Below are 72089 nucleotides of genomic sequence, written 5' to 3' on the forward strand. Positions count from 1 at the left end.
TATAGTGAAATTTTATTATATCAATTGCTAAGATTACAAACACCAATTTAAAGATAAAGGTAAAAACAAACGAACCAAACCTATTTTATTTTAAGAAAAAAACGAAGCCACAATTCTGAATTTCAAAACAAAAATAAAATAAAATATCAAGACCAAACAAAACCAATGAGAGACTAAAAGCTTAAGTTGAAACCGTAAAATTTAGATAAACGGTATATGATAAATTGCGGAAATATGTATAATGACATTAAAATTAGGTGTACCAACTTAAGTTTGTCCTGTAACATTCTACTATACAAAATTTTACACTAATATCATAAATTAGAAATGGTAAAATATTACGAACTCTAAAAAAACATATATATATATATATATATATATATAATTTAACTAGGAGCTTTGAATAAAGGATAAATAAAACAAAACAGAAATTGTGTCACACTCGAAATGTTGAAAATAGAAAGCATGATATAGAAAAACAAGTATATATATATATATATATATATATATATATATATATATATATATATATATTATTTTTAGACATCGTAATATCTCACAACCTCAGTTTTATAACTATAGCATAAGACTCTGCGTAGTAAAATATTACAAGGGAAGGAAAAAGTGGCTAAAAGAGACTTATATAGATTGGGCATTGGGCCTAATATGAGTTTGATTTAACCGATTTAATCTGTCGACCCAATTTTGAGCCAAAATATTTAAAATTAATATTTTTATTCGTATTTTAAATATTTTTACTTTTTTAAATTATAAAATTTAATTTCTTAATTTTTTTTGTTTTATAATTAATTTATTAGTTAATTATTTATTAAGTTACAGGATTTTACAATAACAATTCATGAATTTACGAATTGATTTTTTTTTCGATAAATGACAAAATAATTCAAATAGAAAGTATTTGATATCTGTAAATATAATATAATGGTAACATGATATGTAAAATTAATATTTTAATACTAAATAAATTAGTTGCAATATACACATTTATATAATTTATATGCACATGTATAGGATTACGTTCATGTAAATATATACTTTTTTTGGAAAGCCAATTATATTAGTCTTTTATGATTCTTTTGCTTTATTTACTAATTTTTATCAGAATTATTTATCATTTACTTTACCAATTACATATTAGCACCATTTAAATTAAATGAAAAAGTGTAAGACTTTGACTAATCAAATTAAATAGTCGATACAATGAATTAATTATAATTGGTAAAAAAAACTATTAAACACCAATATAATATAGTGAATGATCTATAACTTGCAAAATAAAAATATTAAATATAGTTTAGTGAAATGAACAAATTGAAATTAGTATAGAAAATTGAATAAAACACTTCAAATAACTTTTATATAGATGGAATTTAATTTCTTCTTTTTAAATAGGACAAAATATCAAAACTACTTGATTAAAAAAATATAAAGCCTAAAATATAACAGATAATAAAGATATTATAAAATATAAAGAAGAAGCTAAAAGAAAATAGAATATAAAATATTATTTATATATTCTAAAAGAGTAAAAGAAAAACTAAAGAATTATTTAAAAAAATAAAAAATATAAAGACTATTAAATAGTAATAGAAACGCAATGTTATATAGAAACATAAATCACGTATTTAATGTGATTAATTTCACCTCAAATCATATACTTGGTTTTTGTGTTTTATATAGTTAGAAGGGTTCTCATTTTTAATAAATATGGTTAATACTTGGTTTGATTAGTAGGGGGGTGCATAATAATTTAAAAAAAAACTTGGTCTTAGCATATTCACTACCTTTTTTCTGTATGGATAATTGTAAAAATGGATAAGTAAATGTTATTAAAGTCAATATGCAATATTTATAAAAATAGAAACGTGAACAACATAATTTTTATATAGTAAAGAGTTAAACACCAAAGTGATCCCTAAGATTCACAAAATGCACCGATTTAGTCCCTGACTTCCCAATTGCACTAATTAAGTCCTCCAGATTGAAAAAAATGCATCATCGTGGTCCCCCTAAAATTTTCCGTTCAAATTCCTTGCCGGCGGGAGTGACGTGGCTAAAGAGTGCCACGCTGGAGTGTGTAAAACGATGTCGTATTGGGTTTTGGCGCTAAATCCATTAATATACGACATCGTTTCAAGTAAGCATCTACAAAACTTTCAAACCCCCCTCTCGCACTATTCAAAGATCACTTCGTCTTCTTCACCTTCTGCGAACTGAAATCACCAAACCCTGGCATTCTAGAGTCCTAGCGTGGCTTTTCAGAGTGAAACAATCTGGAGTTCAGAGGAACCTGGTCATCGTTGGCTGAAGATCGGTGAAGGAAGGAGCAAAGATTCTGCGTGGAATCCCCTGTGACAGAGGTAAGGCATGCAGAATAGTAGATAGTTTTGTTCTGTTCTAGGTGGTAGTAACGTATCCATCATTATGGATTTTACTTGGAAAATTGGTGTAAATTGATGGGAAACCATGGATGCTATGTTAGTAGCTAGGGTTTTTTGCATTGGGTGGTGCGGGTAGGGGTTATCGGAATGCTCTATTTTCAAACCGAAATTATGGGCATTTATATAATGGCATAGTGACTGCAGTAGTTGTTAGTTAGAAAATTTGGAATATGATCTGTTGGTATTTGCTGATTCTATATTTTAGTAAAAATATTGTATATATATTTTTTTCGATACAGATGGAGAGGTTGCTGGATATAATGTTCCATCATGGGGGAACGTTTAAGAAGAATGTTGATGGAAAGTTATTTTACTCACCTGACAATAGAGCTTGCTTAGGTGATTTAAATGAGGATACACTTGATGTCTTCTTCGTCAGGAACTATTTCAAGGAGTTGGGTTATGACAAGGTAGTTGAGTGTTGGTGGCTGGTTCCGGAGAGGAGTTTGGAGGTTGGATTGAGAGCTCTGACTACTGATGATGAATTAAGGGAGATGTGCTTCCATGCACAGAGGAATGATGGTGTAGTGGATGTTTATTTCGAACATGGAGTTTCGACACCAGAACTGATGGAGGGGAAAGAAGCTGTTCTGTGTCTAGATTATATTCAAGAAGAGGAGCCTGGTGGTGACTTAAACAAGAAGAACACCCCTGAGGAGACCTTAAATGAGATACCACAAGACAAATCTGATACTGATCCAGTTCCTCCTACTCCAATCTCCACTCCAAACAGTCCAACTGCAATCCCAGTTCCTGCTAACACCCCCACCACAAGACCTATCCAAGATGACACCAAGTCCATGGCTGATCATCAGAAACCTATACTCCATCATATACCCAACCCAAAATTCACTACAAAGTCCAATACAACCCCAACTGTCAAGCAAAATCCAAAACCCAAGAAGAATCAGAAGCCCATGAAAACCCAACCAAAATCCAAGCCCAAGTTTACTTTAAAACCCAAGACAAAATTTAACCCACCTAAAAGACTAACAAGATCTCAAGGAAGGGGATTAAAGAGTGCTAACAAAGGGAAGCAAACTTCTTATGTGGATTTAACTGCAACCAGATCAAGCAGTGATGAAGGGAGTTCAAAGGATGACTCTTATGTCCCTGTGCAGGAGGCCACCTCTAGTAGTGATGATGAGTTGGTTACACAACCAATTAGGAAAGAGGTCAAGAAGGTTCAGAAGGCCTCAGCCATGGCCAAAGGAAAGGAAAAGATGTATAAAGACACTATTATGCAAGATGATGATGCAATTGTGGCAGAGTTATCTGATGTAGAGGTGGACCTTAGTTTTTTAGGAAGTCCAGGAGACAGATTAATGTATGATGCTCTTGACCCAGGTGCAGAATCTGATGGTGCTAACTCTTGGCACTCGGAGGAGATGAAGACTCCTCCTAATTTTGAAGATGAATTGGAATCTGATGGAGAATCGGATGAATTTCCAATCTTCCAGGAGGGCCAGAGATTTGGTGAGTTGCAAATGCAAGTGGGAATGAAGTTTAATACTAAGCAAGACTTCAGGGATGCTGTGCGAGAGTTTACCATTCAAGAGGGTAGGAGGATTAAGTTTGTGAAGAATGACAATGTGAGGTGTAGGGCAGTGTGCCAGGTAGAAGAGTGCAAATGGGTTGTTTACGCCTCAAGGAATCATGAGGACTCTTGCTGGCAAATCAAGACTTTTTATGATGATCATACATGTCCGAGAGAGAATTCTAATAGGGCTGCAAACAGAGCTTGGCTGGCAAGTAAGTTGGTCAAAAAGGTTAGAAAGTATCCCAACTTCAAGCAATGTCAGGCTGCAACCTACTTTAGGTCAAAGTGTGATCTCATTTTGCATAGGAATTCATTAGCACGAGTGGTGCGCGAAATTGTGAACAATACTTTTTCACAACTCTCATAATCCCCGGTCATGAACCCCAAAAACTTGGTAGCTCAATACCATGGCATTACACAACTTCGCACAACTAACCAGCAAGTGCACTGGGTCGTCCAAGTAATAAACCTTACGCGAGTAAGGGTCGATCCCACGGAGATTGTTAGTATTGAAGCAAGCTATGGTCATCTTGTAAATCCTAGTCAGGCAAACTCAAATAGTAATGGTGATGAACGAAAATAACACAAAAGTAAAGATAGAGATACTTATGTAATTCATTGGTAGGAACTTCAGATAAGCGCATGAAGATCCCTTCCCTTCCGTCTCTCTGCTTTCCTACTGTCTTCATCCAATCCTTCTTACTCCTTTCCATGGCAAGCTTAAGCAAGGGTTTCACCGTTGTCAGTGGCTACCTCCCATCCTCTCAGTGAAAGCGATTGCATATGCTTTGTCACAGCATAGCGGAATTCATCTGTCGGTTCTCAATCAGGCCGGAATAGAATCCAGTGATTCTTTTGTGTCTGTCACTAACGCCCCGCCCTCAGGAGTTTGAAGCATGTCACAGTCATTCAGTCATTGAATCCTACTCAGAACACCACAGACAAGGTTAGACCTTCCGGATTCTCTTGAATGCCGCCATCAGTTCTCGCCTATACCACGAAGACTCTGATCTCACGGAATGGTTGGCTCGTTTGTCAGACGAGCACTCGGTTGTCAGGCGATCAACCATGCATCGTGCAATCAGGAATCCAAGAGATATTCACTAGAGCCTTGATCGCTTGTAGAACAAGAGTGGTTGTCAGTCACCTTGTTCTTGGGTGAGAATGATGATGAGTGTCACGGATCATCACATTCATCAAGTTGAAGAACAAGTGATATCTTAGAACAAGAACAAGCGGAATTGAATGGAAGAACAATAGTAATTGCATTAATACTCGAGGTACAGCAGAGCTCCACACCTTAATCTATGGTGTGTAGAAACTCCACCGTTGAAAATACATAAGCATAAGGTCTAGGCATGGCCGAATGGCCAGCCTCCCAATAATCTAAGAACTAGATGTCCAAAGATGATCAAAGGATCTAAAACAATCCAAAGATCTAAAGATCGAAAGATTTTAAAATACAATAGTAAAAAGTCCTACTTATAGAAAACTAGTAGCCTAGGGTGTACAGAAATGAGTAAATGACATAAAAATCCACTTCCGGGCCCACTTGGTGTGTGCTTGGGCTGAGCAATGAAGCATTTTCGTGTAGAGACTCTTCTTGGAGTTAAACGCTAGCTTTTATGCCAGTTTGGGCGTTTAACTCCCATTTGGGTGCCAGTTCCGGCGTTTAACGCTGGAATTTCTGAGGCTGATTTGCCACGCCGGTTTGGGCCATCAAATCTTGAGCAAAGTATGGACTATCATATATTGCTGGAAAGCCCAGGATGTCTACTTTCCAACGCCGTTGAGAGCGCGCCAATTGGGCTTCTGTAGCTCCAGAAAATCCACTTTGAGTGCAGGGAGGTCAGAATCCAACAGCATCTGCAGTCCTTTTTAGTCTCTGAATCAGATTTTTGCTCAGGTCCCTCAATTTCAGCCAGAAAATACCTGAAATCACAGAAAAACACACAAACTCCTAGTAAAGTCCAGAAAAGTGAATTTTAACTAAAAACTAATAAAAATATACTAAAAACTAACTAGATCATACTAAAAACATACTAAAAACAATGCCAAAAAGCATACAAATTATCCGCTCATCACAACACCAAACTTAAATTGTTGCTTGTCCTCAAGCAACTAAAAATCAAATAAGATAAAAAGAAGAGAATATGCAATGAATCTCAAAAACATCTGTGAAGATCAGTATTAATTAGATGAGCGGGGCTTTTAGCTTTTTGCCTCTGAATAGTTTTGGCATCTCACTCTATCCTTTGTAATTCAGAATGGTTGGCTTCTTTAGGAACTTAGAATCCAGATAGTGTTAATGATTCTCCTAGTAAAGTATGATGATTCTTGAACATAGCTACTTATTGAGTCTTGGCTGTGGCCCAAAGCACTCTGTCTTCCAGTATTACCACCGGATACATACATGCCACAGACACATAATTGGGTGAACCTTTTCAGATTGTGACTCAGCTTTGCTAAAGTCTCCAATTAGAGGTGTCCAGGGTTCTTAAGCACACTCTTATTGCCTTGGATCACAACTTTATTTTTCTTTCTTCTCTTTTTTTTTTCGTTTTCTTTTCTTTTTCTCTTTTTTTTTCGATTTTTTTTTCATAGCTTTTTCTTGCTTCAAGAATCATTTTTATGATTTTTCAGATCCTCAGTAACATGTCTCCTTTTTCATCATTCTTTCAAGAGCCAACATTCATGAACCACAAATTCAAGAAACATATGCACTGTTTAAGCATACATTCAGAAAACAAAAATATTGCCACCACATCAAGATAATTAAACTGTTATAAAATTCAAAATTCATGCAATTCTTTCTTTTATCAATTAAGCACATTTTTATTTAAGAAAGGTGATGGATTCATAGGACATTCATAACTTTAAGGCATAGACACTAAGACACTAATGATCACAAGACACATACATGGATAAACATAAGCATAAAATTCGAAAAACAGAAGAATAAAGAACAAGGAAATCAAGGAACGGGTCCACCTTAGTGATGGTGGCTCTTCCTTGCTCTTGAAGATCCTATGGAGTGCTTGAGCTCCTCAATGTCTCTTCCTTGTCTTTGTTGCTCCTCCCTCATGATTCTTTGATCTTCTCTAATTTCATGAAGGATAATGGAGTGTTCTTGATGCTCCACCCTTAGTTGTCCCATATTGGAACTCAATTCTCCTAGGGAGGTGTTTAATTGCTCCCAATAGTCTTGTGGAGGAAAGTGCATCCCTTGAGGAATCTCAGGGATCTCATGATGAGTGGGATCTCTTGTGTGCTCCATCCTCTTCTTAGTGATGGGCTTGTCCTCATCAATGGGGGTGTCTCCCTCTATGTCAACTCCCACTGAATAACAGAGGTGACAAATGAGATGAGGAAAGGCTAACCTTGCCAAGGTAGAGGACTTGTCCGCCACCTTATAGAGTTCTTGGGCTATAACCTCATGAACCTCTATTTCTTCTCCAATCATGATGCTATGGATCATGATAGCCCGGTCTATGGTAACTTCGGACCGGTTGCTAGTGGGAATGATTGAGCGTTGTATGAACTCTAACCATCCTCTAGCCACGGGCTTGAGGTCATGCCTTCTTAATTGAACCGGCTTTCCTCTTGAATCTCTCTTCCATTGGGCGCCCTCTTCACATATGACTGTGAGGACTTGGTCCAACCTTTGATCAAAGTTGACCCTTCTAGTGTAAGGATGTTCATCTCCTTGCATCATAGGCAAGTTGAACGCCACCCTCACACTTTCCGGACTAAAATCCAAGTATTTTCCCCAAACCATAGTGTTCCGAGGGTTACCTGAAACTGTAGGTCGATCTCGGATGAGATCTTCTGTGTTGGTCGGAGCCGACGTGTCCGGCATGTGTACGGCGGCCGGAGCTGGTGTGTCCGACTTGTTGGACTTGGTGGTGGTGCTGATCCTTCGTCGCCGGAGGGTGGGGGGTACCTGCAAGGGACTCCGATGCTTAAGTTAGCAAGGGTATTGAGCAGGTATTGAGTAGAATCAGAGTATGAGTTATACCTGGGTGCTCCAGTGTATTTATAGTAGTTGGCCGTGATCTTCCCTGGATAAGATATTCTTATCTTATCTTATCTTTTGGGAGTTTTATCTCTATCTTTGTGGAACCGCCTTTCCTAGGCCTTTTCGGCCTTTAGGTTTTGGGCCGCGTTTCCTTTTGATGGGCCTTTTTAGCTTTATAGTCCGAGGTCCGACCTCAGGCGTGGGCCTTGGGACGAGGTCGGACCTTTCATGGATTTTGCCGAGTTTGGAGGAGCCCGGTCAGGGTATGAACAGTGCCCCTGCCCGAGTTCGTTCTTTTTGGGAGGTCGAGCTCGGGCATAGTAGTTTTTCAAAATTCGAAAATGGCCGTTCCTGCATTTATTGCATTTTACCGTTTCTCCTCGATTTCCGTTCGGGCTTTTGTGAAGGCATTATTTATTTGCCCCTTTCTTCCTTTTCTTCGTTTATTCTGTTCCCTTCCAGTTTTCTGAGTTTTCGCCATCTCTTTTTCGAGCACTGCTTTTTCTTTTCTCTTTGTTCTTCTTCCCCGAATCTTTCCGTGCGTTTTTCCGGGGTTTCCTCTGCGCCGCCGTTCCGTTCTCCTTGTTTCGGAGCTTGTCGTCCTCGTTTCTTTCTTCCAGGTTTGTTCCCCTCTTTTTTTCTTGTGCACATATGCTTCTGTTTCCTTTGTGTGGCTCTTTGTTTGTTTCTTTTTCTCTATGCTTGGGTTGCCCCGAAAAGAGGCGCCGCCAGTTGTTTGTACATGGGGGGGACTCTTTTTTGTTCTCTGGTATTTTGCTCCGGGTTGCTGTATTTTCTTCTAAGAGATCTTTGTTTTTTGCTTTGCTGAATGGGTTTTTGCTGTCTGCTTTTATGTGATTTTGCTTGCTGTTGTATCCTTCTTTGTAGGCAAGAATTTTATGTCTCGAAAGGTTCTTCAAGCGATGTCGACCAAGATTCCAAGTGGTCTTGGTTGGGTAGATCCTGTTCCTCTAAGAGTCCCTTCTGTGGTAGATTCTGAGTATTTAGCTAGGTTTCGTAGGCAATGTAGCATATGTGAAGATAGAGAGTCTGAGAGGGATTATGAACTAGTAGCCCCGGACTCCGAGGAGAGAGTGTGCTTCCCGCCCTTAGATAGTTCCGAGAAGCTCTTCTTTTATGCTTATGATTGCTTTTTCTCTAAGCTGAGTGTCCGACTTCCTTTTACCGACCTGGAGTCCGAGGTGTTATGGTCTTGTAACCTTGCCCCTACGCAGCTCCATCCAAATTCTTGGGCATTTTTAAAGCTGTTCCAACTTTTGTGTCAGTTTTTGGGTGTCTCTCCCTCTATTTCTCTTTTTTCCTATTTGTTTGTGTTGACGAAGCCGGGGTCGGGTGGAGGGAAGGTATCCTGGGTCTCTTTTAGGGCTAACCAGGGAAGAAAGTTTTGTACCCTGTATGATGAGTCCTTTCATGATTTTAAGAACTTTTATTTCAAGGTCCGGGCTACTGGAGACGTCCGACCTTTCTTTCTAGATGAGAATGGGGAGCCTTCTTTTCCTCTTTGTTGGCAGGAGAATGTAGTGTCTGTTAAGTATACCTTTGAGAGTCTAGATGAGGTGGAGCAGGCTTTTGTGGGTGTGGTGAGCAGTTTATGGGGTCGGGCACCTCACTTGGACACGAAGAAAATGTTGGGAGATCCAAGCCTTCTCCGTTCCGAGTTAGGTAGTTCCCGACCTCTTCCGAAATTCATCTTTTTAGTATTTTGGTTTTGCTTGTTTTTGGTAGAATTTCTGTTGTGGTAATCCTTTTTTTTATTTCTTGCAGAGATGTCTTCTCAGGCGGATTCCATGAAATTCCTTCGTCGGACGAAGAAGTCTGTGGCTGCTCGGAATATTGAGGCCGGGGAGGCTTCTGCCCGATCTTCTCCGCAGAAGACTACTGTGGGTGTTCAGACTCGGTCGAAGACTATTCCGACTCCCCAGTTCCGAGCTATAAGTCAGGATCCTCCGACCTCTGGGCCTGCTACTTCTTCTCCTCCTCCGTTCTCGGGTCCTCCTCCCAAGAAGCAGAAGACCTCTCAAGAGCTTGCCGGTTTCAATGATAAGGACTTTGATGCTCTTGGTTGGATTGAGCAGCATATTCTCCCCCAGGCCTTTATTTCTACTGATGATGTGTCTATGGAGCATCATTTTCAGTATATGGCGCGGAGCTGTGTCCGGATGGCTAGTCTTCATGCCGCTATTGCCCGGGAGTTCAAGAAATCCCCCATTGGTGCGACCAGCTCCCGACTTGAGAAGGCTCAGTCTGAGCTTGATAAGATTAGTCAACTGAAGGCTGCCAGGATTACTGAGCTGGAGGCCTCCTTGGAGAAAGAGAAAACTAAAGCTACCGCGGCTGTGGCGGCAGCGAAGACATCTGAGGAGATGGCGAAGGTGGCGGCGGAGAATTATACTCGGTTATATGCCGAGCTTGTGGAGACAAAGGAGTAGTTGCAATCTGCTCGGGATGATTTTTACGAGCTAGAAGGTCATGTGGCCAAGGGTATGGATGCTATGTTTGAGAATTTGAAGGCTCAGGTCCGAGTTCTTGCTCCCGACCTAGATCTGAGCTTATTCAGTACGGATAACGTCGTTGTGGAGGGAAAGATTGTTCCTGCTCCTACCGAGGATGAGGTTCCGATGTCCGACCCCAAAGTTCCGGTTGAGAACCCGACTTCACCTTTGGTCGGGGATGGATCTGGTGTGGAGGTTTCAAACCGGGATGACGTTGCTGTCGATGCAGTCCCGATATCTATGTTTCCTCCGCAGCCTGCTGTTGATGTGGAGTCCGGAAAGGACCTTGATCCTCTGTAATCTTTTTGGTGTTTTGCCCGGCCTGTGGGCTTTTTTGTTTTTGGATGCTTTGGACACCTTTTGCTTTATTTAGCTACTTGTAGTAACTTTATTATGCGGTGTTTTTGTTCGCGTTTTGACTTTTTGTTTCCGCTTTTGTGCTTTTTAGTTGTTTTCGGATAACAACTTTTTAGCTAGCGTTTTGAAACTTCCTTTGTTTTCGTTCTTTCGCTTGTACTTTTTAGTTGTTTTTTGTAAAGCAACTTTTTAGTAAGCGTTTTCTGGACTTCCTTTGATTTCGTTCTTTCGCTTTGTACTTTTTAGTTGTTTTTTGCAAAGCAACTTTTTAGTAAGCGTTTTCTGGACTTCCTTTGATTTCGTTCTTTCGCTTTGTACTTTTTAGTTGTTTTTAGCAAAGCAACTTTTTAGTAAGCGTTTTTCGAAATCTTGGTTCTTGCCGTTTTAAGGCTTCTTTCTTGGGTCCGAGCTTTTTCTCGAACCTCGGGTGCTCGAGTACCTCCTTTTTGTTGGGTCCGACTTTGTCGTTGGTCGGCTTTTTTAAGTTATTTCTGTAATCTCTTTTTATTTGGCTTTTCGAGCCATTTCAGAGTTACTTTATAACTTTCCCTTTGTTGGGTCCGACCTTGTCGTTTGTCGGCCTTCTAAGTTATTTTTGTAATCTCTTTTTATTTGGCCTTTTGAGCCTTTTCAGAGTTACTTTATAACTTCTCACATTAATTTGAACCTCGTCGCTTTATCTTTGCCGACCTCGTATGGTCTTTTGGCAAATGATTTTTTGCGTTTTGCCGAGCATAAATTAATGCGCCTTGGTGGGGTACTTTCTAGGATTTGTTTTATCATGAGGAAGAAGAAAAGAAAATAGAGAAATTTGATTAGTATTTAAAAAAGAAAGAATATTTACAGAGTGTTTACCCTTTGACTAGGTTGGGTGTCTTACTTAACCGGGTGTCTCATTAAAAAACCCTTGTAGGGAAAAAGAGTACACCTCGGGTTAAGTTTTTCTAGCTGTAGTACCGCCTTAGATTACAGGCGTGCCAGGCCCTGGGCAGCTCATTGCCTTCTAGGTCGGATACTTTGTAGTAGCCTGTCCCTAAGACTTCTGTTACCTTGTAGGGTCCTTTCCAATTTGCAGCTAGCTTTCCTTCTCCCGACTTTTGTGTTCCGATGTCATTTCGGATTAGAATCAGGTCGTGAATGGAGAAGCTTCGCTTTATTACTTTCTGATTGTATCTGAGGGCCGTTCGCCGTTTTAAGGCTTCTTCTCGGATTCGGGCTCTTTCTCGGACCTCGGGGAGGAGGTCGAGTTCTTCCCTTTGTGCCTGTGGGTTGCCTCCTTCGTTGTAGAAGATGACTCTGGGCGACCCTTCATCTATTTCGATAGGAATCATTGCCTCCATCCCGTAAGCTAGTCGGAATGGGGATTCTCCCGTTGTAGAGTGTGGGGTTGTCCGATATGCCCATAGTACCTGGGGGAGTTCCTCGGCCCATGCCCCTTTGGCCTCTTGGAGTCTTCGTTTTAGCCCGGCCAAGATGACTTTATTTGCAGCCTCTGCTTGTCCATTGGCTTGTGGGTGCTCGACTGATGTGAATTGCTGTTTGATTTTTAGTTCGGCCACCAAGTTCTGGAAACTTGTGTCCGTGAACTGTGTTCCATTGTCTGTTGTGATGGAGTAGGGGACTCCGAACCTTATGACAATGTTTTTGTATAGGAACTTGCGGCTTTTCTGAGCCGTAATGGTGGCTAAGGGTTCAGCTTCGATCCACTTTGTGAAGTAGTCGACCCCTACTATGAGGTATTTGACTTGCCCTGGTCCTTGTGGGAACGGGCCGAGTAGGTCGAGTCCCCATTTTGCGAAGGGCCATGGTGCGGTGATGCTGATAAGGTCTTCGGGTGGTGCCTTGTGAAAATTGGCGTGTTTTTGGCAGGGGGGCAAATTTTCACAAACTCCGTTGCGTCTCTTTGCAAGGTCGGCCAGTAGAACCCGGCTCTGACTACTTTCTTGGATAGTGCCCGAGCTCCGAGATGGTTCCCACACATGCCTCCGTGGACTTCTTCGAGGACGCTTTTTGTTTCTGAGGTTGGGACGCACCTAAGGAGGGGGTTTGAGAATCCTCTTCTGTATAATACGCCGTGAATTAGTGTATAATTCTGGGCGTCTTTCGTGAGTCTTTTAGCTTCCTTTCTTTCGGCGGGGAGAGTTCCCGACTTCAGGTAGTTGAGTATGGGGGTCATCCACCCTTGCTGTTGGTTGGATATATTTAGCGTTTCTTCCTCTCTTAGCACGGAGGGAGATTGTAAGGTTTCTTGGAGGAGACTTCTGTTGTTGCCTCCGGGCTTGGTGCTGGCGAGCTTTGAGAGGGCGTCTGCCCGGGCGTTTTGTCCCCGAGGTATGTGCTGGATTTGTATTTCTGAAAAGTGGCGCAATTGTGCCTGTGTTTGGTCCAGGTATTTTTTCATAGTTGGGTCTTTGGCCTGGTAGCTTCCATTTACTTGTGACGTGACGACCTGGGAGTCACTGAAGATTGTGATTTTCTGGGCTCCGACTTCTTCGGCTAGCTTTAGACCTGCTAGTAGGGCCTCGTATTCGGCTTGGTTGTTCGAAGCCCTGAACTCGAATTTTAGGGATAGTTCTATCCGCGTTCCTTGGTCGCTTTCGAGTATAACACCGGCTCCGCTTCCTGTTTTGTTTGAGGACCCGTCGACATACAGGTTCCATGAGAGTGGGGTTCCAGGGGTCTCAGTGTATTCTGCGATGAAGTCGGCTAGATACTGAGATTTTATGGCAGTCCGGGCTTCATAGTGGAGGTCGAACTCGGATAGTTCCACCGCCCATTGTAGGATCCGTCCTGCCAGGTCTGTTTTTTGTAGGATGTGTCTCATGGGTTGGTTTGTCCGGACTTTGATGGTGTGGGCTTGAAAGTAGGGACGGAGCCTCCGAGCTGTGAACACTAGGGCGTAGGCGAATTTTTCTATTTTCTGATAGTTTAATTCGGCCCCTTGTAGTGCCTTGCTTACAAAGTATATGGGGTGTTGTCCTTGGTCATTTTCTCGTATTAATGCTGAAGCGACTGCTCGATGTCCGACCGAGAGGTATAGTACGAGCTCTTCCCCTTTTAAAGGTCGGGTTAGGATTGGTGGCTGCCCGAGGAATTCCTTGAACTCTTGAAAGGCTTTTTCGCACTCCGGGGTCCTCGAGAAGGGTTTCCCTTTCTTTAGGAGTGAGTAGAGAGGTAGTGATTTTATCGCTGATCCTGCCAAGAATCTTGATAGGGCGGCCAGCCTTCCATTCAGTTGTTGTACTTCTTTGACACACGTTGGGCTCTTCATATTGAGTATCGCTTGGCATTTGTCTGGATTCGCTTCGATGCCCCTTTGAGTCAGCATGAAGCCTAGGAACTTTCCGGCTTCTGCGGCGAAGGTGCACTTCGTCGGGTTAAGTCTCATGTTGTGTTTTCTGAGGGTGCTGAAGACACTGGCGAGGTCAGTCAGCAAGTTTCTGTCTTCTTGTGTCTTTACCAGCATGTCGTCGACGTACACCTCCAGTTGTAGTTCGATGTGCTCTGAGAACACTTTGTTCATTAGCCTCTGGTAGGTTGCCCCTGCGTTCTTCAGCCCGAAGGGCATTACTACGTAGCAGCAGTTTGCCCTTGGGGTTATGAACGAGGTCTTTTCTTGGTCGGGTCCGTACATCGGGATTTGATTGTATCCCGAGTATGCGTCCATGAAGGAGAGATATCTATAGCCTGAGGCTGCGTCTACTAGGGCGTCGATGTTTGGTAGTGGATATGGGTCTTTGGGGCAGGCTTTGTTGAGATCCGTGTAGTCGACGCACATCCTCCATTTTCCGTTGGGCTTTTTTACCAGGACCACGTTTGCGAGCCATAGGGGGTATTTTACTTCCCGAATGAACCCTGCATCTAGTAGTGCTTGTACCTGTTCTTCTATTGCTTGCATGCGTTCGGGTCCGAGCTTCCTGCGTCTTTGTTGGACAGGTCGGGATCCCGGGTACACTGATAGCTTATGGCACATCAGGTCGGGGCTTATGCCTGGCATGTCGGAGGCTTTCCAGGCGAAGAGGTCGGAGTTTTCTTTTAGGAGGGTTATGAGTTCCTCTTTTAGGCTTGCTTCGAGGTTTGCTCCTATGTTTGTTACTTTTTCAGATGTGTTCCCGATCTGGACTCTCTCGGTTTCTCCCTCTGGTTGTGGCCGAAGATCTTCTCGGGCTTGAACTCGTCCGAGTTCTATTGTGTTGATCTCTTTTCCTTTTAGGCTCAGGCTTTCGTTGTAACATCGCCGTGCTAGTTTTTGGTCGCCTTTTAGGGTGGCGATTCCTTTTGCGGTAGGGAACTTCATACAGAGGTGTGGGGTCGAGACTATAGCTGCCAGTATATTTAGGGTTGGTCGCCCGATGAGGGCGTTGTATGCTGAAGTGACGTCGACTATAATGTAGTCGATGCTTAACGTTTTAGATTGCTCGCCTCTTCCAAAGGTAGTGTGTAGCGAGACGTATCCTAAGGGATGGATTGGGGTATCCCCTAGCCCAAATAGGTCGGTGGGATAGGCCTTTAGTTCTTTTTCTTCGAGTCTGAGCTTGTCGAAGGCTGTTTTGAACAGGATATCTGCTGAGCTTCCCTGGTCGATCAGGGTTCGATGTAAGTTGGCGTTTGCTAGGATAATGGTGATTACCATTGGATCGTCGTGCCCGGGTATTATCCCTTGAGCGTCTTCTCGGGTAAATGAGATAGGAGGTAACTCGGGTAGGGGACTGTCTTCTCAGACATGATAGACTTCTTTGAGGTGTCTTTTTCGCGAGGATCTGGATGTTCCTCCGCCTGCAAAACCTCCATTTATCATGTGAACGTGCCTCTCAGGGGTTCGCGGGATTTGTTCGGCCCGATCTTCGTTATCTCCCCGCCTTCTCTTCTTGGTCTCTTCTCCTTTCTCTGCTATGTATCTGTCGAGTTTTCCTTCTCTGGCTAGCTTTTCTATAACATTTTTTAGGTCAAAGCAGTCGTTAGTAGAATGACCGTAGAGCTTGTGGTATTCACAGTATTCGGACCGATCTCTCCCCGCTCTCTTGTGTTTTAGAGGTCGGGGCGGTGGGATTTTTTCGGTGTGGCATACTTCTCTGTAGACGTCTACTAGGGAAATTCGGAGGGGAGTGTAGCTATGGTACTTCCGTGGCTTGTCCGAGTTGGATTCTTCTTTCTTTTTCTGTTCCCGATCTCGATCTCGGAGCGGGTAGGTTGATTCCTTCCTAGAAGAGTCTCTTAGCTGGGAGGTTTCCTCCATGTTGATATATTTTTCTGCCCGTTCCTGCACCTCGTATAGGGAGGTCGGGTATCGTTTGGATAGGGATTGGCTAAACGGTCCCTCCTTTAGGCCGTTTGCTAGTCCCATGATGGCTGCTTCAGTGGGCAAGTGTTGTATGTCCAGGCAGGCTTTGTTGAATCGCTCCATGTATTCTCGGAGAGTTTCTTGGTTGCTTTGTTTGATCCCGAGTAGACTAGGGGCATGTTTTGCCTTGTCCTTTTGAATGGAGAACCTTGTTAGGAATTTTTTGGTTAGGTCTTCGAAGCTGGTGATTGATCTTGGTGGCAGGTTGTCGAACCACTTCATGGCTGACTTGGTGAGAGTGGTGGGGAAGGCTTTGCACCGAATCGCGTCGGAGGCGTCGACTAGGTACATTCTGCTTCTGAAGTTGCTGAGGTGGTGACTTGGATCGGTGGTGCCGTCGTAGAGATCCATATCGGGTGGTTTAAAGTTTCGCGGTACCTTCTCCTTCATGATCTCTTGCGTGAAGGGATCATGGTTGCCTTCGGGGGTGGGGCCGCGATCTGTCCGATCTTTCAGGTTGGCCTCTATTTTCCGCAGTTTTTCTTCTAATTCTCTGCGCTTGCGAGCCTCCCTTCTTAGATCTTGTTCAGTTTCTTTTTGCTTCTTTATGTCCTCTTCGAGTTGTTTCAGTCGGTTTTGTTGTGCCCGGACTGCTTCTAGAATTTCCGAGCTCTTTTCTTTTTCGGGATTTTGTGGGTCTTTGTTTGGGAGTGATGTCTTTGGGCGATTCTGTTTGTTTCCTCCTGGAGTGCGTGGTGATAGAGGGCTGTCCGGTCGTTCTCCGGTGTCAACTTCCTCCTCTTGTTTTGATGCAGCGTGGTCATTGTTGAGAGGGTCGTCTGCCATGGTAGAGGGATGACTTCCAGGTCCCCGGCAACGGCGCCAATGTTCCGAGGGTTACCTGAAACTGTAGGTCGATCTCGGATGAGATCTTCTGTGTTGGTCGGAGCCGACGTGTCTGGCATGTGTACGGCGGCCGGAGCTGGTGTGTCCGACTTGTTGGACTTGGTGGTGGTGCTGATCCTTCGTCGCCGGAGGGTGGGGGGTACCTGCAAGGGACTCCGATGCTTAAGTTAGCAAGGGTATTGAGCAGGTATTGAGTAGAATCAGAGTATGAGTTATACCTGGGTGCTCCAGTGTATTTATAGTAGTTGGCCGTGATCTTCCCTGGATAAGATATTCTTATCTTATCTTATCTTTTGGGAGTTTTATCTCTATCTTTGTGGAACCGCCTTTCCTAGGCCTTTTCGGCCTTTAGGTTTTGGGCCGCGTTTCCTTTTGATGGGCCTTTTTAGCTTTATAGTCCGAGGTCCGACCTCAGGCGTGGGCCTTGGGACGAGGTCGGACCTTTCATGGATTTCGCCGAGTTTGGAGGAGCCCGGTCAGGGTATGAACACATAGTAAGATAATTCTTTGGATTCGGGTTCACACTTTGGTCATGGTTCTTGGTGATCCATGCATTGGCATAGAACTCTTGAACCATCAAGATTCCGACTTGTTGAATGGGGTTGGTAAGAACTTCCCAACCTCTTCTTCGGATCTCATGTCGGATCTCCGGATATTCACCCTTTTTGAGTGAAAAAGGGACCTCGGGGATCACCTTCTTCAAGGCCACAACTTCATAGAAATGGTCTTGATGCACCCTTGAGATGAATCTCTCCATCTCCCATGACTCGGAGGTGGAAGCCTTTGCCTTCCCTTTCCTCTTTCTAGAGGTTTCTCCGGCCTTGGATGCCATAAATGGTTATGGAAAAACAAAAAGCAATGCTTTTGCCACACCAAACTTAAAATGTTTGCTCGTCCTCGAGCAAAAGAAGAAAGAATAGAGTAGAAGAAGAAGAAAAGAGGGGAAAGGGAATGGCTTAATTTTCGGCCAAGAAGGGGAGAAGTGGTGTTTAAGGTGTGTGAAAATGAAGGAGTGAAGGAGGGTTTATATAGGAGAGGGGGAAGGGTAGGGTTCGGCCATTTGAGGGTGGGTTTGGGTGGGAAAGTGGTTTGAATTTGAATGGTGAGGTAGGTGGGGTTTTATGAAGGATGAAGGTGAGTGGTGAAGAAGAGAGAGAGTGGTAGGGTAGGTGGGGATCCTGTGGGGTCCACAGATCCTGAGGTGTCAAGGAAAAGTCATCCCTGCACCAAATGGCATTCAAAATCACGTTTTGTGCCATTTCTGGCGTTAAACGCCGGGCTGGTGCCCATTTCTGGCGTTTAACGCCAGCATCTTGCCATTTTCTGGCGTTTAACGCCAGTCTGGTGCCCCTTTCTGGCGTTAAACGCCCAGAATGGTGCCAGACTGGGCGTTAAACGCCCACCAGCTAACCTCACTGGCGTTTAAACGCCAGTGGGTGCATCCTCCAGGGTGTGCTGTTTTTCTTCCTGTTTTTCATTCTGTTTTTGCTTTTTTCATGGATTTTGTGACTTCTTATGATCATCAACCTACAAAAGACATAAAATAACAAAAGAAAATAGTTAATTATAAAACATTGGGTTGCCTCCCAACAAGTGCTTCTTTAATGTCATTAGCTTGACAGAGGACTCTCATGGAGCCTCAGAAATGCTCAGAACCGTGTTGGAACCTCCCAACACCAAACTTAGAGTTTGAATGTGGGGGTTCAACACCAAACTTAGAGTTTGGTTGTGGCCTCCCAACACCAAACTTAGAGTTTGACTGTGGGGGCTCTGTTTGGCTCTGTTTTGAGAGAAGCTCTTCATGCTTCCTCTCCATGATGACAGAGGGATACCCTTGGGCCTTAAACACCAAGGATTCTTCATTCACTTGAATGATCAACTCTCCTCTATCAACATCAATCACAGCCTTTGCTGTGGCTAGGAAGGGTCTGCCAAGGATGATGGATTCAACCATGCACTTCCCAGTCTCTAGGACTATGAAATCAGTAGGGATGTAATGGTCTTCAACCTTTACCAGAACATCCTCTACAAGTCCATAGGCTTGTTTTCTTGAGTTGTCTGCCATCTCTAGTGAGATTTTTGCAGCTTGCACCTCAAAGATCCCTAATTTCTCCATTACAGAGAGGGGCATGAGGTTTACACTTGATCCTAAGTCACACAAGGCCTTCTTGAAGGTCATGGTGCCTATGGTACAAGGTATAGAAAACTTCCCAGGATCCTGCCTTTTTTGAGGCAGTTTCTGCCTAGACAAGTCATTCAATTCCTTGGTGAGCAAAGGGGATTCATCCTCCCAAGTCTCATTTCCAAATAACTTGTCATTCAGCTTCATGATTGCTCCAAGGCATTTGGCATCTTGCTCTTCAGTGACATACTCATCCTCTTCAGAGGAAGAATACTCATCAGAGCTCATGAATGGCAGAAGTAAGTCCAATGGAATCTCTATGGTCTCAGTTTGAGCCTCAGATTCCCATGGTTCCTTATTGGAGGCCAGTGGACGTCTAGTGAGGTCTTCCTCAGTGGCGTTCACTGCCTCTTCTTCCTCCCAGAATTCGGCCATGGTGATGGCCTTGCACTCTCCTTTTGGATTTTCTTCAGTATTGCTTGGGAGATTACTAGGAGGGAGTTCAGTAATTTTCTTGCTCAGCTGACCCACTTGTCCTTCCAAATTTCTGATGGAGGACCTTGTTTCAGTCATGAAACTTTGAGTGATTTTGATTAGATCAGAGACCATGGTAGCTAAGTCAGAGGTATTCTGCTTAGAGCTCTCTGTCTGTTGCTGAGAAGATGATGGAAAAGGTTTGCTATTGCTAAACCTGTTTCTTCCACCATTATTGTTATTGAAACCTTGTTGAGGTCTCTGTTGATCCTTCCATGAAAGATTTGGATAATTCCTCCATGAAGGATTGTAGGTGTTTCCATAGGGTTCTCCCATGTAATTCACCTCTTCCATTGAAGGGTTCTCAGGATCATAAGCTTCTTCCTCAGATGAAGCTTCCTTAGTACTGCTTGGTGCATTTTGCATTCCAGACAGACTTTGAGAAATCATATTGACTTGTTGAGTCAATATTTTGTTCTGAGCCAGTATGGCATTCAGAGTGTCAATCTCAAGAACTCCTTTCTTCTGACTAGTCCCATTGTTCACAGGAATTCGTTCAGAAGTGTACATGAATTGGTTATTTGCAACCATTTCAATCAGTTCTTGAGCCTCAGTAGGCGTCTTCTTCAGATGAAGAGATCCTCCAGAAGAGCTATCCAAGGACATCTTGGACAGTTCAGAGAGACCATCATAGAAAATACCTATGATGCTCCATTCAGAAAACATGTCAGAAGGACACTTTCTGATTAATTGTTTATATCTTTCCCAAGCTTCATAGAGGGATTCTCCTTCCTTCTGTCTGAAGGTTTGGACTTCCACTCTAAGCTTACTCAATTTTTGAGGTGGAAAGAACTTTGCCAAGAAGGCATTGACTAGCTTTTCCCAAGAGTCCAGGCTTTCTTTAGGTTGAGAGTCCAACCATGTTCTAGCTCTGTCTCTTACAGCAAAAGGGAATAGCATAAGTCTGTAGACCTCAGGGTCAACCCCATTAGTCTTAACAGTGTCACAGATTTGCAAGAATTCAGCTAAAAACTGATGAGGATCTTCCAATGGAAGTCCATGGAACTTGCAATTCTGTTGCATTAGAGAAACTAATTGAGGCTTAAGCTCAAAGTTGTTTGCTCCAATGGCAGGGATAGAGATGCTTCTCCCATAGAAGTCGGGAGTAGGTGCAGTAAAGTCACCCAGCACCTTCCTTGCATTGTTGGCATTGTTGTTGTTTTCGGCTGCCATGAGTTCTTCTCCCTTGAAGAATGCGGTCAGGTCCTCTAAAGAGAGTTGTGCTTTGGCTTCTCTTAGCTTTCTCTTCAAGGTCCTTTCAGGTTCAGGATCAGCTTCAACAAGAATGCCTTTGTCTTTGCTCCTGCTCATATGAAAGAGAAGGGAACAAGAAAATGTGGAATCCTCTATGTCACAGTATAGAGATTCCTTTAGGTGTCAGAGGAAAAGAAGAGTAGAAGACAGAAGTAGAAAATTCGAACTTATCAAAGGAGATGGAGTTTGAATTTTGCATTAAGGAATAGTGTTAGTCCATAAATAGAAGGATGTGAGAAGGAGGGAAGTAATTTTCGAAAATTAAGTGAAAAATTTTGAAAACATTTTTGAAAAACATTACTTAATTTTCGAAAATGAAAATGGAAAAGAAATCAAGTGATTTTTGAAAAAGATTTTGAAATTAGAAGTCAAAAAGATTTGATTGAAAACTATTTTGAAAAAGATGTGGTTAAGAAGATATGATTGATTTAAAAAAATGTGATTGAGAAGATATGATTTGAAAAACATTTTAAAAAGATTTGATTTTAAAAGTTAATGACTTGCCTAACAAGAAAAGATATGATTCAAACATTAAACCTTTCTCAACGGAAAAGGTAACATACTTGAAATGTTGAATCAAATCATTAATTGATAGTAAGTATCTTTAAAAATAGAAAGAAATTGATTTTGAAAAAGATTTGATTGGAAAATTGATTTGAAAAAGATTTGATTTTGAAAGGATTTTGAAAACTAAAAAAAATTTGATTTGAAAACAAAATCTTCCCCTCTAGCCATCCTGGCGTTAAACGCCCAGAATGGTATCCATTCTGGCGTTTAACGCCCAAACTACTACCCTTTTGGGCGTTAAACGCCCAGCCAGGCACCATGGCTGGCGTTTAAACGCCAGTCTGTCTTCTTCACTGGGCATTTTGAACGCCCAACTTTTTCTGTGCAATTCCTCTGCTGTATGTTCTGAATCTTCAATTCTCTGTATTATTGACTTGAAAAGACACAAATTACAAATATTTTTGGATTTTTAATAATAAGGAAAAATCAAAATGCAACAAGAATCAAATAACAATGCATGCAAGACACCAAACTTAGCAGTTTGTATATTACTGACATTAACAAAATGAAAATGCAAATGAGACACACAAAACACTCAAGTCAATAGAATTCAAAGATCAGAGCAAGTAAATCATCAAGAACATCTTGAAGATCACTAAGACATATGAATGAATGCATGCAATTGACACCAAACTTAAGATGAGACACTAGACTCAAACAAGAAATATTTTTTTGATTTTATGATTTTTTTCAATTTTTTTTTTGTGTTTTTCGAAAATTAAGTGGAAAAAGGTATCAAAATTCTTAATGAGAATTCCAGGAATCAGTGCAATGCTAGTCTAAGACTCCGGTCCAGGAATTAGACATGGCTTCACAGCCAGCCAAGCTTTCAAAGAAAGCTTCGGTCCAAAACACTAGACATGGCCAAAGGCCAGCCAAGCCTTAGCAGATCACTGCTCCAAAAGCAAGATTGATAAGAAATCAACAAGCTCTTGTGATGATAAGTTGAAACCTCGGTCCAATGAAATTAGACATGGCTTCTCAGCCAGCCAGATTTCAACAAATCATCATGAAACTCTAGAATTCATCTTCAAGAATTTCGAAAAAAATAAATACCTAATCTAAGCAACAAGATGAACCGTCAGTTGTCCAAACTTGAACAATCCCTGGCAATAACGCCAAAAACTTGGTGTTGTTGCCGGATCTTGGCACTGATGTTACCAAAAGCTTGCTCAAAACTAGAACAATCCCCGGCAACGGCGCCAAAAACTTGGTGCGCGAAATTGTGAACAATACTTTTTCACAACTCTCATAATCCCCGGTCATGAACCCCAAAAACTTGGTAGCTCAATACCATGGCATTACACAACTTCGCACAACTAACCAGCAAGTGCACTGGGTCGTCCAAGTAATAAACCTTACGCGAGTAAGGGTCGATCCCACGGAGATTGTTAGTATTGAAGCAAGCTATGGTCATCTTGTAAATCTTAGTCAGGCAAACTCAAATAGTAATGGTGATGAACGAAAATAACACAAAAGTAAAGATAGAGATACTTATGTAATTCATTGGTAGGAACTTCAGATAAGCGCATGAAGATGCCTTCCCTTCCGTCTCTCTGCTTTCCTACTGTCTTCATCCAATCCTTCTTACTCCTTTCCATGGCAAGCTTAAGCAAGGGTTTCACCGTTGTCAGTGGCTACCTCCCATCCTCTCAGTGAAAGCGATTGCATATGCTCTGTCACAGCATAGCGGAATTCATCTGTCGGTTCTCAATCAGGCCGAAATAGAATCCAGTGATTCTTTTGCGTCTGTCACTAACGCCCCGCCCTCAGGAGTTTGAAGCACATCACAGTCATTCAGTCATTGAATCCTACTCAGAACACCACAGACAAGGTTAGACCTTCCGGATTCTCTTGAATGCCGCCATCAGTTCTCGCCTATACCACGAAGACTCTGATCTCACGGAATGGTTGGCTCGTTTGTCAGACGAGCACTCGGTTGTCAGGCGATCAACCATGCATCGTGCAATCAGGAATCCAAGAGATATTCACTAGAGCCTTGATCGCTTGTAGAACAAGAGTGGTTGTCAGTCACCTTGTTCTTGGGTGAGAATGATGATGAGTGTCACGGATCATCACATTCATCAAGTTGAAGAACAAGTGATATCTTAGAACAAGAACAAGCGGAATTGAATGGAAGAACAATAGTAATTGCATTAATACTCGAGGTACAGCAGAGCTCCACACCTTAATCTATGGTGTGTAGAAACTCCACCGTTGAAAATACATAAGCATAAGGTCTAGGCATGGCCGAATGGCCAGCCTCCCAATGATCTAAGAACTAGATGTCCAAAGATGATCAAAGGATCTAAAACAATCCAAAGATCTAAAGATCGAAAGATTTTAAAATACAATAGTAAAAGGTCCTACTTATAGAAAACTAGTAGCCTAGGGTGTACAGAAATGAGTAAATGACATAAAAATCCACTTCCGGGCCCACTTGGTGTGTGCTTGGGCTGAGCAATGAAGCATTTTCGTGTAGAGACTCTTCTTGGAGTTAAACGCCAGCTTTTATGCCAGTTTGGGCGTTTAACTCCCATTTGGGTGCCAGTTCCGGCGTTTAACGCTGGAATTTCTGAGGCTGATTTGCCACGCCGGTTTGGGCCATCAAATCTTGGGCAAAGTATGGACTATCATATATTGCTGGAAAGCCCAGGATGTCTACTTTCCAACGCCGTTGAGAGCGCGCCAATTGGGCTTCTGTAGCTCCAGAAAATCCACTTCGAGTGCAGGGAGGTCAGAATCCAACAGCATCTGCAGTCCTTTTTAGTCTCTGAATCAGATTTTTGCTCAGGTCCCTCAATTTCAGCCAGAAAATACCTGAAATCACAGAAAAACACACAAACTCCTAGTAAAGTCCAGAAAAGTGAATTTTAACTAAAAACTAATAAAAATATACTAAAAACTAACTAGATCATACTAAAAACATACTAAAAACAATGCCAAAAAGCATACAAATTATCCGCTCATCAACGAGCCTTGGCTGATGCAAGAAATGTTGTATACGAGGATTAAAAAGGCACAGTATGCCTTGTTAAGGGATTATGCTGAAACGCTGCTAAAGACCAATCCGGGATCCACTGTAAAGATTGGGGTTACTCCATTGCCTGACGGACAAGTAATGTTTGATAAAATATACATCTGCTTGAGTGGTTGCAAGAACGGGTTTAAAGCTGGGTGTAGACCTTTAATCGGCCTCGATGGAGCATTTCTAAAGACGCAGATTGGTGGACAGATATTATCAGCTGTCGCACAAGATGCAAATCACCACATTTATGTGGTTGCTTGGGCTATAGTCAACATTGAAAACAAGGAGAACTGGAAATGGTTTTTAGAGTTACTCCACGATGATTTAGGAGATTATAAGGCTAATGGGTGGTGTTTCATATCTGATATGCAGAAGTTAGACAGTTTATATTGTAACTAAAATGTATATCTGTTTATTGTTTAAACTATTTGATTCTATGTTTTATTTGGTATAGACAATTGTAACTTGCTGATTTCACTTGTTATGTACATTATGTTATTTGTTTAGTTATTTAGGTTGTCTGAATATTTAGGGTCTTTGGTTATTTAAGTAGTTTGATTATTTAGGTGGTTTGCTGATTTAGTCAGATTGGTAATTGATTATTTAGGGTGGTTGGTTATTGATTAATTAGGGTGATTTGTTATTGATGTTTGGTTATTTTGGTTTCTTGGTGTCTGATATATCTTTCCATCAATTGCAGGGGTTGATTTCGGCTGTGGAGGAGGTCATGCCACAGGTCCACTATCGTTTCTGTGTTTGGCACCTGTGGCGAAACTTCAACAAACAGTGGAAGGATCTTGAGTTACGGAGACTCCTTTGGGATGCTGCAAGGTCAACCACTTTCCAAGATTTTATAGGCAACATGGACAAGATCAAAAGAGTCAGTGAGGAAGCATGGACATACCTTAACAAGTGGCCTAGGCATTCATGGATGAAGTCTCAATTTAGCCATAGGCCAAAGCTGGATAATATATGCAACAACGCATGTGAGGTCTTCAACGCCAGGATCAAAGAGGCTAGGAGCAAGCCAATCATCACACTGCTTGAAGAGGTAAGGATGTTCGTTATGAGGTCCATTGCAAAGAACAAGATAAAGTTGAACAACCACGTTGGAAAACTTCCTCCAGTTATTCAGAGCCGGTTAGAAAAGGTAAGGAAAGAGTCAAAGATGTGGGTTCCTATATGGACTGGGGATGAAGCCTATGAGAAGTTTGAGATCCATGGACAACCAACAAACATGGTTGTTGATCTAGGCAAAAGACTTTGCACCTGCCAGTTCTGGATGTTAACAGGTAATTTTTGTTACATTTACATGATATTTATTTTCATTCTATTTATTTTCATTTGGTTTATCATCAGATTCATTTTAGGGTGTTTTTACCTGAACTATTAATTGACATGGTCTGGAATTGACATGGTCTGGAATTGAATTGCCTTTTATTTGGTGTGCTGTAGGCATTTCCTGTGTTCATGCATGTGCTGCTCTTGCACGGGTGAACAAGAGACCAGAGGATTTCTGTCACCCCTTGGTCACAATGGATTCATACAGGAAGACCTATGAACATTACATCAATCCTCTCCCGGGTCAATCCATGTGGGAAAAATCAGCATATAGTCAGCCCCAGGCTCCAAATATCAAACGGAAACCAGGAAAGCTCACAACCAAAAGAAGAAAGGACGCTGATGAGGGTACTAGTCTAAACAAGAAAGCTAAGCAGACTGTTACCCTAAAGAGACAGCCCAAGCCATTCACATGCACATATTGTTGTGTAAAGGGCCACACCAAGAGGGGATGCAAACAGAAGAGAGCTGATGAGCTTGCTGCTGCTCTTGCGACTGCAGCAGCTGCTGTGGCAGCTTCCAAGGCCAAAGCTACTCATACTGGGAGTACACCTGCAACTGAATCAAGCAACACTACCAATCCGGCACCTCCAGCAGCTGACATTTCACCACCAGTGTCTGCATCGCAAGCTGAAGAGGTTGAATTGTCCCAACCAAGCTATGGTGGAACACAAGATGAGGTATAAAAGATCCCAAAATATTTGTTGTTTACTTCCTAAATTTAACTCCCTTTTTCACACTAACTCATACAACTTATTACACTTTACGCAGGCACCACCACACCAACAACAAGGCCACCTAAATTGCCAACCAAACGGAGGACCTCACCACAACCAGTAACTACTTCTGTCGATCCCATGCAAGGAGCAAGTGCAGCCACATCTTCAAGGTTGGCAAGGTTCATGAAGTTTGTTCCAACATCACAGTTCAAGGCACCAAGGAAGAAAAACCATTGATTTTGGATGTTCTAGCAGCTGATTTAACAAAATACATGGGATTTGGGCATTGATTGATATTTTGGATTTTTTGTTATTTTGGATTTAACAATATACATGGAATTTATTATTTTGGCTAGACTGTATGGTTTATTTTGGTTTTCTGGTAGTAGATAGTTTAACAGAGTTTATCCTCAAAGGTAGCTGTTTCAGTATGTTTATCTTTATGTCATCAACTGTAACTGTGTTACATTGATTATTGTCTTGTTTATAATCTACAACTACTATTATCAACTTCCTCTTCTGTTTATTTAGTTTAGATTCTATTTGGTTTATATCTATCTACAAATAACACACCAATAAGCTAAACAATTTCAATCCATTCATTAACAGCTTTCAAGCACAGTTCTTACATTTTTACCATCACAACTAAAACAAGTTCTTAAATCTTTACCATCACAACTAAAACAACAACGAACATAGAAAAAAACAGCAATCCTAACATCTGCATCATATATTTCTGAGTCTTTAACTCAGCCTCCAAATTGCCAATCCTCAAAGCAAGACTGACGCTCACTTCTTCATTGTTGTATGCAGCAGTATCTTCCAAATATCCTTTATCATCTTCTACAATGTCTGCCCATCGAAAGAACCCACACCATCTTCTTCCACTACTGTGAACATGAAATTTAACAGTCACCATCAAAATAGCCAACAATAAATCTTCAGAAAACACTCACGTTGAAATTTGGGCATCCAAAGAAGGGCTTATTTGGGTGGGTTTCCGTTCCAAACCATCGGAGCACAGGTCGTTGCCCACACCCACACCGCTCTGGTACTCGCGTGCCTCTACTCTGACTTGGCCTCCTTGTGGTTGATTGATGAGCGGATAATTTATACGCTTTTTGGCATTGTTTTCATATAGTTTTTAGTAAGTTTGAGCTACTTTTAGGGATGTTTTCATTAGTTTTTATGTTAAATTCACATTTCTGGACTTTACTATGAGTTTGTGTGTTTTTCTGTGATTTCAGGTAAATTCTGACTGAAATTGAGGGATTTGAGCAAAACTCTGAAGAAGGCTAACAAAAGGACTGCTGATGCTGTTGGATTCTGACCTCCCTGCACTCAAAATGGATTTTCTGGAGCTACAGAACTCCAATTGGCGCGCTCTCAACGGCGTTGGAAAGTAGACATCCAGAGCTTTCCAGCAATATATAATAGTCCATACTTTATTCGAAGAATGACGACGTAACTTGGCGTTGAACGCCAAGTACACGCTGCTGTCTGGAGTAAAACGCCAGAAAAACGTCATGATCCGGAGTTGAACGCCCAAAACACGCCATAACCTGAAGTTTGACGCCAAGAAATGCCTCTACACGTGAATTCATCAAGCTCAGCCCAAGCACACACCAAGTGGGCCCCGGAAGTGGATTTATGCATCAATGACTTACTCATGTAAACCCTAGAAGCTAGTCTAGTATATATAGGACATTTATCTATTGTATTAGACATCTTTTGACCACTTTAAGTCTTTCATTATTCGGTCACTTGATCATGGAGAGGGCTGGCCATTCGGCCATGCCTGAACCTTTTGCTTATGTATTTTCAACGGTGGAGTTTCTGCACACCATAGATTAAGGGTGTGGAGCTCTGCTGTACCTCAAGTATTAATGAAATTCTATCTTCTTTTATTCAATTCTCTTTTATTCTTATTCCAAGATATTCATTCGTACCCAAGAACATGATGAATGTGATGAGTCAGATTACCCTCATTATCATTCTCAATTATGAACGCGCGTGATTGACAACCACTTACGTTCTACATGCAACAGAGCTTGAATGCATATCTCTTAGATTCCCCAACAGAATCTTCGTGGTATAAGTTAGATAGTTGGCGGCATTCATCTGGATCCGGAAAGTCCAACCTTGTCTGTGGTGTTCCGAGTAGGATCCTGGGAGTCCGGAAAGTCCAACCTTGTCTGTGGTGTTCCGAGTAGGATTCCGATCATGAGTGACCGTGACGTGCTTCAAACTTTAACCTGCTGGGCGTTGGTGACAGACGCAAAAGAGGGATTCTATTCCAGTAGGAGCGGGAACCAACCGGTGATTAGCCGTACTGTGACAGAGTGCGTTAGCATAGTTTTCACTGCGAGGATGGGATGTAGCCATCAGCCATGGGTGATGCCTCCAGACTGGTTAGCTGTGCGAGTGACAGCCGCACAGGTTATTTCCCCGTGAGGAATGAAAGTAGCCACAGTTGATGGTGAACCCCAATACAAAGCTTGCCATGGAAAGGAGTAAGAAGGATTGAGTAGAAGCAATGGAAGAGCAGGCGTCCTTGAGCCATGCAGCAGCTGTATATACTTAAAAGATACCTCTACTAATGAATCTGCATAAGTGTTCTATCCCTTTTATTATTTATTTCTTTTTATTATTCCTATCCTCAAACCCATAAATAATGTTTAATTTGCCTAACTGAGATTTACAAGGTGACCATAGCTTGCTTCATACCAACAATCTCTGTGGATTCGACCCTTACTCACGTAAGGTTATTACTTGGACGACCCAGTACACTTGCTGGTTAGTTGAACGAGATTGTGAAGGAAATAAACAATGCCCTCAGAGTATAAATCCAATTACAAAAAAAAAAGGAATCACAATTTCGTCCACCAAGTTTTTGGCGCCGTTGCCGGGGAACAATCAATTTCGAACAAAAATTCAAACAATTGTTTCCAACCCACAATGGTGCCAAGTTTTTAATCCGGCAACAACACCAAGTTTTTGGCGCCGTTGCCGGGGATTGTTCGAGTATGGACAACTGACGGTTCATCTTGTTGCTCAGATTAGGTAATTTTCTTTTCAAAAATCTTTTTCAAAATTTTTCTTTTATTTTTCGTTTTTCCAAAAATGTTTTTCGAAAAAAATCAATAAAAATAAAAAAAAAATTAGAAAATCATAAAAATCAAAAATATTTTGTGTTTCTTGTTTGAGTCTTGTGTTAATTTTTAAGTTTGGTGTCAAGTGCATGCTTTTAAAATTTTTCTTGCATTGTTTTCGAAAATTCATGCATTCATAGTGTTCTTCATGATCTTCAAGTTGTTCTTGACAAGTCCTCTTGTTTGATCTTGATGATTTCTTGTTTTGTGTCTTTTGTTGTTTTTCATGTGCATTTTTGCATTCATAATTTTCATGCATTAAAGATTTCTAAGTTTGGTGTCTTGCATGTTTTCTTTGCATCAAAAATTTTTCAAAATTATGTTCTTGATGTTCATCATGATCTTCATAGTGTTCTTGGTGTTCATCTTGACATTCATAGCATTCTTGCATGCATCTTGTGTCTTGATCCAAAATTTTCATGTTTTGGGTCATTTTTGTGTTTTTCATTCAATATTTAAAAATCAAAAATATCTTTTCCTTATTTTCCTCTAAAATTTCGAAATTTTGGGTTGACTTGGTCAAAAATTTTTAAAAATTAGTTGTTTCTTACAAGTCAAGTCAAAATTTCAATTTTAAAAATCTTATCTTTTCAAAATCTTTTTCAAAAATCATATCTTTTTCATTTTTTTAGCATTTTCGAAAATTTCAAAAATATTTTTCAAAATATTTTCAAAATCTTTTTCTTATCTTTTTATCAAATTTTCGAAAATTAGCTAACAATTAATGTGATTGGTTCAAAAATTTGAAGTTTGTTACTTTCTTGTTAAGAAAGGTTCAATCTTTAAATTCTAGAATCTTATCTTGTAGTTTCTTGTTAGTTAAGTAATTTTTAAAAATTAAATCTTTTTTTTCAAATATCTTTTTCAAATATATCTTTTTATCTTTTATCTTATCTTTTTCAAAAATTTTATCTTTTTCAAAATTTGATTTCAAAATATCTTATCTAACCTCCTATCTTCTTATCTTTTTCAAAATTTGATTTCAAATCTTTTTCAATCAACTAACTAACTCCTTGTTTGTTTCTTATCTTTTTCAAAACCACCTAACTACTTTTCCCTCTCTAAATTTTCGAAAATTCTCCCCCTCTTTTTCAAAAATTCTTTTTAATTATTTTAAATTCTAATTTTAATCTCATCTCATCTTTAATTTTCGAAAATCACTAACCATTTTTTCAAAATTATTTTCGAAAATTTCTTTCTCTTCTCTTATTCTATTTAATTATTTAACTACTAACACTTCTCTTCACCTCTCTTCATCCGAATTCTTCTTCATCCTTCTTCATTCTTCTACCTCTTTCTTCTTCTACTAACCTGAGGGAATCTCTATACTGTGACATAGAGGATTCCTTTTTCTTTTCTTGTTTTCTTCTCTTTCTTATGAGCAGGAACAAGGAAAAGGGCACTCTTGTTGAAGTTGATCCAGAACCTGAAAGGACTCTGAAGAGAAAATTAAGAGAAGCTAAATTACAACAATCCAGAAGCAACCTTTCAGAAATTTTCGAACAAGAGAAGGAGATGGCCGAAAATAATAATAATAATAATGCAAGGAGAATGCTTGGTGACTTCACAAAGCCAACATCCAAATTTGATGGAAGAAGCATCTCCATTCCTGCCATTGGAGCCAATAACTTTGAGCTTAAGCCTCAACTAGTTGCTTTGATGCAACAAAACTGCAAGTTTTATGGACTTCCATCTGAAGATCCTTATCAGTTCTTAACTGAATTCTTGCAAGTCTGTGATACTGTAAAGACGAATGGAGTTGATCCTGAAGTCTACAGACTCATGCTTTTCCCTTTTACTGTAAGAGACAGAGCTAGAATATGGTTGGATTCACAACCTAAGGATAGCCTGGACTCCTGGGATAAGCTGGTCACTGCCTTCTTAGATAAATTCTTTCCTCCTCAAAAGCTGAGCAAGCTGAGAGTGGATGTTCAAACTTTCAAACAAAAAGATGGTGAATCTCTCTATGAAGCTTGGGAAAGATACAAGCAGCTGACCAAGAGATGTCCATCTGACATGTTTTCAGAATGGACCCTATTAGATATATTCTATTATGGTCTCTCTGAATTTTCGAAAATGTCACTGGACCATTCTGCAGGTGGATCTATTCACCTGAAGAAAACGCCTGAAGAGGCTCAAGAACTCATTGACATGGTTGCAAACAACCAGTTCATGTATACCTCTGAGAGGAATTCCGTGAATAATGGGGTCCCTCAGAAGAAGGGAGTTCTTGAAATTGATGCTCTGAATGCCATACTGGCTCAGAACAAAGTGTTGACTCAACAGGTCAACATGATCTCTCAAAATCTGAATGGATTGCAACATGCATCCAACAGTACTAGAGAGGTAGCTTCTGAAGAAGCTTATGATCCTGAGAACCCTGCCATGGCAGAGGTTAATTATCTGGGTGAACCATATGGAAATACCTATAACCCATCATGGAGAAATCATCCAAATTTCTCCTGGAAGGATCAACAAAAACCTCAACAAGGTTTTAACAATGGTGGACGCAATAGGCTGAATAATAGTAAGCCATATCCATCATCTTCTCAGCAACAGACAGAGAACTCTGAACAAAATAATTCTAATTTAGCTAATATAGTCTCTGATCTGTCAAAGGCCACCTTCAGTTTCATGAATGAAACAAGATCCTCCATTAGAAATTTGGAGGCACAAGTAGGCCAGCTGAGTAAGAAAGTTATTGAAACTCCTCCCAGTATTCTCCCAAGTAATACAGAAGAGAATCCAAAAGGAGAGTGCAAAGCCATTGACTTAGTCAACATGGCCGAAAGCACAAAGGAGGAGGAGGACGAAAATCCTAGTGAGAAAGAACTCCTGGGACGTCCTCCAAGCAAGAAGGAGCTTCCTAATAAGGATCCTGAGGAATCTGAGGCTCACACAGAGACCATAGAGATTCCACTAAATCTCCTTCTGCCATTCATGAGCTCTGACTATTATTCATCCTCTGAGGAGGATGAAGATGTGACTAGTGAGCAAGTTGCTCAATATCTAGGAGCTATCATGAAACTGAATGCCAAGCTGTTTGGTAATGAGACTTTGGAAAGTAAACCTCCCTTGCTCATTAATGAATTAGAAACTTGGATTCAGGAAACTCTACCTCAAAAGAAACAAGATCCTGGCAAGTTCTTAATACCTTGCACTATTGGCACCATGAGCTTTGAAAAAGCTCTGTGTGATCTTAGGTCAGGGATAAACCTTATGCCACTCTCTGTAATGGAGAAGCTAAGAATCATTGAGGTACAACCTGCCTTGTTCTCATTACAATTGGCAGATAAATCCATAAGACAAGCTCATGGGATAGTAGAGGACGTGCTTATAAAAGTTGAAAACTTTTACATCCCTGCTGATTTCATAGTCCTAGATACTAGGAAGAAAGATGATGAATGCATCATCCTAGGAAGACCTTTCCTAGCCACAGCAGAAGCTGTGATAGATGTCAACAGAGGAGAGCTAGTCCTTCAATTAAATGGGGAATACCTTGTGTTTCAAGCACATGGCCATCCCTCTGTGACAAAAGAGAGTAAGCATGAAGAGCTTCTCTCAGTTCAAGGTCAAGAAGAGCCCACACAGTCAAACTCTAAGTTTGGTGTTGTGAAGCCACAACCAAACTCTAAGTTTGGTGTTCAAGCCCCATATCCAAACTCTAAGTTTGGTGTTGGGACTAGACAACATTGACTTGATTGCTCTGTGGCTCCATGAGAGCCACTGTCAAGCTATTGACATTAAAGAAGCGCTTGTTGGGAGGCAACCCAATTTTATTTATCTAATTTTATTTTATTTTGTTTCTTTGTTATTTTTGTGTTTAATTAGGTACATGATCATGAGGAGTCACGAAAAAATCAAAAAAAATTAAAAACAGAGTCAAAAACAGAAGAAAAAAATTTTTCACCCTGGAGGACGCACGGGCCGGCGTTCAGCGCCCAGAAGATGCATCTGGCGGGCGTTCAACGCCAGAACAGAGCATCTTCCTGGCGCTGAACGCCCAAAACAAGCAACATCCTGGCGTTTAACGCCAGGATGCGCACGCAGAGGACAATCTGGCGCTGAACGCCAGAAACAAGCTTGAAACTGGCGTTCAACGCCAGAATCAAGCATCACATGGGCGTTTAACGCCCAGAACATGCACCAATGGGCGTTTGAACGCCAGAATGGTGCATGAAGGCAATTTACACGCCTATAGGGTGAAGGAATGGTATTTCTTTTCACCTCAGGATCTGTGGACCCCACAGGATTCCCACCTCAGGTTCTGTGGACCCCACAGGATCCCCACCTCAGGATCTGTGGACCCCACAGGATCCCCACCTACCTTTTCTTTTAATCCTATTCACACTCTCCTAATCCCAATCTCATTTTCAATGTCACCCTTCCCAAAAACCTTCACCAATCACATCAATTCCTCTTCCCAATTACCCCATTCACCATTCACATCAACCTCCTTTTCCCCATAAATCCCACCTACCTCCATTACATTCAAATTCAATTTCCCACCCTTTCCCACCCAAAATGGCCGAAACCCAACTCCCCTCTCCCTATAAATACCTCTCCTTTCTTCTTCATTTTCACACAACACAAACCCCTTCTTCTCTCCTATAGCCGAACCCCTCTTCTCCCTCTCTACTCAAATTCTCTTCTTCTTCTTCTACTCTTCTTTTCTTCTTTGCTCGAGGACGAGCAAAATTTTAAGTTTGGTGTGGTAAAAAGCCTAAGCTTTTTATTTTTCATTCACCATCAATGGCACCCAAGACCGGAGTTTCCTCAAGAAAAGGAAAAGGGAAGGCAAAAGCTTCCACTTCCGAATCATGGGAGAAGGAGAGATTCATCTCCAAGAGCCACCAAGACCACTTCTATGATGTTGTGGCAAAGAAGAAGGTGATCCCCGAGGTCCCCTTCAAGCTCAAAAAGAATGAGTATCCGGAAATCCGACATGAGATCCAAAGAAGAGGGTGGGAAGTCATAACCAACCCCATGCAACAAGTCGGAATATTGATGGTTCAAGAGTTCTATGCTAATGCATGGATCACTAGGAACCATGATCAAAGTATGAACCCGAATCCAAAGAACTATCTCACAATGGTTCGGGGGAAATACTTAGATTTCAGTCCGGAAAATGTGAGATTGGCGTTTCATCTACCCATGATGCAAGGTGATAAACGCCCCTACACAAGAAGGGTCAACTTCAATCAAAGGTTGGACCAAGTCCTAATGGACATTTGTGTGGAAGGCGCCCAATGGAGAGTAGACTCCAAAGGCAAACCGGTCCAACTAAGAAGACTGGACCTCAAGCCTATAGCTAGAGGATGGTTGGAGTTCATCCAAAGATCCATCATCCCTACAAGCAACCGATCTGAAGTTACTGTGGATCGGGCCATCATGATTCATAGCATCATGATTGGAGAGGAAGTAGAGGTTCATGAAGTCATAGCCAATGAACTCTACAAAATAGCTGACAAGCCTTCATACATGGCACGGCTAGCCTTCCCCCACCTCATATGCCATCTATGTTATTCAGCCGGAGTTATCATAGATGGAGATGTCTCCATTGAAGAAGACAAGCCCATCACCAAGAAAAGGATGGAGCAAACAAGAGAAGTTCTTCACGGCCCTCAAGAAGAACATGAGGAAGTTCATCATCAACAAATACCTCAAGGAATGCACTTTCCTCCCAACAACTATTGGGAGCAACTTAGCACCTCTTTAGAAGACTTGAGTCATAATGTTGAACAACTAAGGGTGGAACACCATGAACACGCCCTCACTCTACAAGAAATAAGAGAAGATCAAAGAGCAATGAGGGAGGAGCAACAAAGGCAAGGAAGGGACATAGAAGAGTTGAAGAACATCATTGGTCCTTCAAGAAGAAGACGCCACTAGAGGTGGATTCATTCCTTGTTCTTTATTTTCTTTCTGTTTTCGGTTTTTAAGTGTTATGTTTATCTATGTTTTTGTGTCTCTACTTCATGATCATTAGTGTGTAACCAGGCCTTAAAGCTATGAATAAAATCCATTAGTCTTTCACCCCTCTTAAAAGAAAAATGTTTTAATTCAAAAGAACAAGAAGTACATAATTTTCGAAATTATTAGTGAATTTAATTTAATTATATTGATGTGGTGGCAATAATTTTTGTTTTCTGAATGAATGCTTGAACAGTGCATATTTTTTGATCTTGTTGTTTATGAGTGTTAAAATTGTTGGCTCTTGAAAGAATGATGAACAAAGAGAAATGTTATTGATGAACTGAAAAATTCATGAATTGATTCTTGAAGCAAGAAAAAGCAGAAAAAAAAAGTGGCGAAAAAAAAAATAAAATAGAAAGAAAAAGCAAGCAGAAAAAGCCAATAGCCCTTAAAACCAAAAGGCAAGGGTAGCAAGGATCCAAGGCTTTGAGCATCAATGGATAGGAGGGCCCAAGGAAATAAAATCCAGGCCTAAGCGGCTAAATCAAGTTGTCCCTAACCATGTGCTTGTGTCATGAAGGTCCAAGTGAAAAGCTTGAGACTGAGTGGTTAAAGTCGTGATCCAAAGCAAAAGAGTGTGCTTAAGAGCTCTGGACACCACTAACTGGGGACTTTAGCAAAGCTGAGTCACAATCTGAAAAGGTTCACCCAGTTATGTGTCTGTGGCATTTGTGTATCCGGTGGTAATACTGGAAGACAAAGTGCTTAGGGCCACAGCCAAGACTCATAAAGTAGCTGTGTTCAAGAATCAACATGCCTAACTAGGAAAGTCAATAACACTATCTGAAATTCTAAGTTCCTAGAGAAGCCAATCACTCTAAACTTCAAAGGAAAAAGTGAGATGCCAAAACTGTTCAGAAGCAAAAAGCTACAAGTCCCGCTCATCTAATTAAATTAATATTCATTGATATTTTGGACTTTATAGTATATTCTCTTCTTTTTATCCTGTTTGATTTTCAGTTGCTTGGGGACAAGCAACAATTTAAGTTTGGTGTTGTGATGAGCGGATAATTTATACGCTTTTTGGCATTGTTTTCATATAGTTTTTAGTAAGTTTGAGCTACTTTTAGGGATGTTTTCATTAGTTTTTATGTTAAATTCACATTTCTGGACTTTACTATGAGTTTGTGTGTTTTTCTGTGATTTCAGGTAAATTCTGACTGAAATTGAGGGATTTGAGCAAAACTCTGAAGAAGGCTAACAAAAGGACTGCTGATGCTGTTGGATTCTGACCTCCCTGCACTCGAAATGGATTTTCTGGAGCTACAGAACTCCAATTGGCGCGCTCTCAACGGCGTTGGAAAGTAGACATCCAGAGCTTTCCAGCAATATATAATAGTCCATACTTTATTCGAAGAATGACGACGTAACTTGGCGTTGAACGCCAAGTACACGCTGCTGTCTGGAGTAAAACGCCAGAAAAACGTCATGATCCGGAGTTGAACGCCCAAAACACGCCATAACCTGAAGTTTGACGCCAAGAAATGCCTCTACACGTGAATTCATCAAGCTCAGCCCAAGCACACACCAAGTGGGCCCCGGAAGTGGATTTATGCATCAATGACTTACTCATGTAAACCCTAGAAGCTAGTCTAGTATATATAGGACATTTATCTATTGTATTAGACATCTTTTGACCACTTTAAGTCTTTCATTATTCGGTCACTTGATCATGGAGAGGGCTGGCCATTCGGCCATGCCTGAACCTTTTGCTTATGTATTTTCAACGGTGGAGTTTCTGCACACCATAGATTAAGGGTGTGGAGCTCTGCTGTACCTCAAGTATTAATGAAATTCTATCTTCTTTTATTCAATTCTCTTTTATTCTTATTCCAAGATATTCATTCGTACCCAAGAACATGATGAATGTGATGAGTCAGATTACCCTCATTATCATTCTCAATTATGAACGCGCGTGATTGACAACCACTTACGTTCTACATGCAACAGAGCTTGAATGCATATCTCTTAGATTCCCCAACAGAATCTTCGTGGTATAAGTTAGATAGTTGGCGGCATTCATCTGGATCCGGAAAGTCCAACCTTGTCTGTGGTGTTCCGAGTAGGATCCTGGGAGTCCGGAAAGTCCAACCTTGTCTGTGGTGTTCCGAGTAGGATTCCGATCATGAGTGACCGTGACGTGCTTCAAACTTTAACCTGCTGGGCGTTGGTGACAGACGCAAAAGAGGGATTCTATTCCAGTAGGAGCGGGAACCAACCGGTGATTAGCCGTACTGTGACAGAGTGCGTTAGCATAGTTTTCACTGCGAGGATGGGATGTAGCCATCAGCCATGGGTGATGCCTCCAGACTGGTTAGCTGTGCGAGTGACAGCCGCACAGGTTATTTCCCCGTGAGGAATGAAAGTAGCCACAGTTGATGGTGAACCCCAATACAAAGCTTGCCATGGAAAGGAGTAAGAAGGATTGAGTAGAAGCAATGGAAGAGCAGGCGTCCTTGAGCCATGCAGCAGCTGTATATACTTAAAAGATACCTCTACTAATGAATCTGCATAAGTGTTCTATCCCTTTTATTATTTATTTCTTTTTATTATTCCTATCCTCAAACCCATAAATAATGTTTAATTTGCCTGACTGAGATTTACAAGGTGACCATAGCTTGCTTCATACCAACAATCTCTGTGGATTCGACCCTTACTCACGTAAGGTTATTACTTGGACGACCCAGTACACTTGCTGGTTAGTTGAACGAGATTGTGAAGGAAATAAACAATGCCCTCAGAGTATAAATCCAATTACAAAAAAAAAAGGGAATCACAATTTCGTCCACCATTGATCGCATAGAACTTCCCTCTCCTTCATCTGCACGTCCAACCATCCTCTAACCAGCAAAGCAATGGGTACGAGAATGAGCAGGGAAGAAGAAGAAGAAGAAGAAGAAGAAGAAGAAGAAGAAGAAGAAGAAGAAGAAGAACATGTGCTGCGCTACTTCTGAGTTAGGGTTTAAAAAGGGATTAGGGACCACATTGGTGCATAAAGTTTCATTTGCCACATCAACCAACCGTTACACAGTCCAGCATGGCACTCTTTAGCCACGTTACTCCCGCTGGCAAGGAATCTGAACGGAAAATTTTAAGGGGACCACGATGATGCATTTTTTTCAATCTGCAGGACTTAATTAGTGCAATTGGGAAGTCAGGGACTAAATCGGTGCATTTTGTGAATCTCAGGGACCACTTTGGTGTTTATCTCTATAGTAAAAGTATGGTATAATAGAAATGCTCAAAGTAAAGTATACTGTGATGTTTTAAAATAATAAAGATATAGACACAAATTAACATGAGTATATAGACATAAAAGATACTCAATTTTTTATCTTGTTTGGTAACTTAGACACAACAGAATATACAACTCAAAATTTTACTAAAATATCAATTTTATCCCCATCATTCTTCTCTATTACTAATTTTTTTAATAAAGGGATAATAGAAGAGAAAAAAATCAGAGATGTTCTTTCTGAAAAGGATGAACGACGTTGCCAGAGAGAGGATGTGGAGGGAAGAACCGTCGAAGCTTAAAGCCGCCGGCGAATCTGGATGACGATGGATCTGGACTCCCCGTAACCCGAACCCTTCGAGAGAGAAGGAAGAGCAGAAGCAACTGTTCTTGATGGAGGAGCAATAGAAATTGACAGCAAAAAAAAATGAACACAGAATATTCATCTGATCTACATAATAAAATTAATTGCAAAACCAGAACATTTATCTACATAATCCCATAACTAGACAAGATTTACGTTATATATTCTAAAAAAATTTAAAAATAAAGAAGCACAAGAAGATAGAACAAAATTTAACAGTCAAACTAAACTCAAATAACCAAATCTGTGTTCAAATATTATTATCTAAAAAAGAAAAAACCCTTGAAGTAACGTTGAAATAGATAGAACAATGGGCACTTGCAGCACTCACATTGACGGCGAGTCCGAAACGGTGAGGGAGGGGGCGATGCGGTGAGATCCGTGACAAGGAGGGAAGGAGGCACGGCGAGATGCTGAAGCGCAGAGGCAAGAGGCAGAAGAAAGATAACACAATGGTGAGAGCAGAGGTTAAATCGACGGAATTCTAAGTGAGGGATGCGGCTAGCAATGGCGGTAAGGAGATTGAGAAAGGTCGGAGGCGAGACAGTGGTCTGACTTCTAAGAGAGAGAAGAAGAAGAAAAAAAATGAAAGAAAGAAAGAAAGAAAGAAGGAAGAAGATCTGGAAAGAAGAAGAAGGGGGTTAAGGCACTGACAGAAGAAAAGAGAAGGGCAAAGGATTTGGATAAATCTAGAATTTTCAAAAAAATATTAATGATAAATTTATCTAAAATTTTAGTTTAATTTATGTCTCAGGATAAAAATTCGTGTCTTATGATTTAAAAAAAACACAAAATATACGTATTTTATGTACTTTTATATGTAGCTGTGTTTTTTTTTTTTTTTTTGTGTCTCACAAAATAAATAACACACATATTTTTGTGTCCATATTTTTGATAAACAGAAACACTAAACAAATACTACCTAACTCCATACGGGTTGACACTGCTTAAGTAGTAATTTTTTCCTTAATGGAATTATGATTTTTAAGGTTTAAAGTTTAAGATTTAAAAAAATATTTGTTTAGAGTTTTAGATTATCAATACGTCAAAATATTTTTTTGCCATTAAAAATTGTCATCAATTTACTCCAGTAGTTTTTTCATGTCTGTCGTGAACTTTGCATTAGATGTGTATGGATAAATCAAGATTCACGCTCACATTTTGTGGCTAGACTGAGTTCTTTATGCTAATATAGTTGTATTAAAGAAAATTTAATTTAAAGTAACTATTAACACAATCTGGACGAGTAAATTTATTGGCTACTTATTAAAGAGAAAAAAACTGTATTATATTGGACAAATGAAGAGCTCACATGTTGGGATTAGATTAATATAAATACCTTTTAGAAATACTATCATGGTGATGTTACCTAATAATGATGCTTCTTATTAACATAAATACTGAAGGATATTTATTAAGGTCAAGGATAATAAAGTTACAATATTATTTTTTTTTTATAATATATTGGATATGTCTAGAATGAACGAGATAATACTCAATTTGGTCCCTGAATTTACACGCAAGTCTCAATTTAGTCCTTAAAGTTTCAATTGCCTCTATTTGGTCTCTAAACTTTGTGAACATAACTCATGTTAGTCCTTGAAACAAGTTTCAACGTACAAACGTTAATGGAACACTGTCGTGACAGCCAGATGTCACACTAAACTTTGTAAAATGATGTCGTTTTGGTTTTGGTACTCAAATAACCCAAAAACAACATCCTAAATGGTGTTTATTAAAATTTTACCTAACAAAATAAGTAATACAAAGTCGTTTTTGAGCTATTTAAATATCAAAACCAAAATTGCATCATTTTACAAGTTTTAACGTGACATGTGATAGTCTATAACAGCGCTCTATTAACGTTTTTATACTAAAAATGGTCTCAGGGACTAATATGAGGCATGTTTATAAACTTCGGGGACTAAATAGAAGCAATTGAAACCTCAAGGACTAAATTGAGACTCGCGTGTAAGTTCAGGGACCAAATTGAGTATTATCTCAAAATGAACTCAACAATTACGTGTTTATTAAATGAGCCACACTTATATAGACTATTAAATTTTATTAGATGAAAATCAAAGGCTAATATAAAAAAAGAACATTGATGGACTCTAACAAATATAGAATACCCTAATACATAAATAAATATTTTAAATGGCAATACTTAATACACAATATTTTAAATAGCAACAAAATCTTTTATTCTTAAATAATTAAATATAAAATATATAAATATAAAATATATGAGTATTTTTTATTTATTAAAATTAATTATTATGCAAAATTTTTTATAATATTAAAAAATTATATTAAAATAATATTTTAAACTGTAACATAAAAATATAAAATAATTAAAATTTTATTTTATATTAATTGACAAATAATTAAATTATTATATTTAAAATTAATTAATAAACTACTTTTATTAAAGATTTTATTATATAATATAATTTTTTATTTTTCTTAATTTTTTAAAAAAATAGAATAAATAATATAATTTTAAATACATACCTAAATAAAAGGTTAATATTTTTATGTATTATATATAATCTTTTAAATAAATTTTACTTTTACAAATATATAAAATAAAAAATTATATTATATAATAATATATTTAACAAATTTATTAGTTAATAAATTTTAAATATAATAATTCAATTATTTGTCAAGTAATATAAAATAAATTTTAATTATTTTATATTTTATGTTGTCATTTTAATATTATAAAAAAATTTGTATAATAATTAATATTAATGAATAAAAAAACTTATATCCTTTTATATTTATTTATTTTATATAATAAAATATGTGGTAATCTTCATATATATATATATATATATATATATATATATATATATATATATATATATATATATATATATATATATATATATATATAGGGATGGCAAAACGGGTTGAATTCGTCGAGCTGATTTGCCAAACTTGCTAAAAAGGTGGATTGGGTTAGAATTTAAAACCTGTAAAATTAAAAATATTTGTCAAACCCACAAAATTTTTTTTATAATATTAAAAAATTATATTAAAATGATGAGGCCTGCTACACATACAAGTCTTTTTGACTTACAAGTCTTACAAGTTGGTACAATCCTAACAAAAAACACGCATTACACTCCCACATTTAAGAGTAAATAAACGCACGTTATTCAACCACTTCCTGTTTCCAAAGCGCGTTACTCACCATGCATTATAAATGACTCTTCTTCTTCTTCCTCTATGAAAACGAGTTTCTTGCCAAATTTGAAGATAATGGAACTTCAGAAATACACCCAAACGATTACAGAAATATACCCAAAGGATTACAGGAATACACCCAAACAGTTACAGGAATTCACCCAAACGATTATAGAAATACACCCAAGAATTACAGAAATACACCCAAAGGATTATAAAAACTACACCCAAAGGATTTAAGAAATACACCCAAAATTCGTTGAAGTACGCCTTATGCATAATTCAAAACTCTTTCTCTTTCTCCTCCTCATCTTCTGCTGCTTCTTCTTTTTCAAAAATGATTTCAGAGCTTGATGTCAAAAAATAATGAAAATCGAGAATCACAAAGAAAGAAAACAGAGAGAAAAGCACGTAAATAAAAATGGAGAAAGAGAATGCAAGAAACGAAAGAAAAGAAGAAGAAGAAGAGGAAGAAAAACGTGCACCAAGAAGAGGAAGAAAAACGTGCACCAAGAAGAAGAAGGTGCAGTGAAAATGTGCACTAACGGTTGAAGAAGGAGAAAGAGAAGGCAAGAAACGAAAGAAAAGAAGAAGAAGAAGAAGAGAAAGAGGAAGAAGAAGGTGCAGCAAGAAGAAGAAGAAGGCACAATAAAAATGTGCAGTAATAGTTGAAGAAGGAGAAAGAGAAAGCAAGAAACGAAAAAAAAAGAAGAAGAAGAGGAATAAGAAGAAGAACGTGCGCAAGAAAAAGAAGAAGGTACACTTGTAAAGACTTGTATAAAAAAACGCTTGTACGTGGAGAATATCTCTAAAATGATATTTTAAATTATTTTACTGTTAATATATTTTCTGATTTCAATGTTATTATACGATCATAATTATTTAATATATAAAAAATTAATAGATAGTATATATATTAGGAGTGGTAAAGCGAGCCGGTCCGCCCAACTCTCCCCGCCCCGCCTAGGCCTGCACTATAAATGGGACAGTCCGGTTTGCCCTTCCACTAAAGTGGGTTTAAAATGCTATCCCACCCCGCTTTATGGCGGATTGGCGGGTCAGCGGGCTAGCCCGTTTGATTTTATTATTTTTTTTGAAAAATAAAATTAATTAAAATTAACTAAAAAATAATAATTAAAAAATTAAATACAAATAAAAATAGTCAAATTATAATATAATTTTTTTACTATTTTTTTTTAATTTTTAACTTCAATAAAATTGTTCAAAATAATATTTATCAACAGAAACAAAATAAATAAAGTCACATAATTGAAACATATATACATAATTTGGCAAATTTTTTAATTTGACAAGTTTCAAATTCTAATTCAACCCACCCTTTTTAACAGGTTTGGCAGGTCGACCCGACGGATTCGACCCGTTTTGTCACCCCATATATATATATATATATATATATATATATATATATTAAGAAGATTATCACATATTTTATTATATAAAGATAAAAAATTTTTGTTTTAAAAAATTTAAAATAAATAAATACAAAAAATATAAATTTTTTTATTCATTAAGATTAACTATTATGCAAATTTTATTTTATAATAGTAAAATGATATTTTAAATTATAACATAAAAATACAAAATAATTAAAGTTTATTTTATATTACTTGACAAATAATTAGATTATTATATTTAAAATTTATTAACTAATTACTTTGTTAAATATATTATTATATAATATAATTTTTTATTTTATATATTTGTATGAGTAAAATTTATTTAAAAAGTTATATATAATACATAAAAATATTAATTTTTTTATTTAGGTATGTATTTAAAATTATATTATTTATTCTGTTTTCTAAAAAAATTAAGAAAAATAAAAAAGTTAATATTTTTATGTATTATATATAATATTTTAAATAAATTATATTTTTAAAATATTTTTATAAAAATTTATATTATATAATAATATCTTTAATAAAAGTAGTTAGTTAATAAATTTTGAATATAATAATCTAACTATTTGTCAATTAATACAAAATAAAATTTTAGTTATTTTATATTTTTATGTTACATTTTAAAATATTATTTTAATATAATTTTTTAATATTATAAAAAATTTTGCATAATAATTAATTTTAATAAATAAAAAATACTCATATATTTTATATTTAATTATTTAAGAATAAAAGATTTTGTTGCCGTTTAAAATATTGTGTATTAAAATATTTTCATTTAAAATATTTATTTATGTATTAGAATATTCTATATTTATTAGAGTTCATCAATGCTCTTCTTTTTATATTAGTCTTTGATTTTTATCTAATAAAATCTAATGATCTATATAAGTGTGGCTCATTCAATAAACACATATTGTTGAGCTCATTTTAGACATACCTTAATATATTATTACACTTGGATTCCAAAAATAAAAGAAAGCAGAATGACACCTTAAAATTTTGATAACAATATTTTTAAATCTTTTTCAAAATAAAAAATATTGGATAAAACAATTATGATTCGATTTACTATATATATGTTGTGCAATAGTAAATCGAATCTAGTGTCATAATAGCTTATTGGAATTATACGAATTCTATTTATATTTAAATGCAGTGCTCCATATAATTCGATACACATTAATTCGATTTATTAATATGTAAATCAAATTGATATATATATATGCTTAAAAGTATCCATATAATGTTTTTTGTTTTGAGTGATTTATGTAATATTAGGTTACTTCTAGTTTATAAAAGTGTTTTATCCTAAAATATTTATTTGGGCCAATCTGCCTGCTCAGTAATAGTAAGAACATCCATAAATTATATGTTATTTGAGACTTAATCTAAATGTTGAGAATAAAAATAATACTTTATTAAGTTACATGTAATTTGAATTTAATTGGAATGTTGATGTCCCATTTTTAAACCTGAATATTTTAGACACATCCCTTTTTCAACTATGCAAAACAAATAAATTCTTTTGCAACAATGCTAGTAATGCAAAAAGCCAAAAAGTGAACAAGAACATTATAATAGCTCGTGACTACTTATTCTAAACAACGTGGTGTCAAATCATGGCTATAAATTATTGAGCTCATTGCTTAGTGTGAATTCCTCCCCGGTGGAGTGGTGGGCACATATTGCTGCCGAGAGGAGGAACAAAATATTAATGAAATGAAAGCAATTAAACGGATATCAAAATGGTGGAATAATAAGTTCCTAGTAGTAGTTATTAAATGGTGTAGTAATGATATCTTCATTTTCTTGTGTTGACTCCTTCATAGTGTTACACTTGGGAACTTGCAAGATCCGTAACCTACAAATATGAAAACATTCTATTAGAGGGGAACATTCGGAATAGAGTTTCATTTTATTTTTAAAAGGTTGAAACATTTTATATAAAATTGTTATCCTATTTATAAAAGGACATACCTGACTTATTCAAATTACACCGGTTAAAAGATATAATAATAGAAAATTACATAACTACATAAAATATCTTCAAAAACAAAAAATAAAAACTTCTATTAATACAATTAATTTTGTACTTGTTCTTTTTCTTAAACTTACTTCAAATTAGAGATAAAGATGGAAAACGAGATTAATGTTGGCTAAATGTGACAAATAAAATAAATCACTAAGATTTTTTATCCCAATACATATTCATCTCCATGGTTAGGTCATTTTAATCTATTAAAATTTTAAAGTGGTCTAGTTTTAACCACCTATTATTAGAGGTTAAATGCAAATGCGGGTTTCATATTTTACAGTAATTTCTATTTAATTTTATCTTTTCAAATAAAAACTCAAACAGTCACCAAAAAAAATTTAAGTCACCAAAAAAAAAAAAAACTCAAACAAAACAAACATTTCTTGAGAATAACAGTGCTACATGAATAAATTTTTTTAGTAATTAAATCCTACAAAATCAGATTAATCCCTTAATCTTAAATCATTCCTATCACATGAATCACATACGTTCTGCTACTGATTCTTCTTTTATTGCATTTTTCTTTGGGTGCTCTAAAGTCTCAAATGAGGATGGCCAAAAAACCTATACCCCCCACTTATCCGCAATGGAAAACTAACGCTGACCCGCAAAATCTCCACAGGGATGGAAATCCACTCCATGGGAACCCATGAAATTCCCACAAAGAATTTATTATTTAAATGGCCTAATAAATATGTATATATATAGTTATGTAATTTTAATTCATTTCTAACATTTGTAAAAAAAATTTCTATTTCATTTTTTTTAAATTTGTATGTTATAAATATTACATGTATATTGATTATATTAAATTTAGGTTGGAATTGTGTTATTTTAATACATTTGGTTGAATTGTATTAAATTTTATTATGTTTATATATATTTTTTTAAAAGGCTTAATATTCATGGATACCTGCCAACAGATATTTTGTTTTGATAGTTCATTGAAGGTAATACATGCACGTGTTCTACCAATTTATCAACAATCAAATTGAGAACAAAGACTATGAAATATGTGATATGTCCATGATTTCTTTTCATCAAGGGTACTTGAAAGAAGAATATAAAGATTTTTTTATGATTAACAATGAAGATAAGTGAAGCAGTAAGTCAACAAAATCTCATGCCCTAAGCTATTCAAGCTGTGATGTTGATGGTTTGATGAATCAGAAGGGATTAAGAGAGGGAGAGAGATAGGTTCTTCTCATTGTTGGAGAGAATGAAAAATTTCCCTTAGAAAATATTTGTTGAGTTATTACACCTTATATACTATGTACCTTTTCCTTTTTTTTATGTACTCTCACTAAAAAATAATTACAATGGTAAACCTATTATTGATAAAGAAATAATTTAGGTAACAAAAATCAAATAAAATAAAATTTTCATGTTCAGTTGAAAAAATTTATGTGTTTCGCTGTAAAAATACTTATGTGTAGTTATTTTCTTCAAATTTTTTTTATGTTTTTCTTGTGTGTTTCATTTTAAAAAAATTGTCCTTATAGTAAAAAAAAAAATAGTTTTCAAGTTAAAAAATTCTATGTATTGGTAAAAAATATGTGTTCAATATAAAATTTTTTGCATGTTTAATTTACAAATTTCATTAAACATTAGAAATAAAATTAAAATAAATCAAATGTTAAAAATATTTTTAAACCTTTTACAAAAATTTTATAAAAAATATACTTTATCCATTCAATATTTAGGCAAAGATTTAGGATTTATGATTTTTTTTTTAAAAAATTCTAAAACGTAAAAAGAAAAACTTTTGGTTAAAAATGTATTATTGTTTGAAAAAAAATATTAATTGCCTAGTCAGATATTTTAACCTTACTACCTAGAAACCAAATAATAATAAAGCCTGGTAAAATTGAAATCACAAAGCATAAGTTAAAACAGCTAAACAGACTAACAGTTATGGCAAAGTATTCGATGGAGTTGTCCATGCCAGCTCCATTTGATGGAACTGTTGACAATATTTGTAAAATTGACCCAATTTATTTTGATGTATTTATTTATTGAATCACAACACTTTTAGAAATTAACTTTTAACCTTATACAATTAAAAGTAGAAAAAACAGAGATATCATCTACCTTCATGACTTCATCTTTGACGAACGGTTGGCGGCGGTACTGGTACCAGAGTTTTGTTTACTTATAAATTAAGCTTGTTAAAACTATTATGTGAATTATTGACTTAAAAAACTCTCAGTTTGCTAGAAAAAAACAATAATAGAAAAATAATGTTTATTGGATTTTGGTGAATTGAACTTGTCTCTGAATTTTTGGTAAAAATAATCACCATGTCATTAGTTTCTATTGATAGCTTTTTTTTTGTAAGAATTAAAATTTAATTACCCCTTTAATTAAAATGAAATAATAATTAAATTATCTTAAATAAGTTCAAAAATTTAGAAATATTAATTAAAAATATTAAAAATAAAATTTGACTTTAGTGAATTTTTTCGAATGAGAAAATGTAATTTTTTGTGAAAAATTGCATAAAAACATGTACTGATAAATTAGTCGGTAGTACCGATTTAAAGTCTATTCGGTACTGTGTAAGAATAATAAAAACTGTAAAATAAATTAGAAAAATATTTAGAATTAAAAATTGGACGCTAATTCTAAAGGGTTTGGCCTAAAGTTGAACCAAATAAACCAAAAACACTAAATGGTTGAATCGGACTCAAGTTGAACCCAATCTCAACATATAAAAGTTTCATTAACAGCATTTCAGCTCATTCATGCCTCCTTAAACACACAAACAGCAGCTGAGATGAGATGCCACCTTAAACACACAAACAGCAGCTGAGATGAGATGGAGAGTGAAGAGTGAAACCCTTGCACTATTCATTTCAAGCTTATAATTTGAGCTACGAAGCTCTAATTTGCATGCGGTTTGTTGCTACACGAATCTCTTATTGAGTTCTTCAATTCTATGGGAACAAGGTTATAAAGAACTTTCAATTTCTTGTCTAGTTCTCTATCCTAGTACTTTTTTTATTTTGGATTTTGTCATTAAGTAGATTTTTTATTTTGATTGTTTAGAGATAATATAACACTGGGTCATTGTTAGATTTTGCTTCTAATATTATCGGATAAGGTAAGGTACCTTGAAATCTTTGTGCTTTAGTGTACTTATGAGCCCTAATTATTAATTATGGTAAATTGAATGCATATAATTTAAATTCTTGTGATTGGCATGAAGTTGGTGGTATTGGAATTGGTAGTTAAGTTTAGTTGAGCTTGTTTAAAGGTCAATTTTAGTGTTTTCAGTTGTGCGAAAATCAGCCAAGATATATGTATGAGGTTGTTATTAAATTTTTTAAAATTTTATTACCAATAAAATAATAAGATGGGGACAAATTCATAAATATTTTAGATATATGGAACCTCATATAGACCTCCATTAAATACTTTGCCAACAGTTATATACCGTAATTTAATATCTGAATTTTAGAGAGAGAGAGAGAGAAAAGAACAACACGTACTTGGATCCTTTGTAGTTTGCGTGGCAAGCCCATCGAAGTAACAAGTTCCACCAGTCTTCCTAAACTGCGCCCAGTATGAACTAAACGCGTAGCTAGCATGCCAGTACAGTGAATCGGGTTTAAAACACCGTTTCCCGGCTCGAATCGGGTAACACGTGTTATTTCCCTGCGAGCACGCGTATGACAATGCCGACGCCACCGCCGTCTCGTTTGCCCCACGCACCGCCACGCACCATATCTTCCCCTTGTACGGCGCATTGTTCTCCGGTGCCGGCAATGCCCGGAACTCAGACTCCGGCGTCTTCCACGAAAGATCAATATCGTAAACCATTGACCCGTTCGGGAACAACAACCCGAAATGCCGCTCCGTACCCGGACCTGGTTTCTGGTTCTCGTTATACAGCGCGAATATAAAAGATGGAAGAACCCAACCAGGTCGCGCCGGGGTCCCAACCGGGGTTTTAGTCATTACTTTCTTAACGAAATTGCGATTGTAAGTAGCAGCATTGAAAATATTGGCTCCGATCTGGTCAATGTCCCCCTTATTTGGCCAACCCGTTTCCGCAATGAAGATCCGAATATTCGGATACCCGATCCGCTTCATGGCGAAGTAAACAGCATCTACCATCTGATCGAAGAGGTTTGAGTAAACAAGACCTGTACCTGCAACGAAATTGGAAAATTTCAATATTGTATAGTATATATTTATATGTATATTTCAAATCGTAACAATATTTAAATAGAAAGATCGTTCAAACTTAGTAGAAAATTTGTAGAATGGGTTAATTCATTTAAATTAGTAATATGTTAAATTTGATATTTTACCTGAATCACTAACGGTTATGTTCTTGGATTCGAAAAGCGCGTATTCCAGCTTTATGTTTGTGGGATCCGAAGCCCAGGCGAAAAACGGGTACACATCAAGGAAGAAGAAGGACTTGGTGCGGTCCAAAAACTTGAGCATTGGTTTCATTATGGGAGCAGCTATGTCCTTGCGAAACGCACCGTTTGAGGGTGGGAAGGAGGATTCTAGAACGTCCATGGCAGATGGAGTTCCCACCTTGACTTTGGTGATGCGGAAGGATCTGAGGGAGCGCTTGATGTTGCGCATTGCGGGGACGAGGTGCTGCCACGTGTCATTCTTTGTGCTACTGATGACTTCGTTGCCGACAAGCAGGTAGCGGATGAGGGTGTGTGGGTAGAATGATACTACGTTGTTTCGAACCCACTGGTCGGAAAATGTCTTGTTGGTGGAGACGTTGAAGATGATCTCGTTGGGGACCATGATGGAGACTTGAATGGTGGTGTTTTTGAGCGCGTGGAGAATCTCCGGCGTGGCATCGTAGATTTTGACGCGCTTCGCTTTGAGGGACTTTATGAGCTCCACTGACTTCCATGGCGGTGGAAGGTTGTTGCCTAGTTGGCCGTAGCAGATCCCAGGCTGGGGTGAGAACACTGCACCTGCACGTGGAGTAAATCAAAAAGGGGTTAATCACTCTACAAAACACACGGCTCCAATAATAAATGAACAAAACACATATCGGAAATTCAGTGAGAAGGAGTAGAAAGGTGCTTACTTGAAATGGTGAATAGGATGGAGTGCACTAACAGCGGAATAATAAGAAGCATAGCCATTTTTTTTTTTTTTTTTGCTTTCCAAGCTTGTTTACTGTGTAGAAGTGGAAACACTACTACTGAAAATAAAAATCCAGTGATCTGACTTGTTTGACCGGAGTCGTGTTTAATACTGTGGTTTCTGAAGCCAACTGGATATAATTCATTTAATTAATTTTTTTTCTTCTGTGTAAAAGACGAAATGGAAGCTGCTTAGCAACAACACAAAAGTTTAGATCCGGAAGCAAATAGCTTTATTTATTACTAAGATTCTCTCACACAAAAGTTTAGATCCGGAAGCAAATAGCTTTATTCATTAGGGCGAGCAATTTTGTAATTTGTAGTCATTAAATAGTCATTAATAATATTTTTAATGGTATAAAATTTCATCCAATGATATAAAATTATTCATTTTTTTGTTAGTTATTTATTGTCTAAAATTTAATAGAGTTGCTGGTTTTAAATTTTTTCGAATTTTCTAGATTTGACAAAATAGAAGCTGTAGAGCAAAGATAATCCATCCTTCAATTGGGCAGACGATAGCAAATTGAGAGCCTTTGCTTATTTTAAAAGGGTAAAACCGAACACCTATCAATTGTGAGGTTTCTTTTTGGGCCATTGCTACAGATTTTAACGTTGCTCTTTTTTTCCTCGGTGAGGAGCGCACCTGGAAAAAGCTGTATTTGGACACATGTTGGGATTGGGCGACTGCTGCAGATAGGGGTGTTTATAGAAAAACTAAAATGTGGTTAACCGGTTAAAAAATTATAACCACATTGTGGTTAACTAATATAATAAAACAATTTTAAAAATTATATCTATATTTTTTAGAATTGGTTAACCAAAACCAAATTAAAAAAAAAACCGATTTTTAATCGATTAAAGGGGAGGGGAGAAAGAGGAGAAGAGGGGAGAGAGAGATAGATAGAGAGGAGGGGGAGAGAGGGAAAAAAAGAGAGGAGGAGCGAGAAAAGGAAGAGAAGAGGAGAGAGAGGGGAGGGAGGAGAGAGGGGAGAGAGAGAGAGAGGAAGAGAAAGAGAGGGAAGGGGGAGAGAGAGAGAGAGAGAAGAGAGAAGAGGAGGGGGAGAGAAAAGGAGAGAGATGTGAAGCAGGAGATAAGAAAAAATTACTCGTATCATTTAGAAAGAAAATTATTTATATCAGAAAAAATTATTTATAGAAAATGCTGAAAAGAGATAAGAAAGAAAAAGGAACAAAAGCAATGGAAGGGATTTCATTAGTTACAAATGTTTCTCATATTATTTAGAAAGAAAAAAATTAGATTAAAAAAATTCAATTAAAAAAAGGTTTAAAAATTTGGATTTTTGTATGTAAAAATATTAATTTTTGTGTAAAAATCTATTTTTACATGTAAAAACCAATTTTTTGTGTAAAAACCAATTTTTCAGTATAAAAATTGGTTTTTTTATGTAAAAACCGATTTTGGTGTAAAATCGATTTTTTATAATAAAAACCAATTTTTAGTGTAAAACCGGTTTTTTAATATAAAAACCAATTTTTTATATAAAAACTGGTTATTTTTTAAAAATTGGTTTTTAATTTAATAACCGGTTAAAAATCGGTTTTGAATTTTACTAACCGATTAATAACTAGTTTCATCATGTAAAACCAATTTGATTAATTAACCAATACTATATTTTTGGTTAACCAGCTGTAGATTTTTTTTCAAACAAAATTAGAGTGAGAGTGGAATCTAAAATTTTTAAATGAGGATATGCTATTTGAGCAAATGGATGATCTCCAATAGAAAAAAATTGGATGGTATTCAGTATTTAATTTTATCTTTTATTATTTTATCTCTTTTATTTATTTTTGATCCCACTTATAGAACTAAAGGTAAGATATTACACTTTATTTTCTCAAATATTAAAAAATCTGGAGAGCATCCATTTCCGCTATTTGAATTATAGTTCACTTGTTGCATCAAATCAAATGCCGCTTTTTAATTTTAGGTTGCTCTTCTAATTGTATTTTTTACTAATGTTAAATTTGGTATTTTTTATATGAAAATCACAAATTTAATTTTCATATTATTAGATTTCTAATTTTAAAATTTTTTAAATGTGAGTCTCAAATTTATATTTTAGTATTATAAATTTTTTTAAATATACTGACTACGTAACATTGCTCTTTTATTATTCCTCAAATCTTAGGGTTTGATTTATTATTTAAAATTAAAAAAATTAAAAATTATATCAGAAAAAACAGAACAATTAATCATTACACTGAGTTACATGCAATCATTTTTTATTTCTAAAAAAATTAGCTGTAACATTCACTGATGCATGGCATCATTTGCTTTAATTATCATTTGATTTTTGTTGGAAATAAGCAAGTTAAGATTTAAAGAGTGTGATATTAATGACATTTTGAAGATTTATGAGAACAATACTTTGAGTACTTGAATTGTATAAAATTGCAGGAAATAGGTGCTAAGATAGTGATAAGCGGATATTTTATATATTTTTTGTCATCATTTTCATATAGGTTTTGTTATGTTTTGTTTAAGCTTCATTATAGTTTTATAGAATTTAGTGCAAAATTTACATTTTTGGATTCTACTTTGAATTTGTGTGTTTTATGATAATTTCAGGTAATTTTTGTCTGAAATTGAGGAGCTTTGGAAAAGTATGAGTCAGAGATAGAGAAAGGACTGCAGATGCTGTCGGATTTTGACCTCTGTGCACTCGAAGGAGCATTTTCGGAGCTACAAAAGTCCAAATAGTGCGCTCTCAACGGCATTGGAAAGCTGACATCCAAGACTTTCCAGCAATATATAATAGTTCACACTTTGCTCTGGAAATGAAGGTCCAAAACTGGTGTTCAATGCCAGCACTTCACCCTCTTCCTGGCATTGGACGCCCAAAAGGGAGTAGTTGGCATCCAACACCCAAAAGGGAGTCCAAAGCTGGCATTCAATGCCCAAGAAGGATGCTAGCTCGTGGAGTTACCCTTAACTCAACCTAAACAATCACCAAGTGGACCCCAGAAGTGGATTTTCGCACTATCAGCCTAGTTTATCCTATTTCTATAATCTTTAGTTGCTAGACTAGTATATATAGAACAAAGATTACCCTTGTTAGAGATCTTTGCCCATTCGAACCTTTCATTACTTTTCTACAGTATGAGCAACTGAACCTCCTAGGTTAAGGTTAGGAGCTCTGCTGATTCTTTTGGATTAATAATATCACTATTCTATTTCAATCTATGCTTGATTCTATTCTAAGATATATCTTCGTTCTTCATTCTAATGAATTGGGAGTGTAACTTGACCGTCATCCTTATTCTACATGGGTTCTTGCGAGTTCTTGACGGGATAGTATTGAATCACAAGCTTGATTATACATATCTTAAATTCATGACTTCGCTGGGGACTTGGAGACATCAGTTCAGCCGAGGTACTAGGCGATTAGGGCCTTTGTGGTATAGGCTAGAATCATGAAGCAGCATTCTCTGATCTGAAAGATCCGACCTTATCTGTGGTGTTTTGAGTAGGATCACTAAGGGAATGGACTGCAGGAGCTTCACCCCCGTTCAGATTGGATGACTACTAACCTGGCGTTTAATCTGAAGTAGAGGAGATTAATGACCACTGACCTGGCGTTAGTCACTTTCAGCTTGCCATGGAATGAATCATTAGAAGTTGAAGTAGACAGTGAGAAAAGTTGATGCAGAAGGAGGAAGCATCTCCGAAACCTCAACCGTTCTCTCATCATTGATTTCACACCAATTAAGTAATACTTTATTTATTCTATTTTTAGGCGTTTTTCTACAACAACTATATTTTCATCTGCCTGACTAAGATCTACAAGATAGCCATTGATTGTTCAATCCGACAATCTCCGTGGGATCGACCCTCACTCACCTGAGATATTACTAGGATGATCCGGTGCACTTGCCGCTTTGTTTGTGCGAATATTGTGGAGTCAATTTCGTGCACCAAATTTTTGGCGTTGTTGCCGGAAATTGTTCGAGTTTGACAAACTACCGGACTATCTTGTTGCTTAGATTAGGTAGTTTAAGGTTCAGTAACTCTTTAATCGTGTCTTTTGTTTTTTTCTTCAAAAACTTTTTCAAAATCCATCTTTTCTTTGTATTTTGGTTGAGTCTAGTGTCAGTTCTTAAGTTTGGTGTCCCTTGTGTGTTCTTTATTTTCCTTAAATGTTTGAAAATTGTTCTTGAGTGTTCTTCTTAGTATTCAAGTTGTTCTTGTTTCTTCTCTTATTTTGATCTTAAAATTTTTAAGTTTAGTGTCTTTTGGTGTTTTTCTTTATAATTTTCGAAAAACTAGTGTCTTTGATCTAAAAATTTTAAATTTGGTGTCTTTTGGTTAATTTTCTCTTTCTTCATTAATTCAAAAAATAAAAAATAAATCTTTTATCTTTAGTCAAATTTTTGAAAATCTTGTTTCTTTTCTTATTTTGATTTAAAAAAATTTTAAGTTTAGTTGTTTTCTTGTTAGTAAAGTTTATATTTTAAATTTTGAATCTTATCTTTTCAAATATTTTTCAAATCTTTACCATATCTTATCTTTTCAACTTATTTTCAAATCTTTATCTTACCTTGTTTCAATTTCAAAATTCAAAATCAAATATTTTTCAAATATTTTCGATTCATATCTTATCTTGTTGACTTTTTCTTTCCAATTTTAAATTTCAAAATTTTAAAATCAAATCTTTTTCAAATCTTCTATCTTATCTTATTTTCAAATCTTTCATAATTAGTTACTTATTTTATCTTGTTTTAATTTTTAAAGTTTGGAATCTCTTTAATACTCTCCTTTCTCTTTCCTCTTTTTCAAAACTTCCTAACTAATTCCTCTCTCTTCTATTTTTGAAAATCATCTTTAAAATCACAATTATTTTTCAATTCTTTTTAGTTACTTAAAAGCTAAGACAACTAAAGTTTCTAATTTTCGCTTTTAATTCCATTCTTGTATTTCGAATTAAATAAATAAATAAAATAAAAACAAAAATATTTTAATTCTAATATCCATTTTTATTCGAATTCTCCTACCTACCTTCACCATGAACCCAAATGGGAATGAACACTTTAGAAGAACTTTGGGGTCCTATACAGCCCCTACTCCTGACTTCTATGGGAGAAGTATCAGTATATCCTCCATTAGAGCAAGTAATTTTGAGCTAAACCGTCAGCTCATTACTCTGGTACAGCAAAACTGTCAGTATTCTGGACTTCCACAGGAAGAGCCTACTGAATTTCTGGCAAATTTCTTACAAATTGCTGACACAGTACACACTGAGGGGGTGGATCAGGATGTCTACTGAATACTACTCTTTCTCTTTGCTGTAAGAAACCATGCGAAGAGATGGTTAGATAACTGATGAGCGGATACTTTATACGCTTTTTGGCATTGTTTTCATATAGTTTTTAGTATGATTTAGTTAGTTTTTAGTATATTTTTATTATTTTTTAAGAAAAATTCACATTCCTGGACTTTACTATGAGTTTGTGTGTTTTTCTGTGATTTCAGGTATTTTCTGGCTGAAATTGAGGGACCTGAGCAAAAATCTGATTCAGAGGTTGACAAAGGACTGCTGATACTCTTGGATTTTGACTTCCCTGCACTCGAAATGGAATTTTTGGTGCTACAAAACTCCAAATGGTGCGCTTTTAATTGCGTTGGAAAGTAGACATCCAGGGCTTTCCAGTAATATATAATAGTTCATACTTTGCCTAAATTTAGATGACGTAAACTGGCGTTTAACGCCAGCTTTCTGCCCTATTCTGGCGTTAAACACCAGAAAAAAGTTGCAAAGCAGAGTTAAACGCTAGAAATAAGTTACAAACTGGCGTTCAACTCCAAGGAAGACCTCTACACGTGAAAGCTTCAATGCTCAGCCCAAGCACACACCAAGTGGGCACGGAAGTGGATTTTTGCATCATTTACTTATTTCTGTAACCCTAGTAACTAGTTTAGTATAAATATAACTTTTTACTATTGTACTAGGGGTCCTTTTTCCTAATTTCGAATTCATATGCCATTGGGGGCTGGCCTCACAGCCATGCCTGGACCTTTATCACTTATGTATTTTCAACGGTGGAGTTTCTACACACCATAGATTAAGGTGTGGAGCTCTGCTGTTCCTCGAGTATTAATGCAATTACTACTATTTTCTATTCAATTCATGCTTATTCTTATTCTAAGATATCCAATTGATGATTCGTGACACTGATCACCATTCTCACTTATGAACGCGTGCCTGACAAACACTTCCGTTCTACCTGCGAAAGCTAGAGTGTGTATCTCTTAGATTCCTGGTCCACGACGCATGGTTGCTTTGCCTGACAACAGAGCCTTCCATTCTGTGAGATAATAGTCTTCGTGGTATAAGCTAGAATCCATTGGCAGCATTCTTGAGATCCAAAAAGTCTAAACCTTGTCTGTGGTATTCTGAGTAGGATCCGGGATGGGATGACTGTGACGAGCTTCAAGCTCGCGACTGTAGGGCATGGTGATAGACACAAAAGGATAGTAAATCCTATTCCTACACGATCGAGAACCAACAGTTGATTAGCCATGCGGAAAACCGTAGAGGACCTTTTTCACTGAGAGGATGGGAAGTAGCCATTGACAACAGTGACGCCCTACATATAGCTTGCCATAGAAAGGAGTATGAAGGATTGGATGAAGGCAGTAGGAAAGCAGAGATTCAAGAGGGATAAAGCATCTCCATACACTTATCTGAAATTCCCACCAATGAATTACATAAGTATCTCTATCTTTATTTTCTGTTTATTTATATTTTAATTATTAAAACTCCATAACCATTTGAATCCACTTGACTGAGATTTACAAGGTGACCATAGCTTGCTTCAAGCCGACAATCTCCGTGGGATCGACCCTTACTCCTGTAAGGTTTATTACTTGGACGACCCAGTGCACTTGCTGGTTAGTTGTGAAAAAGAGTGATATTACAATTGTGCGTACCAAGTTGTTGGCGCCATTGAAGATCACAATTTTGTGCAACAAGTTTTTGGCGCCGTTGCCTGGGATTGTTCGAGTTTGGACAACTAACGGTTCATCTTGTTGCTCAGATTAGGTAATTTTCTTTTCAAAAAGTTTTCAAAAATCTTTCAAAATTTTTCTTTGTTTTCGTTTTTCCAAAATTACTTTTCAAAAAATCCAAAAAAAAAGAAAAAATTTTTAAAATCATAAAATCAAAAATATTTTTGTGTTTCTTGTTTGAGTCTAGAGTCAAGTCTTGAGTTTCGTGTCAATTGCATAGTTTTATTTTTCTAAAAAATTTTCGAAAATTTTATGCTTTGCATTCTTCATGATCTTCAAGTTGTTCCTGACATGTCTTCTTGTTTGATTTTTAATTTTTCTTGTTTTGTGTCGTTTCTTTTTTTTCATATGCATTTTTGAATTCTTAGAGTCTAATCATTAAAAATTTCTAAGTTTGGTGTCTTGCATGTTTTTCTTTTCTTGAAAATTTTTCAAAAATAAGTTCTTGATGTTCATCATGATCCTCAAAGTGTTCTTGGTGTTCATTTTGACATTCATAGTGTTCTTGCATGCATCATTGGTTTTGATCCAAAATTTTCATGTTTTGGGTCATATTTGTGTTTTTCTCTTTCCTCATTAAAAATTAAAAAATAAAAAATATCTTTTCCTTATTTCTCTCACAAAATTCGAAATCTTTGGGTTGACTTAGTAAAAAAATTTTAAAATTAGTTGTTTCTTGTTAGTCAAGTCAAGATTTCAATTTTAAAAATCTTATCTTTTCAAAACTTTTTCAAAAATCAAATATTTTCCATTTTTTCAAATATTTTCGAAAAAAATTTATTTTCAAAATCTTTTTCTTAATTTCATTTCGAAATTTCGAAAAATTTACTAACAATTAATGTGATTGATTCAAAAATTTGAAGTTTGTTACTTTCTTGTTAAGAAAGGTTCAATCTTTAAATTCTAGAATCATATCTTTTAGTTTTTTGTTAGTCAAGTAATCAATTTTAATTTTAAAAATCAAATCTTTCTAAATTTCTTTTTCAAATATTTTTTTTCAAAATAAATTTCAATCAAATCTTTTTCAACCATATCTTTTCAAATCATATCTTTTTCAAAGTTTAATTTCAAAATATCTTTTCTAATTTCTTATCTTTTCAAAATTGATTTTCAAATCTTTTTCAACTAACTAATTGAGTTTTTGTTTGTTTTTTATCTTTTTCAAAACCACCTAACTACTTTTCTCTCTCTAATTTTCGAAAATTTCTCACCCTTTTTCAAAATTCTTTTTAATTAACTAATTGTTTCAAATTTTAATTTTAATTTTATTTCTTCTCTTAATTGTCGAAAATCACTAACCTTTTTTCAAAAATAATTTTTGAAAACTCCTCTCTCTCATCTCCTTCTATTTATTTATTCATTTACTAACACTTTCCTTCAACTTAAAATTGGAACCCTCTCTTCTCCTCTGTGTTCGAATTTTTCTCTTCTCCTTCTTCTATTCTTTTCTTCTTTTACTCACATAAAAGAATCCCTATACTGTGACATAGAGAATTCCTCTTCCTTTCTTTTCTCTTCTTTTTCACATGAGCAGGAGCAAGGATAAGAACATTCTTGTTGAAGCTGATCCGGAACCTGAAAGGACTCTGAAGAGGAAGCTAAGAGAAGCTAAAACACAACACTCTGAAGAGGACTTTACTAAAATTTTTGAAAAAGAAGTAGAGATGGCTGAACCCAACAACAATGCAAGAAAGATGCTTGGTGACTTTACTGCACCAAATTCTAACTTCCATGGAAGAAGCATCTCAATCCCTGCCATTGGAGCAAACAATTTTGAGCTAAAGCCTCAATTAGTTTCTCTGATGCAACAGAATTGCAAGTTTCATCGACTTCCATCAGAAGATCCTTTTTAGTTCTTAACTGAATTCTTGCAGATCTGTGATACTGTTAAGACCAATGGGGTTGATCCCGAGGTCTACAGGCTTATGCTTTTCCTTTTTGCTGTAAGAGACAGAGCTATAGTATGGTTGGACTCTCAACCTAAAGATAGCCTGAACTCTTGGGATAAGCTGGACACGGCTTTCTTGGCCAAGTTTTTTCTCCTCAAAAGCTGAGTAAGCTTAGAGTAGATGTTCAAATCTTCAGACAGAAAGAAGGTGAATCCCTCTATGAAGCTTGGGAGAGATATAAGCAACTAACGAAAAAGTGTCCTTCTGACATGCTTTCAGAATGGACCATCCTGGATATGTTCTATAATGGTTTGTCTGAATTATCTAAGATGTCATTGGACCATTCTGTAGGTGGATCTATTCACCTAAAGAAAACACATGCAGAAGCTTAGGAACTCATTGACATGGTTGCAAATAACCAGTTCATGTACACTTCTAAAAGGAATCCTGTGAATAATGGGACGCCTCAGAGGAAGAGAGTTCTTGAAATTGATGCTCTGAATACCATATTGGCTCAGAACAAAATGTTGACTCAGCAAGTCAACATGATTTCTCAGAGTCTGAATGGATTACAAAATGCATCCAACAGTACTAAAGAGGCATCTTCAGAAGAAGAAGCCTATGATCCTGAGAACCCTGCAATGGCAGAGGTGGATTACATGGGTAAAGCCTATGAAAACACTTATAATCCTTTGATAAACCACTATTTTATGGTTTATAATGTGTTTAATTGTGTGGTTTTATCATGATCTTTACCCACTTATTCATATAATTATCATGCATTTATATTTCCTTCCTAAAATTATTACATGATTGAAAACTTACTTCCTAGAGACTTTTAATTAGGTTTTTTAATTCTCCTTTATTCCATTCGATGCCATGATCTATATGATAAGTGTTTCAGGCTTTATAGGGCATAAATGAAGTGGAGATTGGAAAGGAAGCATGCAAAAATGGAAGGAACACAAAGAATTGAGGAGATAACCAGCGAGAAGTCACGCGATCGCATGGCTGACGCGACCGCGCGAGATAGAAGAAATAACAGTGACGTGCTCGCGTGCCTGACTCAACTGCGCAGATTGGAAGCTGCATGAACGACGCGAATGCATGGACGACGTGCACACGTGGTACGAGAAATGCCGAGTGACGCGAACGCATGGATGACGCGGCCGCGTGACGTGCGCGATCTGTAGAATTTCAGAAGTCGCTGGCAGAGTTTCTGGGCCGGATTTTAACCCAGTTTTTGGCTCAGAAACACAGATTAGAGCCAGGGAACATGCAGAGACAGAAGACAACATTTATTCTGCATCATTTTTAGTTTCTAGATCTGAAATTGCTCCTCCCCTAGGTTTTACTCAGTTGAACATCCATAGTTAGGATTTTGAAGGTTTTGGCTTAGCTTTTAAGAAGAGTCTACCTCCGGTACCAGTTATTATATTCTGTTATTTAGTTTCCCTTTATTCTTCCATATTCTTAATCCCCCCCAGAGTTGACATTGGATTATTTTCACAAGTTATTAATATATACTATTTTTATTTTCAATTAATCTCTTTCATTATTATTCATCATGTCTTCTTTTATTTTCCCCATTATTTTTGTGAAGTTTATAATTATGATGAGTGAGTAGTTCCATAACTTGATTGGAAGATGATTGAAAGGAACCCTTGAGTTGAATCACTCAAGAGAGAAATTATAATTGGGTTATTTGTTGGATCACCCTCTAATCATTGACACTAGTCCTTCCCAAGAGAGAGGACTAGGACATGTGACTAGAAACAGCTTTCCAACTTGCTTGACTTTCCTTTACCTAGTAAGGGATAACTAAGCAGAGCTACTTCCAATTATTAATTAATCTTGAGAGTACTTCAACAAGAATATGGCTTCCAACTAATCTACTCCCAGTTAAGGCTTTTATTTAAGATTAATTAAATTCTCTAATTTAATTTCCTGTTTATCAACTCAACCATTTTTGAAAACACCTGATTGATAAAATAGCACATTGCTCTGCAACTCGTTGGGAGACGACCTGGGATTCATACTCCCAGTATTTTAATTTCAATATTGTGACAACCCTTTTAAATTGATAAGCAAATTTTCGACTGGTTAAGGACTGTACTTGAAACATATTTCTATTAATAAATTCTTAACTTGACAATTTCCGCCACGTCAATTTTTGGCGCCGTTGCCGGAGAGTTGCAACAGTGTGCTAATTTATTGGTTGGCTTTTATTTAATTGCAATTTTTCTTTTTATTTTATTACCATGAGCTGTACATTTCTTTCGTTAAATGATGCGTTCACTTCCTGATCCAAGCTTGCCAATATTTGACCCTGAGATTGAAAGAAATCTTTCACGTATAAGGCAAGCTCGGTGATGAGCGGATAATTTATATGCTTTTTGGCATTGTTTTTAGGTAGTTTTTAGTATAATCTAGCTACTTTTAGGGATGTTTTCATTAGTTTTTATGCTAAATTCACATTTCTAGACTTTACTATGAGTTTGTGTGTTTTTCTGTGATTTCAAGTAATTTCTGGCTGAAATTGAGGGACCTGAGCAAAACTCTGATAAAAGGCTGACAAAGGACTGCTGATGCTGTTGGATTCTGACCTCCCTGCACTCGAATGGATTTTTTGGAGATACAGAACTTTAAATGGTGCGCTCTCAACAGCATTAGAAAGTAGACATCCAGAGCTTTCCAGAAATATATAATAGTCCATACTTTATTCGTGATTAGATGACCTAAACTGGCGCTCAACGCCAGTTCCATGCTGCATTCTGGAGTCAAACGCTAGAAACATGTCACGAACCAGAGTTGAACGCCAAAAACACGTTACAACTTGGTGTTCAACTCCAAAAGAAGCCTCAGCTCGTGTAAAGTTCAAGCTCTGCCCAAGCACACACCAAGCGGGCCCCGGAAGTGGATTTCTGCATCAATTACTTTCTTCTGTAAACCCTAGTAGCTAGTATAGTATAAATAGAATATTTTACTATTGTATTCGGGGTCCTTCTCCTTTATTTTCGAATTCACATCATATTTTGGGGGCTGGCCATTCGGCCATGCCTGGACCACTATCACTTATGTATTTTCAACGGTGGAGTTTCTACACACCATAAATTAAGGGTGTGGAGCTCTGCTGTACCTCAAGTTTTAATGCAATTACTACTATTTTCTTTTCAATTTGATTTATTCCTGTTCTAAGATACCATTCGCACTTCAACCTGATGGAGGTGATGATCCGTGACACTCATCATCATCCATCCTTATGAACGCGTGCCTGACAACCACTTCTGTTCTACAAGCGAGAGCTAGGATGCGTATCTCTTGGATTCCTGATACACAATGCATGGTTGCCCCTCGCCTGACAACCGAGCCTTCCATTCCGTGAGATCAGAGTCTTCGTGGTATAAACTAGAATTGATGGCGGCATTCATGAGAATCCGGAAAGTCTAAACCTTGTCTGTGGTATTCCGAGTAGGATTTTGGGATTGAATGACTGTGACGAGCTTCAAACTCACAATTGTTGGGCGTGATGACAAACGCAAAAGAATCAAGGGATTCTATTCCATCATGATCGAGAACCGACAGATGATTAGCCGTGCCGTGATAGAGCATTTGGACCTTTTTCACTGAGAGGATGGGATGTAGCCCTTGACAACGGTGATGCCCTACATACAGCTTGCCATGGAAAGGAATAAGAAGGATTGAAGGAAGGCAGTAGGAAAGCAGAGATCCAACAGGGACAAGTATCTCCATACACTTATCTGAAATTCCCACCATTGAATTACATGAGTATCTCTATCTTTATTTTCTGCTTATTTATTATTATTATTCGAAAACTTCATAACATTTACTATCCGCCTAACTGAGATTTACAAGATGACCATAGCTTGCTTCATACCAACAATCTCCGTGGGATCGACCCTTACTCACATAAGGTATTACTTGGACGACCCAGTACACTTACTGGTTAGTTGTGCGGAGTTGTGACTAAGTGTGATTCACGTTTGAGAGCGCTACCAAGTTTTTGGCGCCATTGTTGATGATCACAATTTTGTCCACCAAGTTTTTGGCACCGTTGCCGGGGATTGTTTGAATTACAATTACGTGCAACAACAGCGCCAAGTTTTTCTAATCCGGTAACAACACCAAGTTTTTGGCGCCGTTGCCGGGGATTGTTCAAGTTTGGACAACTGACGGTTCATCTTGTTGCTCAGATTAGGTAATTTTCTTTTTTTTGTTTTCAAAAATTTTTCAAAAAAAATTATCCCTATTTTCGAAAAAAAATATTTTGAAAATAAATCATTCTATGGCTTCAGAATTTTTAAGAATGGATTCTAGAGTTTCATGAAGCATGTTGAAGCCTGGATGGCTGTAAAGCCATATCCAAATTCTTTTGGACTAAGGCTTCAACTAATCACCACAATGCATGTAATTCCATCCTAAAGCTGGCTGGCTATGAAGCCATGTCTAACCCTTGGATTGGAGCTTTAGGCTAACATTGAAAGATTCCTAGAATCCTTATTAAAAATTTTGAATTTCTTGTTTTCTTTTTCCTATATGTTTTTCGAAAAAAAATATATAAAAGAAAATACAAAAAAAATCATAAAAAAACAAAAATATTTTGTGATTCTTGTTTGAGTCTTGGGTCATGTTTTAAGTTTGGTGTCAATTGCATGCTTTAAAAATATTTCTTGCATTTTTTCGAAAATTCATGCATTCATAGTGTTCTTCATGATCTTCAAGTTGTTCTTAGTAAGTCTTCTTGTTTGATCTTGATGTTTTCTTGTTTTGTGTCTTTTATTGTTTTTCATGTGCATTTTTGCATTCATAGTGTCCAAGCATTAAAGATTTCTAAGTTTGGTGTCTTGCATGTTTTCTTTGCATAAAAATTTTTTCAAAAATATGTTCTTGATGTTCATCATGATCTCCAAAATGTTCTTGGTGTTCATCTTGACATTCATAGTGTTCTTGCATGCATTATGTGTTTTGATTCATAATTCTCATGTTGTGAGTCATTTTTTATGTTTTTCTCTCTCATAATTAAAATTTCAAAAATCAAAAAAATATATTTTCCTTTTTTCTCCCAAAATTTTGAAAATTTGGGTTGACTTAGTCAAAAATTTTTAAAATTAGTTGTTAAGTCAAATTTTCAAATTTTAAAAATCTTATCTTTTCAAAACTTTTTCAAAAATCAATTCATTTTTGTTATTAATTTTTGAAATTTATTTTTTTAAATTATTTTTCAAAAATCTTTTTCTTAATTTTATCTTTATTTTCGAAAATTATGCTAACAATTAATATGATTGATTCAAAAAATTTGAAGTTTGTTACTTTCTTGTTAAGAAAGGTTCAATCTTTAAATTCTAGAATCATATCTTTTAGTTTCTTGTTAGTCAAGTAATTAATTTTAATTTTAAAAATTTAAATCTTTTCCAACCATATCTTTTTAAATCATATCTTTTTATCTTATCTTTTATATCCTATCTTTTTTAAAATTTTATCTTTTGTTTTCAAAAATTTGATTTTAAATATCTTTTCTAACTTCTTATCTTCTTATCTTTTCAAATTTGATTTTCAAATCTTTTTCAACTAACTATTTGACTTTTTTTTTGTTTCTTATCTTTTTCAAAACCACCTAACAATTTTTCTCTCTCTAATTTTCGAAAATACTTCTCTCTTTTTCAAAAAAAAAAAATTCTTTTTTTATTTAATTAATTGTTTTAAATTTTAATTTTAATTTCATTTCTTATCTTTATCTTCGAAAATCATTTAACTCCTTTTCAAAATTTAATTTCGAAAACTTCTCCTTCTCTCATCTTTTTCTATTTATTTATTCATTTACTAACACCTCTCTTTACCTCTCTTCATCTCAAATCACTGCCCCTATCCTTACCCTTGTGTTTGGATTCTCCTTTCTTTATTCCCTTCTTCTTCTACTAATAATAAAGAACCTTTTTTCTGTGACATAGAGGATTCCTCTTCTTTTTCTGTTCTCTTCTCTTTCATATGAGCAGGAACAAGGAAAAAGGCATTCTTGTTGAAGCTGATCCAAAACCTGAAAGGACTCTGAAGAGAAAACTAAGAGAAGCTAAATTACAATAATCCAGAGACAACCTTGCTGAAATTTTCGAACAAGAAAAGGAGATGGCAGCTGAACCTAACAAAAATAATGCAAGAAGGATGCTTGGTGATTATACCACACCTACGTCCAAGTTTGATGGAAGAGGCATCTCAATTCCTACCATAGGAGCAAAAAATTTTGAGCTGAAACCTCAATTAGTTGCTCTAATGCAACAGAACTACAAGTTTCATCGACTTCCATCAGAAGATCCTTACCAGTTCTTAACTGATTTCTTACAGATCTGTGAGACTGTTAAGACTAATGGAGTAGATCCTGAAGTCTATAGGCTCATGCTTTTCCCTTTTGCTGTAAGAGACAGAGCTAGAACATGGTTGGACTCTCAACCTAAAGATAGCCTGGACTCCTGGGATAAGCTGGTCATGGCCTTCTTGGCTAAGTTCTTTCCTCCTTAAAAGCTGAGCAAGCTTAGGGCGGATGTTCAGACCTTCAAACAAAAAGATGGTGAATCCCTCTATGAAGCTTGGGAAAGATACAAACAGATGACCAAAAGATGTCCTTCTGACATGTTTTCAGAATGGACCATGATAGATATATTCTATTATGGTCTATCTGAGTTCTCTAATATGTCATTGGACCATTCTGCAGGTGGATCCATTAACCTAAAGAAAACGCCTGCAGAAGCTCAAGAACTTATTGACATGGTTGCAAATAACCAGTTCATGTACACTTCTAAGAGGAATTCCGTGAATAATGGGATGCCTCAAAGGAAGGGAGTTCTTGAAATTGATGCTCTGAATGCCATATTGGCTCAGAACAAAATGTTTACTCATCAAGTCAACATGATTTCTGAAAGTCTGAATTGATGGCAAAATGCATCCAACAGTACTAAAGAGGCATCTTCTGAAGAAGAAGCTTATGATCCTGAGAACCCTGCAATAGCAGAGGTAAATTATATGGGTGAACCTTATGGAAACACCTATAATTCATCATGAAGAAATCATCCAAATTTCTCATGGAAGGATCAACAAAAGCCTCAACAAGGCTTTAATAATGGTGGAAGAAATAGGCTCAGCAATATTAAGCCTTATCCATCATCTTCTCAGCAACAAATAGAGAATTATGAATAGAGTACCTCTAACTTAGCAAATTTAGTCTCTGATCTGTCTAAGACCACTTTAAGTTTCATGAGTGAAACAAGGTCCTCCATCAGAAATCTAGAGGTACAAGTGGGCCAGCTGAGTAAGAAAATCACTGAAACTCCTCCTAGTACTCTCCCAAGCAATACTGAGGAGAATCCAAAAAAGAGTGCAAGGCCATTGATATAATCAACATGGCCGAACCTAGAGAGGAAGGAGAGGACGTGAATCCCAATGAGGAATACCTCATGGGACGTCTCTCAAGCAAGAAGGAGTTCCCTATTGAAGACCCAAGGAAATCTGTGGCTCATATAGAGACCATAAAGATTCCATTAAACCTCCTTCTGCCATTCATGAGCTCTGAAGACTATTCTTCCTCTGAAGAGGATGAAGATGCAAATGGAGAGCAAGTTGCTCAATATCTAGGAGCTATCATGAAACTAAATGCCAAGTTATTTGGTAATGAGACTTGGGAAGGTGAACCTCCCTTGCTCATTAGTGAACTAGATACTTGGGTTCAGCAAACTTTACCTCAAAAGAGACAAGATCCTAGCAAATTCGTAATACCCTGTACCATAGGCATCATGACCTTTGAGAAAGCTCTATGTGACCTGGGGTCAGGTATAAATCTTATGCCACTCTCTGTAATGGAGAAGCTGGGAATCATTGAGGTACAACCTGCCATGTTTTCATTACAATTGGAAGACAAGTCAGTAAGACAAGCTTATGGATTGGTAGAGGATGTGTTAGTGAAGGTTGAAGGCCTTTACATCCCTGCTGATTTCATAATTTTAGACACTAGGAAGGAGGAGGATAAATGCATCATCCTGGGAAGACCTTTCCTAGCCACAGCAGGAGCTGTGATAGATGTTAGCAGAGGAGAATTAGTCCTTCAATTGAATGGGGACTACCTTGTGCCCAAGGTTATCCTTCTGTAAAGATGGAAAAGAGACACGATAAGCTTCTCTCAATACAGAGTCAAACAAAGCCCCCACAATCAAACTCTAAGTTTGGTGTTGGGAGGACCTCATCATGCTTTGAACATCTGTGAGGCTCCATGAGAGCCCACTGTCAAGCTAGTGACATTAAAGGAGCACTTATTGGGAGGCAACCCAATTTTTATTTATCTAATTTTATTTTTATTATTTTATGTTTTAGTAGGTTCATGATCATGTGGAGTCACAAAAAAAATACTAAAATTAAAAACAGAATCAAAAACAGCAAAAGAAAAATCACACTCTGGAGGAAGGACTTACTGGCATTTAAACGCCAGTAAGGAGCATCTAGCTGGCGTTCAACGCCAGAACAGAGCATGGATCTGGCGTTGAACGCCAGAAACATGCAGCAATCTGGCGTTTAAACGCCAGGATTGCACACTGAGGAAAGCTGGCGTTCAACGCCAGAAACATGCTGCAGATGGGCGTTGAACGCCCAGAACAAGCATAAAGCTGGCGTTTAATGCCATAAACAAGCATCAATCTGGCGTTAAACGCCAGGATTGCATGCAGAGGGCGTTTTACACGCCTAATTGGTGCAGGGATGTAAATCTTTGACACCTCAGGATCTGTAGACCTCACAGGATCCCCACCTACCTCACCCTCTCTCTCTCCATTCACAGTCATCCCTTCTGTTTTTCATTCACCACTCACATCCATCCACCCTTCCCCATACACCCCACCTACTTCAAATTCAAAATCTTACCCACCCAATCCCACCCATATAGCCGAATACACACATCCCTCCATCTCCTCCATATCTTCTTCTTCTTCTTCTATTCTTTCTTCTTTTGCTCGAGGGCAAGCAACATTCTAAGTTTGGTGTTGTTAAAGCATAGCTTTTTTGTTTTTCCATAACCAGTGATGGCACATAAGGCCAGAGAAACCTCTAGAAAGAGAAAAGGGAAGATAAAAGCTTCCACCTCCGAGTCATAGGAGATGGAGAGATTCATCTCAAGGGTCTATAGCTCAATGGTAGAACATTTGACTGCAAATCAAGAGATCCCTGAGATACCTCAGGGGATACATTTTCCGCCACACAACTATTGGGAGCAACTAAGGTTAAGAGCACTAAAATCACTAGGGATCATGCAACAGAAGCAAGGAAGAGACATAGAGGAGCTCAAAAAGCAACATTGGTCCTTCAAGAAGGCGCCACCCTCACTAAGGTGGATTGATGAGCGGATAATTTATACGCTTTTTGGCATTGTTTTTATATAGTTTTTAGTAAGTTTGAGCTACTTTTAGGGATGTTGTCATTAGTTTTTATGCTAAATTCACATTTCTGGACTTTACTATGAGTTTGTGTGTTTTTCTGTGATTTCAGGTAAATTCTGACTGAAATTGAGGGATTTGAGCAAAACTCTGAAGAAGGCTGACAAAAGGACTACTGATGCTGTTGGATTCTGACCTCCCTGCACTCGAAATGGATTTTCTGGAGCTACAGAACTCCAATTGGCACGCTCTCAACGGCGTTGGAAAGTAGACATCCAGGGCTTTCCAGCAATATATAATAGTCCATACTTTATTCGAAGAATGACGATGTAACTTGGCGTTGAACGCCAAGTACACGCTGCTGTCTGGAGTTAAACGCCAGAAAAACGTCATGATCCGGAGTTGAACGCCCAAAACACGTCATAACCTGGAGTTTGACGCCAAGAAATGCCTTAGCTCGTGGAATGATCAAGCTCAGCCCAAGCATACACCAAGTGGGCCCCGGAAGTGGATTTATGCATCAATTACTTACTCATGTAAACCCTAGTAGCTAGTCTAGTATATATAGGACATTTATCTATTGTATTAGACATCTTTGATCTCAGTTTTGTTTTATTCTTCATCTTAGGGGATCATTGATCATGTTAGAGAGGGCTGGCCATTCGGCCATGCCTGAACTCTTTGCTTATGTATTTTCAACGGTGGAGTTTCTGCACACCATAGATTAAGGGTGTGGAGCTCTGCTGTACCTCAAGTATTAATGAAATTCTATTATCTTTTATTCAATTCTCTATCTTATTCTTATTCTAAGATATTCATTCGTACCCAAGAACATGATGAATGTTATGAGTCAGATTACCCTCATTATCATTCTCACTTATGAACGCGCGTGATTGACAACTACTTCCGTTCTACATGCAACAGAGCTTGAATGCGTATCTCTTAGATTCCCCAACAGAATCTTCATGGTATAAGCTAGATAGATGGCGGCATTCATGAGGATCCGGAAAGTCTCACCTTGTCTGTGGTATTCCGAGTAGGATCCTGGGAATCCGAAAAGTCTCACCTTGTCTGTGGTATTCCGAGTAGGATTCCGGTAATGAATGACTGTGACGTGCTTCAAACTTTAACCTGCTGGGCGTTAGTGAAAGACGCAAAAGAGGGATTCTATTCCAGTAGGAGCGGGAACCAACCGGTGATTAGCAGTACTGTGACAGAGTGCGTGCATTAGTTTTCACTGCGAGGATGGGATGTAGCCATTAGCCATGGGTGATGCCTCCAGACTGGTTAGCTGTGCGAGTGACAGCCGCACAGGGTATTTCCCCGAGAGGAAGAAAGTAGCCACAGTTGATGGTGAACCCATATACAAAGCTTGCCATGGAAAAGAGTAAGAAGGATTGAGTAGAAGCAGTAGGAGGGCAGGCGTCCGAGAGCTCTACAGCATCTCCATCCGCTTATCTGAAATTCCCACCAATGAATCTGCATAAGTGTTCTATCCCTTTTATTGTTTAATTCCTTAACTTACAATTTTCGAAAACCCATAAACAATTTTAATCTGCCTGACTGAGATTTGCAAGGTGACCATAGCTTGCTTCATACCAACAATCTCTATGGATTCGACCCTTACTCACGTAAGGTTTATTACTTGGACGACCCAGTACACTTGCTGGTTAGTTGAACGGAGTTGTGAATTCAACCAGTGCCATAATAATGATTTCATACAAAGACAAACAACTTGAAGAGAATATGGATCACAATTTCGTCCACCAAGTTTTTGGCGCCGTTGCCGGGGATTGTTCGAGTATGGACAACTGACGGTTCATCTTGTTGCTCAGATTAGGTAATTTTCTTTTCAAAAACTTTTTCAAAATTTTTTCTTTTCTTTTTCGTTTTCTCCAACTTTATTTTCGAAAAAATTAATAAAAATACAAAAAAAATTAGAAAATCATAAAAATCAAAAATACTGTGTTTCTTGTTTGAATCTTGTGTCAATTTTAAAGTTTGGTGTCAATTGCATGCTTTCAAAATTTTTCTTGCATTTTTTTTCGAAAATCTCATGCATTCATAGTGTTCTTCATGATCTTCAAGTTGTTCTTGACAAGTCTTCTTGTTTGATCTTGATGAATTCTTATTTTGTGTTGTTTGTTGTTTTTCATGTGCATCTTTGCATTCATATTTTTCATGCATTAAAGATTTCTAAGTTTGGTGTCTTGCATGTTTTCTTGCATTAAAAATTTTTCAAAATTATGTTCTTGATGTTCATCATGATCTTCAAAGTGTTCTTGGTGTTCATCTTGACATTCATAGCATTCTTGCATGCATCTTGTGTCTTGATCCAAAATTTTCATGTTTTGGGTCATTTTTGTGTTTTTCTTTAAAAATTCAAAAATAAAAAAATATCTTTTCCTTATTTTCCTCCAAATTTTCGAAATTTTGGGTTGACTTGGTCAAAAATTTTTCAAAATTAGTTGTTTCTTACAAGTCAAGTCAAAATTTCAATTTTAAAAATCTTATCTTTTCAAAATCTTTTTCAAAAATCATATCTTTTTCATTTTTTTTATATAATTTTCGAAAATTTCAAAAATCTTTTTCA

At 37.4% G+C, this 72089-nt stretch overlaps 2 protein-coding genes and 1 non-coding gene across 3 annotated transcripts; 1 reads left to right on the forward strand and 2 right to left on the reverse strand.

Annotated features, from left to right (window-relative positions):
* The first annotated feature begins 24549 nt into the window (after positions 1-24549).
* On the forward strand, positions 24550-26609 carry LOC112794845 (uncharacterized). The gene is made up of 5 exons (XM_025836820.1): positions 24550-24973; positions 25037-25067; positions 25149-25173; positions 25283-25874; positions 26038-26609. Exons 1-5 carry the CDS (start codon positions 24550-24552, stop codon positions 26607-26609), a joined length of 1644 nt encoding a protein of 547 aa, XP_025692605.1.
* Positions 26610-45548: 18939 nt separating this feature from the next.
* Positions 45549-51727, reverse strand: LOC112796727 (probable glucan endo-1,3-beta-glucosidase A6). Its single transcript, XM_025839310.3, has 4 exons — positions 51092-51727; positions 50340-50975; positions 49515-50177; positions 45549-45849 (listed from the first exon to the last, which is right to left on the reverse strand). Exons 1-4 carry the CDS (start codon positions 51147-51149, stop codon positions 45812-45814), a joined length of 1395 nt encoding a protein of 464 aa, XP_025695095.1. The 5' UTR covers positions 51150-51727; the 3' UTR covers positions 45549-45811.
* Positions 51728-60235: 8508 nt separating this feature from the next.
* LOC112799213 (small nucleolar RNA R71) lies at positions 60236-60343 on the reverse strand. Its single transcript, XR_003200789.1, has one exon. It is a non-coding gene; the product is annotated as a small nucleolar RNA R71 (small nucleolar RNA).
* Positions 60344-72089: the final 11746 nt, after the last annotated feature.

The sequence above is a fragment of the Arachis hypogaea genome, chromosome 4 (assembly GCF_003086295.3).
Source record: "Arachis hypogaea cultivar Tifrunner chromosome 4, arahy.Tifrunner.gnm2.J5K5, whole genome shotgun sequence".
Taxonomy (NCBI): domain Eukaryota; kingdom Viridiplantae; phylum Streptophyta; class Magnoliopsida; order Fabales; family Fabaceae; genus Arachis; species Arachis hypogaea.

Coding starts and splice junctions, on each gene's coding strand:
- LOC112794845 (XM_025836820.1), top strand. CDS start 24,550: ATGTTGTATACGAGGATTAAAAAGGCACAGTATGCCTTGTTAAGGGAT. Junction 24,974..25,036: donor GAAGTTAGACAGTTTATATT/GTAACTAAAATG, acceptor TATTTGGTATAG/ACAATTGTAACTTGCTGATT. Junction 25,068..25,148: donor TTGCTGATTTCACTTGTTAT/GTACATTATGTT, acceptor TTGATTATTTAG/GTGGTTTGCTGATTTAGTCA.
- LOC112796727 (XM_025839310.3), bottom strand. CDS start 51,149: ATGGCTATGCTTCTTATTATTCCGCTGTTAGTGCACTCCATCCTATTC. Junction 50,976..51,091: donor CATCCTATTCACCATTTCAA/GTAAGCACCTTT, acceptor CTCCACGTGCAG/GTGCAGTGTTCTCACCCCAG. Junction 45,850..49,514: donor GCAAACTACAAAGGATCCAA/GTACGTGTTGTT, acceptor TCATATTTGTAG/GTTACGGATCTTGCAAGTTC.